The sequence below is a fragment of the Gastrolobium bilobum genome, unplaced genomic scaffold, assembly GCF_033153095.1.
Source record: "Gastrolobium bilobum isolate Gb01-03AN ecotype WA unplaced genomic scaffold, APGP_CSIRO_Gbil_v1 utg45580, whole genome shotgun sequence".
Lineage (NCBI taxonomy): Eukaryota > Viridiplantae > Streptophyta > Magnoliopsida > Fabales > Fabaceae > Gastrolobium > Gastrolobium bilobum.
In genome coordinates this window covers 11,796-83,454 of record NW_026895669.1, presented here as the reverse complement: position 1 = coordinate 83,454, position 71,659 = coordinate 11,796, and the positions used below count along the sequence as shown (strand labels likewise).

General features: G+C 36.8%; 4 protein-coding genes across 9 annotated transcripts in view; 2 read left to right on the top strand and 2 right to left on the bottom strand.

Annotated features, from left to right (window-relative positions):
* Positions 1-547: 547 nt before the first annotated feature.
* Positions 548-3,521, bottom strand: LOC133288564 (SWI/SNF complex component SNF12 homolog). The gene is made up of 3 exons (XM_061486356.1): positions 3,390-3,521; positions 1,647-3,235; positions 548-883 (listed from the first exon to the last, which is right to left on the bottom strand). Exons 2-3 carry the CDS (start codon positions 3,164-3,166, stop codon positions 814-816), a joined length of 1,590 nt encoding a protein of 529 aa, XP_061342340.1. The 5' UTR covers positions 3,167-3,235; positions 3,390-3,521; the 3' UTR covers positions 548-813.
* A 22,663-nt stretch (positions 3,522-26,184) lies between these two features.
* LOC133288491 (uncharacterized) lies at positions 26,185-54,224 on the top strand. Of its 3 annotated transcripts, none has more exons than XM_061486280.1 (28): positions 26,185-26,339; positions 26,503-26,710; positions 26,819-26,889; positions 27,041-27,157; positions 27,360-27,506; positions 27,680-28,048; positions 28,148-28,302; positions 28,738-28,859; positions 28,948-29,039; positions 29,168-29,414; positions 29,752-29,809; positions 30,719-30,867; positions 30,968-31,038; positions 31,131-31,301; positions 33,470-33,541; positions 33,705-33,806; positions 33,880-33,969; positions 48,042-48,117; positions 48,190-48,283; positions 48,354-48,423; positions 48,565-48,744; positions 49,293-49,415; positions 49,498-49,581; positions 49,654-49,838; positions 49,989-50,127; positions 50,219-50,278; positions 53,464-53,568; positions 53,682-54,224. In XM_061486280.1, exons 1-28 carry the CDS (start codon positions 26,244-26,246, stop codon positions 53,793-53,795), a joined length of 3,567 nt encoding a protein of 1,188 aa, XP_061342264.1. In that variant the 5' UTR covers positions 26,185-26,243; the 3' UTR covers positions 53,796-54,224. The 3 variants fall into 3 exon arrangements, with proteins under 3 accessions (XP_061342264.1, XP_061342256.1, XP_061342247.1); XM_061486272.1 differs by having other exon boundaries at positions 27,680-28,063; XM_061486263.1 differs by having other exon boundaries at positions 27,680-28,302.
* An 8,815-nt stretch (positions 54,225-63,039) lies between these two features.
* LOC133288466 (conserved oligomeric Golgi complex subunit 2) lies at positions 63,040-69,767 on the top strand. 3 transcript variants are annotated; one of them, XM_061486233.1, is made up of 13 exons: positions 63,040-63,617; positions 64,069-64,275; positions 65,569-65,905; positions 66,254-66,415; positions 66,599-66,698; positions 66,789-67,004; positions 67,083-67,191; positions 67,500-67,532; positions 67,611-67,700; positions 67,849-67,953; positions 68,746-68,871; positions 68,965-69,099; positions 69,284-69,767. In XM_061486233.1, the coding sequence occupies exons 1-13, from the start codon at positions 63,162-63,164 to the stop codon at positions 69,440-69,442; spliced, it is 2,235 nt and encodes a 744-aa protein (XP_061342217.1). In that variant the 5' UTR covers positions 63,040-63,161; the 3' UTR covers positions 69,443-69,767. The 3 variants fall into 3 exon arrangements, with proteins under 3 accessions (XP_061342217.1, XP_061342206.1, XP_061342212.1); XM_061486222.1 differs by having other exon boundaries at positions 67,500-67,700; XM_061486228.1 differs by having other exon boundaries at positions 67,500-67,700; positions 69,256-69,767.
* Positions 69,768-71,094: 1,327 nt separating this feature from the next.
* The window catches only part of LOC133288481 (uridine/cytidine kinase UKL1, chloroplastic-like), a 5,935-nt gene continuing 5,370 nt past the window's right edge, over positions 71,095-71,659 (bottom strand). Inside the window, exons 13-14 of one of the 2 annotated variants that reach the window (XM_061486250.1) lie at positions 71,627-71,659; positions 71,095-71,540 (exon numbers count right to left, since the gene is read on the bottom strand). The exon at positions 71,627-71,659 is cut by the window's right edge and continues 59 nt beyond it. In XM_061486250.1, coding sequence (XP_061342234.1) covers positions 71,391-71,540; positions 71,627-71,659 — 183 coding nt within the window. In that variant the 3' untranslated portion in view covers positions 71,095-71,390. The remainder of the gene's footprint in view (positions 71,541-71,626) is intronic. The other variant, XM_061486240.1, reaches the window with a different exon arrangement.

The following is a 71,659-nucleotide window of genomic DNA, read 5'->3' as shown; positions in this document are numbered from 1 at the left end:
TCTCAACAAATATTTGCAAAGTGAAACACAAGTTTTATTAATGTTATGTTCCGTAACTTAAGTTTTGTTTCCAACACACATCAAAAGGGAGAAAAAGTAGAATGATAAAAGAGAAAAAAAAAATATGTAAACCCTACCTCTTTAATATGTGTGTAAAAAAATAAAGTTGTGTTATGTTACATGATAAACATAAAACCCGTGAAACATTTTAATGATTGCTAACGCATCAATAACCGAGCCATGAATTTGTTGTAGATTATCAAACTATCAAAGGTATGCAGAACTAAATGGCTACGGCCCAGAGGAGAACAAGTCGATGATTATAAGTGCATAAAGTCTAATGTAGTTTCTTGAAGTGCAGGGGCGACTTTTGACCTATCCTTGCAATTTTAATTTGATCATTCACTATTTTTGGCTACATGAGATACTCTACGTACCAGGAAAAAAAAAAAGGACAAGGTAAAGTTCCAACCCATAACATTAAATATACTAACACAAAGATTGTAATTGATGCTTCGTAAGCTATTAGATCGTTGACCTTGCCTCATTTTTTTTTTTTTTTTTTTTTTTTTTTGATAACAGACCTTGCCTCATTTTAACATATTCGAATAGGCGATAAGATAAGCACATGAGAATCAATAGATACAAAATATGGTTGAGGGACTCCAAAAATGAGCCAGGGGTAACCAAAATTCTTGAGTCAATATACTGTACTAGTACTCCCCTCCAAAACTGAAGAAGACCATCGAGTAATATCAGAAAATCAACCCCTCATCTCCAAAAAAAAAAAAAAAACTATCTCACAATTTTCTCTCAGACGCCTCCGGGAGCATCACTTCGAGCAGTTTTCCGGTTCAGGTAGCGAATGACAGCATCCTCAATCCTGGAAATATTAATAAAAGAACACAAACCAATTAGAAACAGCTTTGATCAAATCTCTCATCCAATATATATTTGATGGCCCTATATTACATCAAATGAACAAAAGATACAGGACATCCTGGTCGTATCTTCCAGTTTTACTCTTCATTGTTGCTCTGTTATTATGAATACCAAATGACTAGGACTCCTCACTTTAATCTCCGTTGCTATAATATTACATCTAGATTCCCTACTACCTCATGCACCAAATCAGACTTGGACACTTCGCAGCCTCTGACTCATGTTTGAATCATCTCAAAGCACAAACAGAACTTAGTAGAAGCAATAAAATAGTAATATAATGTGGAAAAAAAGCCTCTAAAGTGAGTTTGTCTCTAAAGCAAGTAAGAGTGTATCCACCTTTAAATTTTAGTAGGTTAAAATGACGACGGACTAAATCAAATCATGGGTGTAAATACCCTTATTTGCACACTTTAGAGGAGGCTTATCCATCTCCTATAAGTTACCATGTAAGAAGCATAGAGTGAGAAATGTGAAGTATTTAAGTACTATTTGAAGTGCTGCTTCATAACTAAATTTAGTTTTTGACACGGATACAGCTTCCTTTTGAAGTTCCTGTTTCAAAGGTTGTCCCACTCTTCAACTCCCAATATTAGAAAATAAATACCAACAGTAAGGTGGTAGCCAACCATGATGTAAATTGAATAATATTCATGCATGCCTCACAACACAAAAGAAAATAGGTAAAGTAGTATAGTGGTTACCATGATTGATTGTAGAATTCAGAACGCCGTTCATTTTCAGCATTATGGCTGGCATCTCCAGCAACAAGCTTTAGATCCTTGCTCTGAGAAGCAATCAAAGCATTAATAAACTCTGCTGGAGACTGACTAAAGCCAAGGAAGAAAGCTCGTCTCCTACGATGCTCATGGATCTTCTTTATTGAAGCACAAATCACTTCATCAAAAGCATCAAACTCTTTGTGCCTCTCACTGCTTGCCAAAAACGCAGACATATCCTTCTCCAGTGGAAGAGGCACATCAACCTGCACATCGTAACATGTAGTTCCAGCTGGACAATTTCCAGAAAGCTTGATTTTATGCTCCAGGTGTATAGGCTGTGGTTGAGACAAATGCTGTGATATCTTCTGTGAAGCCATGGAGAATTTCATTTTCTCTTCTCCAAACACCCTTTGGAGAGAAGCGTCACACATGAAGAATGAAGGGTCATTTGGGCTCTGTAACTTCCTGGACTTCACATAGTGCCAAAGAGCAGCTATAATTCTAGGGCGAGTATCAAACTCAATCCCTAAAACTTTAGACAGCTGTGCTGAAACCATAAATTTCTCAGGCGAATTATTCATCGCTATTCTAACCACTGCAGTGAATTCTTTGTCTCCTTTCCTCTTCACCTCAAAACCATCTCGTTGTAGAGGCGAACGAGCACTATCCCACACAATGACATGATTATCCGGATGGAAGCCCTGATCCAAGTATATGGTAATTTTCTTGAAGAAAGCCGAAAACTTTGGGTAAGAAGGATTCGCAGTCTGAGAAATTCCCGCAGCCACAGGATCCTTACCATCTTCCAATATCCTTCCAGTTATCCTAAGGGACCAAGAAGGAGGCTCTTCTAGATTTTTCTTATCCTGATTTGAAAAGGTATTATACACATAAATACGAAGAGTTCTCCGAACATGCGGAGGGTTTCTAACAGCCTCCTGTATGTCAATCTTTTTCCTAATTAAAGCAGCATCAATCCGAGCCTCAAGTTCAAGCAACTGAGTATAAAGAGCACACTCAGGCAGAAGCTTAGCCACCTTTTCCGGTATTTGTTTATCCGGCAAATTCCTCTTCCTTCGTGGAGGAGCCGGGGTGAGTTCCATGGTCTTAAAGGGTGAGGGTTGGTTAGCATTGGACGAACCAGAAGGCCGAGAAGGCGGCTTCTGAGTTGCACGCTTGGCAGTTGCAGTTGCAGTTGCAGTTGTAGTAGTAGCCACATTCGTATTAGCAATCACATTGTTATGCAATTGATTAACAGGTTGCTGATGCTGCTGCTGCTGCGTTTGAGGAGGGTGTGCAAATTGAGGTTGTTGTGCAAGCACCTGGGTTTGGGGTTGCGAAAGCTGAAAGTGACCAGGGAAGTGAGAAGCACCTTGGGTTTGAGGCTGTGACTGTGATAAAAGATGGGTTGGTTGTGGTGGGTGGTTAATGGGGATCGAGGTTGTTCCCGAATTGCCCAAAAACGACGGCGTAGCAGCATTCTTTGCTGGATTATTGTTCATGGTTATGGTGTTGGTTTCTAAAACCTAAACCTGAATCTCATTAAGAATCAAAATCACCTCTTGGATAACCTGAGTTGTCGTAAACAAACAGTTATTGGATCTAAAGTATTCAGAAATCTTAGAAAAAGAAAACCCTAATTAAAAAAAAAAAAAAACGAAAATGGAAAACTGCAAAAGTGAATTGGCCTTAAGAGAAGAGAGTATAGGAAGAAAACATTCTTACTGTTATGCTTCCACAACACTATCACTTCATCACTGCGCATTTCTGCTTCTCAATTTCTTTCTTTCCATTCCTTCCCTTTCCTTCTTGCGACATCGAGTCTTCTAACATAAAATAGTTAACTTTTGTGTAATGATGTAAATATGAACTTTTTTATTATTATTTTGAATCACGTGTCAAGCTCTCTTGTGACTTTTAGTTTTTTTATTTCATTTAGATTTTTCTATTTCAAAAATATTTTTCTTAATTAGTTCTTGAATCAAATAATAATTCTCAACTTAATTAATCTTTGCATATATGACACCAAAGTTTTAAATTCTTAATTAGCTTCAATTTATACTTATTTTTTTAAAAGAAGATTAGATATTAATAACTATGGTAAGTGTGAAATATTCATAACTATGGTAAGTGACTTATCCAAAAAAAAAAAAAAAAAACTATGGTAAGTGTGAAATATCAAATATTCATAACTAATAAAAGAAGTTACAAATCGCATCATTCATTTATTAATTCGTAACAATATCTTATTTTATTTTTTTGCTGAATTATAGCAATGTATTTTAAATAATATTAGAATAAATTGTGTTGTTACATATCAAAATTTATAAATGTTAATACATATATTTTGTATGAACTAATAAAAAACTATAGACAATAAAACATGTATCGCACGGAAACTGTACTGGAACGATATGAGTCGTGCCCCAGCAAATTGTTGGCTGTTAATGCTGTGTGCTTGACTGGTATACCCAAAACAAATCGAAAAGAGGGGGAAAAACAATAATTCAATAAACCTAATTCAAGGCATATCCATAACGACCATAAGTAAGTTTTTAATTTTGGTTTTGATTTTTCCTTTTCAACAAATATGGTGGTTTTAATGTTGATAGTCAATTTTCTAGTATTATATTAATAAATAGAAGGCAGAGATTATATTTATGATGTTTTTTTTCTTATCACCTTTTACGACTAATTTTTATATATTTGAATCAAAATCAAATCAATGGTTATAAAATTGCATCAAGTGAGAGTCATTAATTTTATTTTAATTCAAACATAACAAAATGGTTGTAAAATGTAGTAAGAAAAAATGTGGTAAATAGTAATTGATTTTTATAACTTTTTTTCTCTACTTCATCCTAAGTAACTTATTTTTTTAATTTCATTCTCTACCTTAAAAGAGAAAATATTACTAGAATGAGAACTTAATTCAGTTAATTGTAATAAAATTTGCTCAAGATTAGGGTATTAATAACTTTATTAATATTTGTATAAAAACTTTAAACACTAATATTTTTTAAAATAAATTATCTCCCCCTAGGTGCTTGTGAGGAGGTGGAGAAGGTCTCATTAAGTTTTCTGTGGGACTCGACCGTGGACTACAGAAAACCTCACATTCTTTCTTGGAGTATTGTTTATATACCGAAGCTAGCTAGGGTTCAGGTTGGCCTATGCGAGAAATGAATCTGGTGTTCATGATGAAAATAGGGTTTAAAGTGGTTACAATTAGAAACGAACTTTGGACAAGAGTTGTACGTGAAAAATATGGGTTAGTAGAGGTTGGCCTATGCGAGAAATGAATCTGGTGTTCATGATGAAAATAGGGTTTAAAGTGGTTACAATTAGAAACGAACTTTGGACAAGAGTCGTACGTGAAAAATATGGGTTAGTAGAGGATCTCATCCCTTGCATTTTGCGGGTTTCTCATTCTTCTAATTTGCAGTATGGTCTGATGAAAGTTTGGTTGGACCTTCTTGCAGGGTTGAAGATTCTGCTTGGTAATGGTAGTACTTCAAGATTCTAGTTAGACCCTTGGATTCCTGGTGCCCCTTCCCTTCATTGGTGTGTAGCCATTGCTGGATCCAAGAAAAAAAATTTATGTTCGCACATTTAGTGGTGGAAGTTCGGAGACAGCTGCCCCAAAATTTTTTTTGTAAAAAAAGTTTAAATCAACGCTTAAACCTGCTCATAATCTAGTTGCTTTCATAACAAGCTGCAGGTAATAGTTTGACCAATTATTTCTCCCCTAAATCTTACCATACATCATCATTCTATTTTATAGTGGTGAATAAAAAAGTCAACACTACTAGTACATAAGGCAAGCAAAATCACAGTGAAGACCTCGTCTCTAGATATTAACTTATCTGAGAATGTCAGACCTGCAATCAATCCTCTCTTTTTATAATAAGTTTTCTCTCTAATCAATTTGCGCTGCTACGTTGTTTTAATCATCTCTGTACGTTGCTAACTAATATAAGAATAAATATCTTTTTTCGTCCCTAAAAAAAAATTTGGTCCCCACTTTAGTCCATTATAAAAAAAATTAGTTACCTGGTCCCTATGAAATTCAAAGTGGACCAATTTTGGTCTTTTTGAGGGACATGTATGTATTTTTTGAATTTGTGAGGGACCACGATTTTAACTAAATTGATTCACTTTAATTTTTTTAGGGATCTCGAGACTAATTTTTTTTGTAAGAAATTAAAATAGGGATCATGTTTTTTACTAGGGACTTAAAATGGTATTTACTTCTCATATATATATTGAACCAAGTGACAAATAAAGACCTGCAACTAAAAAAACTGAAATAAAATTGTTTATGAGGTAGCTTGCTTCTCTCCTGCACTGATGGCGGCTTATGTAGTGGTCGAGCTTTCTTCGCATGCTTGAGCTTTCCCCTTTCTATTAGTAAGGTTGGGGGGAGAAACCCAGTCTCGAAAGGGTAGTGGAGACTATTCGAAACAATTGGGATTTTTTTGGAGATTGAATGCAGTTACTAATTTATGATCCATCTCCGACATTGATTTCTAATGCCGAACCCCCTGTCAATAACCACGAATTCACCGGACTCTCAGCGGCTAGGAAGTGGTTTAAGAAACTCGTATCTGGTTCCTGTGTTGCTTGTTTGCCCGCAAGTGGGTCCACTGTGTGTAACCCAACTTGTACTAGTAGAGCAAATGGATTGGATTGTGAGTGAGCATGTTTGTCATGCAACAAGGTACTTGGGACTAGGATAGATTTAAGTATATTATCTCATACTCTATAGTGAGCAACATTGCAAATGTTCTTCCCTCAACGAATGTTAATGAGAAGGATAAAGTGATTTTGGGCTAATTCAAGTGATGAGATATTTGTCGTAAGATTTGCTTATAAGTTTCTTGTGCACAATGCTCATGCTTTCATTTGGAAACAAGTGTGGACTTGGAAAGGACCCCAACATATAAGAACGTATCTCAGGCTTTTGGTGGGTCAAGTTAACTCTTTACAAAGGGTAAGAGAGTGCGTTGTCACATGTCTGCTTCCAACCTATACCCCTCGGTCTGGTGTGGTAAAGGAAGATCGCCTCCATGCCATCAGGGATTGCTTATGGGTCTACCCCATTTACAAGCTTAGCACTTCTAATTTTTTCATTCAACCCTTAAAGGACTAACTCATGGATAATTTATTAGGTCATGTGTGTACGATGGGAGACCAACATTAGTGCTTGCATTTTGGTGTTCTTTGTTAGATCATTTAGACTTTAACGAAATAAATTCATTTTTTATGGTGTTTGTCTTAGCCACGAAACAATAACTCACAAGGCTTATGATATTATTTTATGATATTATTTTCTTAAGGAAGCTTGTCTCTTCAACGAGTGAAAAAATTGATTGAGTGGGAGTTTCTGGGTTTGGGCTGGATAAAAGTTAATGCTGGTGGGTTTTGTGTTGATTGTTGGGTATGACTCATACTTCGCATGCTGATGAGGGTCCTAATTATCGGGGTCAGCAGAAAGGCAACTGGGGTTCCGCTCCCAGGTGAGCGGACGAGGGTCCAGGGGGCAGCGCCCCCAGGCCCGTAGAGGCTAGGTACTGTTGTGGGCCTCTGTTTTATTGTAATTTTCTTAGCAGTTTGGGCTTGGACCCATGAATAGCTGTTGTTAGGGTTTTGTAATCCTATTTATATTTGTCTTGTAAATCGAGAAACTTGTAACGAGTGGCAGTGAGGTGAATATAGTACAGACAAGATGGACGTAGCCTATATGGTGAATCAGGGTAAATCGTTGTGTCTAATCTCTCTACTCTTATCTCTTTTTTTCTGTTTTCTCGATTCTGTGTGATTGTCGATTTCCAACATTGATGACGATAGTTGAATTGGATATGGAAAGTGATCGGGAATTGCTTCGGTAGATGGCTTCATGGATTCTCAAAGAAATTAGGGATTGGAACTTCACTTAATGTTGAGTTGTTCGGTGCCTATCTCGATCTAGAACTTGCTTGGAATTTTGACTTCAAAAAGTCAAGCTGGAGGGCAACTCCAAGATGGCTATCTAATTCATCTCTCATGGTTGTTCCACGCTATATATCCTTCCTCGCCTTTGGTGTGTAGGATTAGAGAACTTATTAGTCAGCCTTAGGCAATACAAGTCTCCCACATTTATAATGAAAAGAACGTGGTAGCAGTTCAACTAGCCACTTATGCTTATAGCCACAATTATTGACATATTTAAACACTAATTAAAAATGGGCTAAATGAAGTCCATATAAATAGGAGAACCCATGATCCCAATGTAAGAAATTTCAAGATGAGATTATATGATGTTAGAACACCAAAAGATTTAGGCTTACTTGTTGAAGACATGATTATTGATTTCTTGAAGACTTATTGTTTCCTTTTATGCTTTTGTAATAGAAAGACTATGATCTTCCTGTAACGCCTGGCAACTTGTAAGCATCAATGACTATCCCCACACACTAACACGAGACTTTTCAGCGTGCTTTGTCCTCACTCGCACACTTCCCAGGAAAACTTCCCAGGAGGTCACCCATCCCTGAATTGCTCTAAGTCAAGCACGCTTAACTGTGGAGTTCTTCCGATCCGGGCTACCGAAAAGTAGATGCATCTTGTTAGTATAGGTAGTACCAATTAATTCTTATAAGCTATTCCCAACTATACCGTCCCATACCAACACAGTCTCTGGAATCCCTCTATTTCGGGTGTTGATTCGATTCATTCATGTACCCCCGTCCCTAGAAGCCTGCCAGGAGCCGCTCCTTGTTTGTGCCCTTTCACATTGGCGATCACTCCCGCCCTCGTAAGCGCCCGGGATGTTACAAGTGACCTCCTGGGAAGTTTTCTCGGGATGTGTGCGAGTAGGAAAAAACACACTGAAAATTCTCGTGTTAGTATATGGGGATAGTCGTTGATTCTTGAAGCGGCCAGGCGTTACACATCCTCTGCAGATCACACCATTCCCTGATCACAACCATCGATGGGGCGAGTTGTGGAGTGACAATTTTCCAACACACTGTAAATCTAGAGGGGACCTAGCCAAACGTATTAACCCTAGTTCCCTTCCTATCATGGGCCTATGAGTTAGGCCTACACTGTTACCCACACTAATCAGTTTGCAGATATTCAAGCCCAAATCAAAAGGATCACTAATTAACTAGGCTTTATACTGCGCCCCTATATGGATCATGACTTAACATGTTTTTATTAAAAACAAGAAAAATTACAATTGATTGAAGCCCACAATTATTATAAAAATTTCTAACATTCTCCCACTTGGGCAAAATCAATTGTAAAATTTTAATTTAAAAGAGAAAAGGAAAATATGTTACTTGAAAATGACTCTCGGGCTAAGGACTAATTCTTATAATGTGGCCACATTTTAAGAAAACACGTGATCCAAGGTGCGATATCTGAATATGACTCCATCCAACTAAAATCAAATAACATTGAATCAGGCGGTGATTATACCCTTACCGATATAAGACCTTTCATGGTCACAAATGTTACTTGACTCCGTCGACTAGTCATTAGTGTGAAGTGTAGCAAGAAAATAGCATGTCAATGTGATCCAACAACAGCTAATCTGTTATTTTGTCTGTCAGTCTTCAAATTTCTCTCAAATGCCTTAAAGACAGAGAAATTTCATGATTTATCAAAAAATCATCATATAATCAAATATGGTGTCGACCACAGGCCCTGTAGTCCTGACTACACCATTATGTCTCAAATTCCCATATAGTGTCAACCACAGATATGATGGTTCCAACGACACTGAGTTCCAAAATCATGCCTCAAACTCCAATACAGTGTCAGCCACAGGCATGGTGGTCCTAACAACACTGAGTTCCAAAATCTTATTATCATGCCTCAAACTTCAATATAGTGTCAAACTCCTACACTGTTACCCACACTAATCAGTTTACAGATATCCAAGCCCAAATCAAAAGGATCACTAATTAACTGGGATTTATACTACACCCCTATATGGACCATGACTTAGCTTGTATTTCTTAAAAACAATAAAAACTACAATTGATTGAAGCCCACAATTATTATAAAATTTCTAACACCCAATACCTTAAGGTTTTGGGGTTGTGATATAGTGTCGAATTCACTTGGTGCAGTTGGTCTAGCTTAGCCCATCGATGGTAGTCCCCTACCATGGGCTACCCTTAGCCCCGCCAACAGTTGTTGGTATGCTCCCCCTTAACCGAGTGCTCTAGGCCCAACTACTCAACTTGCTCTGATACCATTATCAAGCGGGCCCAAAGGCAGCCCATGGCAGGGGACCACCACCAATGGGCTAAAGTATACACTATCATATTAGGTGGATCCGACACCATGTCTCCCCAAAACCTTAAGACATTGGGTTTATGGGTCCTCCCACTTATATACTCTCCACTTATCTCATTATCAACTAATATGTGACTCATCACACTTGAGTATTCCAATAATCACCTCTTCAAGTGTGAAACCCAACATTGATATAGACTACCTCTCTCTAGTTGATATAATCCAAATTGATTCAAACCGTGGTGACTAAACCGAAAAATCGATAACTGAATTAACTGAAAATCAAAAAATCAAAAATCGAAAAAACCCCGTATATTTTAATTAGATTAGATAGATTTTCGGTTTGGTTGGTGAAAACCGATCAAATCCAAACTGTTCCAATGTATTATATATTTATTATTTTTGAAAGATTGTGACTTTGAATCTTATTGTTTTGTAGAATCTTGGATGTTATTAGTAGCAAACTATCTTGTTTTATTTTTTTTATTAATCTATTTTAACTTTTTATGAGTATTAAGACTTCTTTTAGTTTGAATACTTGATTTTTTCGGTGATTTGTAAATTTGAATGACTTTATTTTAATATAGCTAGCATTTGTATGATTGAAATTTTAGGCTTGTCGAAAAATTGAAAATTGATCCAATCCAAACCAAATAAAATTGGATTGGAGTTAAAAAAAATCCAAACCGAATGGATGATTAAATGATCAAACCAAAGGGATTGGATCTGATGATTTGTGTTTCAAAATCGATCTAATATAGACCGCAAACACCCTTATCTCTGAGTACACAGGTATGAAGTATTTCACCTGCCTCTAGCCAAACACCAGGCTAGCTCGAGTGCTATCAGAGTTGGGTTTTAGCCCATTAATAGTGATCCCCCGTCATGAGCTCCCCCCGGCCCGTCTGACATTATTATCAGAGTCGGGTTAAGATCGAGATAGCCTAGTGATTGGCTAGAGGCGAGTTTAGTGCTTGGGACTGGAGTACTCAAATAAAGAAGGAGATCATGCCAATATTATGCTTCACACTTGAGGGGATCAGCTAAGTAAAGTCCATGTCTAACATGAATGTTCAATATTTTGTAGATCCCCGAATGGGATGTGTCAGTCTTCCAAAGATTCAATTGACATAGGTTTGCCTTGGTTTTGTATTAGTTTTTTTTAATCATCCCCTCAGTTATCCAAAAAAGAAAGGGCTAATATCAATATTATATAAACAATATCTACATTAAAATAAGGGAAAAATGTGTGTCATTTTAAAGGATGTAAAGTTGTGTTATTTTAAGAGAGAGAAAGAGATAGATAAAGGAGGAGAGAGAGTTGACAAAAAAATAAAGGTGTGGGTCCCACCTCTTTGTGAGAGTGAAATGATATAAGTTGTGTCATTTAAAATGATAAACACTTTTCCCTTAAAATAAATATAAAAAACTAATATTCATATCCAATAAATTACATATATTTTTTTATAAAAAAAAACAATATGATTATGCATTGATACAACCAAGGTACTTAAAATTGAATTTTTACCTAAAAATAGAAGGGAGATAAAAAAATCGTAAAAATATATTGTAATGAAAAAATCATAATAAAGTAAAAACGCTTGAAATGTTGATAAAAATGTAGTTATGAAAAAAGTCATAGAAGATTTAACTATCATGGATACATCTGATTTTACTTTATTAGGAAAAATGAGAAATTGATAAGAGGCGATCATAAGGCGTAAATACCTGATTATTTTAGATTTTAGGCTCCCTATTACGTTTATAAATTTAACCTAAAGCGTGTCTGTTTGATTATAAGATTTAATGTCACTCATGTTTTATGAGATAAAATTATTTTATATATATATATATAAAAGTACATGGGGTTATACTTTTCTTCGGTAGCGAACAACTTTCTAACTTAATTAGGGCCAAAGAAAATTGAACTTATGCCAATTATTAAAACATGAAAGGTTATTTAATCACGTTTAAAATGTGGCTAATTATAAAATTTTAGCTAGGGCTAAGGCTCACCCACATTGTACGTGGCTTTGCCACTGTTTTTTTTTTTTTTCTCTTTTATTCACATGACTTCATATGAGTTCCCTTTATTTTTATGAATATATATAAAAAATAATTTTATTTTCTATAACATAAAAAATGACAAACCCTTATTAATGCTTTTGCAATTGATGAATACTTATAGTGGCAATAGAAAACCAATTGAATCTGCTGCAACTTGTCGAGCTTTTGGGGGGCAAAATCCAATTCCAATCACTTTCAATGATTTTTTACTATAATAATGATGGATGTCCAGAAATGCAATTCGTGATAGTTGTACAGAAGGTTTAATACGGGATGTTTCTTTCTCTCTTTTCTCAACATTTCTTCTATTAATATGCCTTTGGGATAACTTATTTGTGCTTAAATACATTTGTAATTTATTTTTTATTTTTTATTTCTGGGAAATAATCGTTATCAAGCGTCCAGTTATTATTGTGCTCCGCGAATTTGTATGGATTTCATGTCAGATTCTCTTTGCTCTTTTCCTTCCATCGCAAGCTCAAAGTCAACGTATGATGCAACTTTTGCAGACTGAGTTGACGAGCATGGACATAAATTTTACATAATATTTCAGAATAAGAGTATTTCTTAATTTTTTTATTTTTTATTTTTTTACATCATTTAAATAAAGCTTATTCTTCTAGAATTACTTTTAAAATAATATTTTAAAACATAAATAAATTCTTTTAGCATTATTTAAAAATATTTTTTTAACAGTAATCACTTTAAAATCAATTCTATTAAAATTGAAACCAAATATATCTTAAAGTGACCAAAACATAAACAAGTTCATAGCTAAATTTCTGAATTTTAAACTGCATAAATTTTTTATGAAATTAATCTATAACTTGAGGAGATTATGTACATTTTAACCATATGATCAGTGCGTGTGCACAAGATAAATTATAATAATATAATGTTTTTCAGTTTCTAATACATAGATAGTTTCCCAGAAAACCAAATTAGTCAACTCATTAACAATTCCACGTCGGATCTTATCGCTAATTTCAACATATACATGAATCATAATCATATGAAATGGATTGGATAATAATCATCGGAAAAAATGTTTGTCTTTTTAAATGACACAACTTATGTCATTTCACTCTCACAAAGAGGAGGAATCCACACATTTATATTTTTTTGTCCACTCTTTCTCTCTCCCTTTATCTATCTATTTCTCTCACCTAAAATGACACACCTTTACTTCCTTTAAAATGATACACACACTTTTCCCATAATCATATGCTATGAATTGGATATAAATGGTATAGACATTTTTAGCAAGTGTTTAATATTTTTAAAAATTCCAAAGATAGAGTCAACATTTAAATTATATTTTTTTAATATTTAATAAGTCAAGAGTTTAAATGTAATATATTCTAAGTGTAAAGTATTTTAAATTATTATTTAATTGTATACAGTGGTGATATTTATAAAATATTCGTATATCTATATCTAGGAACAGTGGTCATTTTGTCACGTCTGGCCAAAATATTTACTAGACTGCCACGCCAACAGTAAATTTTCCCAGAATGCCACGCGGCATAATTCGCTCCACTGTGCAGCGAATTATGTTTGCAAATAATTCGCTCCACAGTGTAACGAATTATGCCATGTCAGGCTGCACAGTCAGTAATAATGACACGTGTCAAGCAGGCAGTCATCCAAGTATAATTCGCTATACAGTATAGCGAATTACTGCCTGCTTGACACGTGTCATTTTTGCTGACTGTGCAGCCTGACATGGCATAATTTGCTATAGTGTGTAGCGAATTATTTGCAAACATAATTAGCTGCACAGTGTAGCGAATTATGCCGCGTGGCATTATGGGAAAATTTATTATTGGCGTGGCAGTCTGGTAAATATTTTGGCCAGGCGTGGCAAAATGGTCACTGTCCCCTATATCTGCATGTTCTATATTCTTTTACGGGAAAAGATACATTTATAAATTTTTTTACAAATTACATCAAGTCTGACTGGTCGTATACTCTTGATTGAAGTATGACAGGTCAGACATAATGTAATTTGTAAGAATTTATAAATAAAAAATTTGTATATATAACATTCTCCTTCTTTTATATAATGGTTTATATTATTGAAAGTAAAATAAATAATTTAATTTACATCCATACTTTTTTTATCTGAGGTTCCGATATCGAGAATCTATTTTTTATTTTAGACTTCAGATAATCAAATTCTAGTTGGATAAATTCACATGTGGGGGCAAAGTTGTCATAGATTTATTTGTTTTTTTTTTACCCCGTAAATTGGAATCCAAGAATTTGCCAAGCCAAAAAACAACTCCTAATCACTCAAACTAGCATGGCTTATCTATATATTTTTATCTAGGGGAAGGATTCTTTTACAAACTTTTTTTGAAATTTTTTACAAATTACACTATGTTTTCCCGGGAGAACATCGTGTAACCAGTGTTCTCCCGGGAAACATAGTGTAATTTATAAGAGTTTGTAAACAAAAAAGTTTGTAAATATAACGTGCCCCTTTTATCTATATATGTTAATAAAATTTACTCAAGATTAATTACAAATGTTGATCACTAAACAATAATTTTATAATATATAAAGAAGAGACTAACAATATCATATATAATTAAATTTAATTATATGATTAAAATAGAGAATAATTAAAAATGTTAAACAAACAAAAAATAAGTTAAATAAATAATTTTTTTTGTCTTAAAAAGTAATTTAACACATTAAAATAATTTAAAATTAATTTTTATATACATAATTTTCATCGAATGAATCATGCATATAACTATTGGACAAGTGGCTTCAATACTCAAGGGGGTGAATTGAGTTTTACAAAATCTTTTCGCAAAGTGCCTCCTTTGATATTTTAAAGATTGATTCTTCAAGAAAAATGATTTAACAAGGAAAAGTCTAAGTGTAGGAGCAAATGTGTGATCAATAAAATAAGCAAGCGAATAAATAAACACAATCTAAAAATGCAATTTAAGACTAAAGTAAGAAGTTTAAGGTTAGAGAAATTGCAAACTAGATGTATCCTGGTTCGGTCACCACCACCGTGACCTACGTCCAGACTGAAGCCGCTCGATCAAACTTTTTCACTAACTATCAAACTTGAGGGTGCTTGACAAAACCACTACAACCTTTCAAGACTTCGGGCTCTTGATGCCTTAAAATTTTTCTCTTCAAATTTTCTTAGGAATTTGGTGACCTCTCAATTGTAAAGGATTCATTCCCCTATCTATTTAAGAAATCAAATGAAGGTGTTTAACAATAGCTAAGTACTCTTAAATTACATATTATACAAATTGAAGAACTATGAGTGTTGACACTTTCACAAGAATAAATCTCAAAGAGTATTTATGATCAAGATGAATGAGAATAAGCAAATAATATGATTTAAATGGAGAATAATTATCAATAAGAAGTGTCTAATCAATGGAACAATGATTCCTATTTACAGAGGACCCCCACGAGTGTTTATTCAGCTATTTTCGCAAACTAACCATTTTATGACCGTTATTTTCGTCTTCTGCACAATGGATAATTGATTACCATGAGGTGGGTAATCGATTACCATTGCTGGGGTAATCGATTACCAACCTGTTAAAAGGTTGAATTTCGTCCCAAAATGGTTTTCTCATGATCTAAATAAGTTTCAAATACTTTTAATCATTTGATAAACATTTTAAAAAGATTTTCATGCTAGGAATGAATTTAAATGTCAAACGATGATTTAATGCATGTATTTGAAAAATGCTTTGAGCTTTGTTCACGCAAGAATCAATTTTCCTTTCAAATAATTCTAAGTCCTAAGAATATATTACTTTGAAGGTGCTTGAACTTAGAGTCTTCTCCTTAAGTTTGAGTCTTGTTATTCTTTAAACCATTATATTCTTTACATAGAGTGCATTGATTCCACAATCTCCCTTTTTTTTATGATGACATACTCAAATTGAGAAAATAATTTGCATAATATGTATCTTTACAAAGAGAGTATTGAAACTCCCCCTTAAAATCTATAATTAATATAAAACGTGAAGAACTAAGTTTCATATAACTCGCTTTTATATTTCAAATTCATTCTCCTCCTCTTTACCTTAATATGCGCCTTTGGATTTCTCAATTTACACATCGTCTCCCCCTTTGGCAACATCAAAAATCATGATAGTAGCCAGCACAAAAAGAGATCAATTCAACAAGCCATAGAACATCAAAGATTAAGCATAACAATTCATAAATATCCATAGAGAGAAATTACAGTTCATAATAAATCATAACAGAATAAGGCATAGCAGTCCAAGCAACCACGTTCCATAATAAAGTTAGAGTCCTAGATATGCAAAATATCCAAAATATAAGCATAACAGAAGTCTAAAAGCATAAAAGATAGATCATGAACTAAATGTCATCAGAGCTAGGCAGAGGTGGTGGTAGGGCTGGAAGAGGAAGGATGTGAAGATAATCCTCACTGCGCTTCAGTCGTAACTCCATATTAGCATGCCTGGAGGGAACAGTAGAGAATTGAGAATTCACAGAAGCAAAGCCCGATTCCACATAAGTTTTTAATTGATTAAGAGAGGTCAAAATGGAAGCCAGAGTATAATCTGTGGAGAAAGAAGAGTCAGTAGAAAGATCAGCAGTAGAAGTCTCATGGGGAAGATGATGCTCCTGAGTGTCATCAGCAGGAGCTGCTCCGACTCCAGGAGGAGCAGTCAAGTGACGCCACACACCATCAATTTTCTTAATCTACATTTGTGCAAGCAAATGATCTCCAAAGCAATGCAAGTTATCTAACATAACTTCATCATTATCATTAACCTGCTGAAAGCGCAAAATATGACAGACCAGGGTGGCATATGGAAGAGCACCAGAAGTCTCAGATTTTAGCATCAGAGAGCAAATATAGTAAGACCAGTTAAAGTTAATGACATGACGAATTACCCACATGAGAAACAGATCATTGTCAAGCACCCTAGAATAATTAGAAGCCCGTGGAGATAGCATGTGAGTGACTACATAATGAAGGATGCAATTATCCATAGTCAAGAGAGACGCACTAAACTTAGAGCCTGTTTGGATCCTCTTATTTTTAAGCTAGAAGCTACTTATAAGCTAAAGCTAAAAAAAAGAGCTTAAAAAAAGAAGCTAAAAGCTGTTTGGAAATTACATAAAAAATTTAGCTTAAAAATTACTTAAAAGCACATATTTCAAGAAAATTATCTCTCTCTATCTTTATCACTCTTCATTTTAAAAAAAAGCACACAATTCAAGAAAAACAGATAAGAGCTAAAAAAAAGCTCCTCCTTGGAGCTTTTAATTTTCAGCTTTTTCTTCATTATAAAAAAAAGAGCTTTTCGTTATAAGAGCTTCTTCCAAAACCTGTTTGGCTTAGCTTATGCTTATAAGTAGCTTCTAGCTTAAAAATAAGAGAATCCAAACAGGCACTTAGATTGAGCAACAATGATTCCTAGTTCCACAATAGACTGCACAAACACATGTTTGTCATTTTCAGGAAAGTCATCAGTATACTTGTGTCCTGCATAAACATGACCAAACAGTTTATGCCATTCACTAGATGGAACAGAAATAGACTTTCCCTTAATTTCAGCCTTCAAAGTATCATTCACAAAGGTCATTGTGCAATAGAATACCCGAACCATATCTTCTGCATATTTCTCATCCAGGAGAGTTAATTGAAGGACTCGATCTTGACCTAGTAAATTGCAGATTTCAAAGTTTTCATCATTCAGAAATTTAATATCCAGATACTTAGGATCAATAATATTCCTTGAAGCATAATTTTTCATAAAAGAAGCATGCTGAGCAGCAGTAGAGAAGTCTTTTCCATGAAGACCACTGTCTGATGGATTAGCCCAGGATCTTTTACGTTGATGAATAGATGAAAAAGCCATTGAGTCAGACAACTGAATAGCATCAAGGACCAATGAAACACTACAAAAAATCACACGAAGTCAAATTCCAAAATATATATAAATATATCAAGTTGAGTGGCAGAATCGAGTGGAATGCAAAACAAATAATGTCACAACTTGCAAAGTTTGAAGATATAATGTGCAGATGCAGAGAATCATCAAGTGATGGGAAGGAGTAACAGTATAATCCATAACAAATTATGATGTTTCTCATTGCGATCATTTAGACCAATCTAATTTTATCTAAACGGTTAAAAACTCCAAAAGCTATTCGAACAACATGTATGCATTCACCATAAGAGAATTCCATTGATCAGCAAGTATGTATTTACCATATAAATCATAGAAACAAAAGCAAAAGGGAATTTTATGGAGCGACAGAGATACATTCAATATTTATGAACAAAACACACACATTGTTCATAAAAGTTCGATGAACCAAAAATAGTCCAACCCTTAATGATTTAACAAAGTTAGAGTTACAATATGATTCAGGGAGATGGTCAATCCAAAAAAGGATACATCAGTTATAAGAGGAAATGCAGGTATGGTCATTCAAGTAGGAATACGAAAAAAATATCAACATAAAGTGTTCAAAACAAAAGGGATAGCATGAAAAAGAAAAGAGAAAAATAGAGCATATCATCTGCATCAAAGTTTAATTCTTCTTTAATGGAGAAATAAAAAGAACAAAGAACACATACCTTGGAGAATCTGCGACTGGAACAAAAAAAAATTCAAAATAAAAACCCTTAATGCAAGTTGATTGGAAATGCCCAAATGGAATGGTTGAATGTACAAGAAGAGATACCATAATACGTTCACAACGGTTGGGAAAATGCTCTTCCTTTTAAAAAAATGCCTCTGGTTCGAATGTGAGGAGATGAAAGAAACAAAGAGTGAAAGAAACGGTTCTGTTCGCAGTCTTTTAAAACGTTGAACACGAAAGGCAATCCATTACCATGGGATAGGTAATCGGTTACCAAGGGCATGGTAATCGATTACCATTGTTAAGGTAATCGATTACCCAACTGTTTTGGGCTGATTTGAGAGAAGAAGCAGAGGAAAGAAAAAAAAGGTGGGGTCATGAGATATGGGATTAACTGAATCCTATCAATTAAAATGCTTCTTAAAATATAAAGAGGATTCAAGCATAAGAACAAGTGAAGCACTTTAAGTAAATAATGATGCAATCATATATAGGATGGATCAATGACACCAATTTCTCTTCTTAAGTTATATAAGACTTTTTTTGGGAGTGGTTTGGTAAAAATGTCAGCCAATTGCTTTGAAGATTCCACAAATTCCAAGATATAATCACCACTTTGCACATGATCTCTTATGAAATGATGCCTTATATCAATATGTTTAGTTCTTGAATACATTATAGGATTTTTTGTGAGGTTTATGGCGCTGATGTTATCCCACCTTATGGGGATGTGATCAAGTTTAATCCTGAAGTCCTTGAGTTGTCGTTTCATCCAAATGATTTGAGCACAACAACTACCGGCTGCCATATATTCGGCTTCGACCGAGGATAAGCCACACTATTTTATTTCTTGCTATGCCAAGATACTAAAGAGCAACCAATAAAGTGGCAAGTGCCACTAGTGCTATTCCTATCCAATTTGCATCCCGCAAAATTGAAATCGGAATAGCCTATTAACTCACATGATGCACCTTTAGGGTACCATAATCCCATTTGTGAAGTACCTATAAGATATCTCATAATTCTTTTAACGGCACTTAAGTGTGATTCCTTAAGATTAGCTTGAAATCTAGCACACATGCACACACTAAACATAATATCGAGCCTACTTGCGGTTAAGTAAATGAGTGAGTCAATCATATCTCGATATTTAGTAATTTCTATGAATTTACCTCTTTAATCCTTGTCTAATGAGCAAGATGTACCCATGGGAGTATCAATGGCTTTGGAGTTGTCCATTCCAAGTTTTTTAAATAACTCATTGCAATATTTAGCTTGATTGATGAATATTCCATTCTTTTGTTGCTTTATTTGGAGACCAAGGAAGAAGTTGAGCTCTCCCATCATGGACATCTCAAATTCACTTTGCATAAGATTGACAAACTCTTCACAAGATTAACGTTAGTTGCACCAAAAAAGATATCATCAACATAGATTTGTGAAAATAATAAGTGATCATTTTTATTCTTTATAAAGAGAGTTGCATCAATTTTTCCTATTGAAAAACTCTTTTCTAAAAGAAATTTGCTTAATCTTTCATACCAAGCTCTTGGAGTTTGTTTCAAATCATATAAAGACTTTTTGAGTTTAAAAACATGGTTAGGCAAGTCATGATATTCAAAACTGGGAGGTTGATCAACATATACTTCTTCTTGAATATATCCATTTAAAAAGGCACTTTTAACATCCACTTAAAAAAGTTTGAAACCCATTATAGATACGAATGCAAGTAATAGTCTAATAGCTTCTAATCTAGCAACGAGAGCATAAGTTTCATCATAATCAATGCATTCTTCTTAATCATATCTTTTAGCAACAAGTGTAGCTTTATTTTTTGTTATTATACCATTTTCATCAAGCTTGTTCCTAAAGACCCATTTGGTACCAATTATTAGATAATCATTTGGTTTTGGCACAAGTTTTCAAACTCTATTTCTTTCAAATTGATTTAGTTATTCTTGCATTGTCAAGAACCAATGTTTATCAATAATTGCTTCATTTATGATTTTAGGCTCAATTTGATAAACAAATGCTAAATGATTACAAATACATCTCATTAAATTTCTAGTAGTTACCCCCTTTGGATATATTTCCAATTACCACATCAATGGGGAGTCCTCTAGCTACTCTTAAATCTTGTGGTAGGTTATTTCCATCATTGGTTTGTTGACTTGATATTTTTTCATTGTTTGCTTCTTTTTTCTTTTTTTCTTTCATCTTCCTCTTTGCCATCCAAGTTTATGTTTTCCATGCTTTCTATATGATCATCATCACAAAGTTCTTTTCTAGGCAAGATATTGTTAGTCTCATTAAATACAAAACGAATAGACTCTTTAATGACCATTGTTTTATTATTATAGACTCTATAAGCTCTACTTGTAAGTGAATAGACTAGAAATATGGCCTCATCGACTTTATTTCTATTGTTTAAAACAAAACACTTACAACCAAAGACATGAAATGTTGGATTTTATTCCTTTGTAAAGTTCATAGGTTTTTTTTAAATAGGTATAATTAAGGCACAGTTCATAACATAACAAGCGGTGCCAACAGCTTCCACCCAAAAGTATCTTGGAAGATCATTTTCATTTAACATGGTTCTAGCAAGTTATTCCAATACACGGTTTTTCCTTTCTACAATTTCATTTTGTTGTGGAGTCTTATGAGTGAAAAATTATGTTCAATACCATTTTCTTCACAAAAAGTTTTCAAAATCCTGATTTTCAAATTCCCCACCATAATCGGTTCTAATTGAAACAATATTTGAAGATTGTTCATTTTGAATAAACTTGACTAATCTATTGAATGATTTAAATGTATCGCTTTTATAAGTAAAGAATAAGGTCCAAGTATAGCGAGAATAATAATCCGCAATGACCAATGCATAGTAATTGCAACCAAAGCTCATTGTTCTAGTTGGTCTAAAAAGATCCATATGCAAAAGTTATAAAGGCTTTGTGGTAGAAATAATATTTTTTGATTTAAAATAAGTCTTTACTTGTTTTCTTATTTGACAAGCATCACAAACTTTGTCTTTCCAAATTTGATCTTTGGTAATCCAATCACTAGGTCTAAGGAAATCAATTTGCTTAATTGACCAATGCCAATGTGTGCTATTCTCCTATGCCATAACCAAGAGTCATTTTCCGTACTAATTAAACATTTATCGTAATTTGAAGGCATACTATCTAAGTCTATCATATAAATATTATCCACTTTATATACAAGAAACTTAACTTACCTATCAATTAGACTTTCAATTTTGTAAGAGGTTGAGTTAAAAATTACTCTATAATTTTTATCACATAATTGACTAATGTTAAGCAAGTTATATAAAAGGTCATCAACAAGTAAAACATTATCTATAGAGACGGAATATGAGTTACTAACTTTCCCGAGACCAAGTATCTTTCCTTTGTTGTTATCTCCGTAGAAAACATGTCCATGCTCTTTCCTTCTAAATGATTAGAATTTGGTTACATCTCCCGTCATATGACTTGAGCAACCACTATCCAAGTTCCACTTAGAACTTTTGGCCTTCAAACAAACCTCGGTTTTGGATTCTTTTTCATCCTTATTTGCCATTAGACATATATGTTGAGTTCATTTGCTTGATTTCTCCGGTGGTCTCCTATCTTGCATAAAACATAAGTTTGCTTCTTCCCTGGAGCGATCATCAGAAGAACTAGATTCGTCATCCCAAGCAAGATAAGGCTTTCTTGAAATTATTTCTATCCTTGCCTTGCTTCTTTTCATATTTGTCTTTCTTTTGAAGATTTAGACAATCCAATTTGTAGTGACTAGTTTTTCCACATTCGTAGCAAGTGATGGTGAGTTGGGAGGATCCTTCATCTTTAGATTTTCTTCTAGGAGGAAATGCAGGCCTGTTTAAAAATTTCTTCTTAAATTTTTTTCTATACTTTTTTATGAATAAACTCATCTCATCTTCATCAAGATCATTTCAGAGTCTCCATTTTCTTTTTCTTCATCCTTTTCTTTGCTTGGTGTTGAGGCTTTTTAAGGCAATTTTCTTACTTTTCTTGTTGGCTTGTTCCTTCAATGTTATTATACTTAGCTCCATTTGATACTCTTGGAGTTTGCCAAACAAGGTTGCAAGATCCATGGTCTTCAAGTTTTTTTATTCCGCTATAGTCGTCAACTTGTTGCCATTCCCTATTGTGCACATTTCTCATCACTTTACCAATTAACTCAAGGTTAGTAAAAGATTTATCTAGAGCATTTAAATGAGTGACAATGTGTGTGAATCTCTTTTGCATACTTTGAATATTTTCATTTTCATTGATCTCAAATAATTCAAATTCTCTAGTGAGTGCATTTAATTTTGTAAATTTAACATCACTAGTTCCTTTATGAGTTAGTTGAAGAATATCTCACATTTTCTTAGCATTCTTACAATTTGAAACACGAAAGTACTCATCACGACCTAAGACATTTGTAATCAAGTTTTGAGCTCTAGCATTCAAATTTCCTTTCTTAACTTCTATATCCTTAGGAACATCTTCATTTTGCTCATTTTTTATAGTAGGTAGAGTATACCCTTTTTGAAATATGTTCCACACTCTTAAATCATTAGATTGAATAAATATTTTCATCTGACTCTTCCAATAAGAATAATCGATGCCATTGAAAAATAGAGGTATAGTACTAGAAGAACTCTCAAGGGGCATATCATGGTTGAAAGAAGCCATCCTTTCTCTTGAAGCAGTTAAACTCCTTACACAAGAGTTTAAGCTCTGATACCACTTGTTGGACAAGTGGCTTCAATACTCAAGGGGGGTCAATTGAGTTTTATAATTTTTTTCGCAAAGTGCCTCCTTTGATATTTTAAAGAGTGATTCTTCAAGAAAAATGATTTAACAAGGAAAATTCTAAGTGTAGGAGCAAGTGTGTGATCAATAAAGAAGCAAGCGAATAAATAAACACAATCTAAAAATGCAATTTCAAGACTAATGTAGGGAGTTTAAGGTTAGAGAAATTACAGACTAGATGTATCCTGGTTCGTTCACCACTATCGTGACCTACGTCTAGACTGAAGCCGCTCGATCAAACTTTTTCACTAGCTATCAAGCTTAAGGGTGCTTGACAAACCACTACAACCTTTCAAGACTTTGGACTCTTGATGCCTTACAATTTTTTACTCCAAATTTCCTTAGGAATTTGGTGACCTCTCAAGTGTAAAGGGTTCACTCCCCTAACTATTTAAGAAATCAAATGGAGGTGTTTAACAATAGCTAAGTACTCTTAAAGTACAGATTATACAAGTTGAAGAACTATGAGTGTTGACACTTTCACAAGAATAAAGCTGAAAAAGCGTTTATGATCAAGATGAATGAGAATAAGCAAATAATATGATTTAAATGAAGAATAATGATCAAGAAGAAGTGTCTAATCAATGGAACAATGATCCCTATTTATAAAGGACCCTCATGAGTGTTTATTCAGCCATTTTCGCAAACTAGTCGTTTTATGACAGTTATTTTTGTCTTTTGCACAATGCATAATTGATTACCATAAGATGGGTAATCGATTACCATTGTTGGGGCAATCGATTACCAACCTGTTAAAAAGTTGGATTTCGTAGTAGTTTTCTCATGATGTAAATCAATTTCAAATACTTTTAATCATTTGATAAACATTAAAAAAAATATTTTCATGCTAGGGTTGAATTTAAATGTCAAACGATGATTTAATGCATGTATTTGAAAGATGCTTTGAGCTTTGATCACGTAAGAATCAATTCCCCTTTCAAATAATTTTAAATCCTAAAAATATATTACTTTGAGGGTGCTTGAACTTAGAGTCTTCTCTTGAAGTTTGAGTCTTATTTTTAAAATTTCTTTTTGATTGTTGCACTTTGAATTTTTTTTTCCATATTTGTTTATTATCATCAAAATCGTTGAACTTTATATTCTTTACATAGAGTGCATTGGTTCCACAAAGTTCATTGAAGTATTATCACAACAAAATAAATTTTTTTTATATAAAATTTAATTTATAAATATGAGTTTTTATATTTTATTTTTAAAAATGATTATATTTTTTGTAAATCAACTTATTTTTAAATTAAAATATTTTTTAAAGATTAATTTAATTGAAAAGATTAAATATTGTATTAACCTAAAATTTTATAATTAAAAATGCACTGTACAAAATAATTCATGAAATTTTAATGCATAATTTGTTGATGAGTATAATGTGCATCAAATAAAGAATGAATCTATTACTTAATACAAAACCACACTTTAATAATTTGACTAATCTTCGAATTTTTGGGCATGGTTGAGTAGTGCCGGCAAAATGGGCTCAGCCCGCCGGGCTGGCCCGCCCCGCCTGCCAAATGGGGCGGGCTGGGTTGAGTCTTTCAACCCACCAGCCCGCCAAACCCGCCCCGCCAAACCCGCCAGCCCATATGGGTCAGCCCGCCAAGTCATTTTTTTTTTTTTTTAGGTTACCCAATTGTTATGTAGCTCCGTATCTTAGATTTCTCTGCTTGCAAGTGGCTTTTTTGAATTGTTGTGGACTGCTCATACAACACTTTGTTACTTGTTTTGTTATTCTATTTTATCCTGATATGATTTTATTTTTTTTTTATTATTTTTGGATTGAAAGATGCATATTTATATGCAGATTATTAAACACTGATCTTCTTGGTTTCATAAGCACATTAGGATTTTATACAGATTTTTGTATGCTTTTATGCAGATTTTTTTATGTGATTTTATGCAGAATTTAATTTTTTGTATTTTATTTTTATATTTTTTTTATTTTAGGCGGGCTGGCCCGTAGCCCGCCAGCCCACTCATAAAACGGGCCGGGTTACTCAATTCAACCCATTTTATCAAAACGGGCCGGGACGGGCCAACCCATTTTGGGCGGGCTAGTGGCGGGCCGGGGCGGGCTGGCCCATATTGCCAGCCCTATGGTTGAGTACACATGCTTTAATGCATATATTTTTTTTCTTGGTTTCACGAAGGTGTCCTACTCAACTTTCTCTGGTTTGTTCTCAATGATTCGACGCTAAAATTAATTTTTTATTAAAACAGAGGATATATTGGAACATTTTCTTCACAAAAAATACGAAACTACTCCCCTGTATAGACTTAAAATGCAAAAGATTTTACCAACCCGTAAAAACATATGCCAAGAATCAAACAAATATCCTATCCATGAGCACAGTTTACTTACCGTAACTACTCCCCTGTTAATTAATGCAGATATTTAAACTATTTGCACAGCGAATCCGTAACGCTTCAATGGTGAGACCTCAGACCAGGGTGCAAAAAATTCCACGTAATGAATTCCCCAGACAGTCAGAGTCAGACGACTCAGAATTCAGAACCGAAGACCCAACTATTAAAAAAAGCCAAACGAAAAGCGCATTATAAAGATACCTACAAATCAGGCGCTATATTGCGCCCAAAAAAATGCTAACATACGCACATGGTGTCGTGTGGAAGGCTGAATTAAAAAAGCGAATAAATAAGGATATTTTAGTTTCGTAAAAGAAAAAAAAACGTTAAATCATTGATATCCCCTCTCTCTATTGAGGAGAAGGCAAAGAAAGCAGAAGAGAGAAGAAGGAGCATGGTTTCAACGAGACGCAGTGGATCTCTTTCTGCAAACAATACAAAAAGATCTTCCTCCTCAGAAGATAAGCCTCCTTCACCTAAACGTCAAAAGGTTCTTCCTTCTTCTTTTTCTTTTTCTTTTTCTTTTTCATTCTTCTTATTTTTCGAAACAGTTGAATCCAAACGGTTCGGTTTTGGAGAATTATAGCGTCAGAGCCGTTACTTCTCGTGGTTTTCTGCGATTGAGGGTTTACGATTTGTTCGGAATTTTTCAGGTTGACAATGGCGTTTCGTCGGAGAAACCGGCGCCGGTGGCGGATAATTCCAAGAAAACATGTACTCCGGAGCCTGTCCCTGATCCCGGAGAATGTGGCTCCCGCGATGCTCAGATCGCCGGAGCGGGTGCCGCTGATGGTGTGAGTTCCGGCAAGGGCGATGCTACGCCTGCTGTGGCTGTGGCGGTGCCGATTGCTGATGCCACATGTTAGCACCCTGAATTTTTTCAAATTTTTTATTTTTTTATTTTTCTGAATCGGTGTACTTGTATTATGAATTTAACTTTCGCAATTTTTTCGTTGTTTTAATATGAAGGTCCGTCGTTTTCTTCATGGAGTATATATCAGAAACAACCCTGGTGCAGGTTCTTGACGCAGTCTGCACAGGTAAATTCATGTTCATTTAAGTGAAGTGAATCAGAAAAGTGACGATTGTAGTGGTCACTGTTCACACGTTCGAGTGTTTAGTCCACGGGTAGCACGTGGTTTTTTTTTTAGTTTAAAACCTTTTAATTTGGACTTTGTGGTACTGCTGCAGAATCCAAATGTTCATGTTTGCACTCCGAATTTCACAATTGGTTCTAGTAGAAATTGCAACTTGGCACTGAATGATCAAACTATAAGTGGGAATTTATGTAAGATCAAGCATACCCAGGTACATCGGAAGACTTGAATAAGTTTACTCTTTGAAGTTTTGGAACATTTATAAGATTTTGTGTGTTGTTAGGCTCTTTTTTAAGCACAGAAGTCTGCACGTGCTATTGGGTACTGTTTCACTAAGTTTTTTAGTTGTTTGGGGTGAGTACCTTAGGATATGTATGTGCAATATGATTACTGTTGTTTCTGGAAATGATCAGAGCGGGGGATGTGCTGTAGCTGTGCTAGAAAGTACGGGCAGCAAAGGATCTGTGCTAGTAAATGGGACGCTTGTCAAGAAGAATACCAGCTGTGTGCTTAACTCGGGTGATGAGGTGGTTTTTGGCTCGCTGGGAAATCATTCTTATGTATCCTTTTAGTACGTTTAGTTGAATGCATTTTTTTCCTCCCCCGTACTTCTTGAAATGATAATTATCAGTTACGCTATTTTTTAATTATCTGTTGTTTCCTTTTTCTCAATGTATTTTGTTTTTTAATTTGTCTTTGCATCGGTGATTTTCTTAATTTACTTTTGACTTAGATTTTCCAGCAACTGAATACTGAGGTTGCAGTTAGGGGTGCAGAAGTTCAGAGTGGTGATGGGAAAATTCTGCAGTTTGAAAGGAGAAGTGGAGACCCTTCAGCTGTGGCTGGGGCCTCTATTTTGGCTTCTCTTTCTAACCTCAGACAGGACCTTACCCAACGGAAATCACCATCTCAGACCTCCAGTAAACCTCACCAAGGTGCTGATGTCTCTAGTCATTCTGTTCTTCATGATGATACAGAAATTGAGCTTGATGGCTCAGAATCAGCTCCAAATATACGGAGTGATAAAGGAGGTGATGTTGGAGCAAGCGACAAGAATTCAACAATGGATTGCGACCTAGATGCTGGCACAGAGGCAGGCAATGTAAAATTTTATGGGGTGAATGATTCCCTAAGGCCTTTCTTCAGGATCTTAGCTCGATCTAGTTGTAAACTCAAATTGAGCAAAAGTATCTGTAAACAGGTATTGGAAGAAAGAAATGGGACACGGGATACGCGAGCCGCATCGTCTTCAGGTACATCTGTGCGCTGTGCAGTGTTTAAAGAAGATGTTCGTGCTGCAATACTGGATGGAAAAGAAATGGATGTGTCTTTTGACAACTTCCCATACTATTTAAGGTATAATTCTCTTCTATTCTATATCTATTTCAATGTGTTGTAAGAAATCCTATAAACGCATTTAGTGTGGCTACTTTTCTCTGTAATATTTGAATTTGTCCTATGTTTTTGAATTTATATACCTAGGTGCTGCTTTTATAAATGATGGATCCAAATTAATTACTAGCTTTCACTTTTCATGCTGTTGCTCTTTTTTTGAAATGTCTATATAGTTAGGACATTAGGAACTTATGACTTGAAAGTGGCATAACGCTTGGCATTTAATTTGATGTGTTAAGGTTCCTGTGATTTTTTTAAATGATAAAGACCAATCTTTAGTTGTGTGACTTGATTGAGTCTTTCATGCGTTGTGCTTGAAGTCATTCTTCTAGCTCTTATCTTTGATGGATTATTAATTCGTGCTGTACTTATGTTTGTATTCATATCCTTTTGCAGTGAGAATACAAAAAATGTCCTGGTGGCAGCTTGCTTGTTACACCTCAGGCATAAAGGACATGAAAAATACACCGGAGATCTTACAACCATAAACCCTCGTATTTTACTCTCAGGACCTGCAGGTGTGTGGGTATTATACTATTGCTTCCCTCCTTTTTCTTTATGTACTTGTTTCCCTTAATTGGTAAATTTTGTTGTTTGCATTTGCAGGGTCAGAGATATATCAGGAGATGTTGGCAAAAGCACTTGCAAAATACTTTGGAGCTAAGTTGCTCATATTTGATAGCCATTTGCTTTTGGGTGTAAGATAAAGCTTTCTTTTTGGTCTGATATTAGGTTTAAGCCATGTGCCACTTTTGTTGATTTGTACTTGGAAGTTTTTTTTTACTAAAACCTCTGATAAAAATCTTTATTTGCCATGTGATGATAGGGTTTATCTTCCAAGGAATCTGAGCTACTCAAAGATGGATTTAATGCTGAAAAATCTTGCAGCTACCCCAAACGAAGTCCTACAACTACTAACTTGGCTAGGGCCATGGACCCGTTAGCTAGTGAAACAGAAACACATAGCTCTTTAAATGCACCTGCATCATATGGCCACGAGTCTCAACCTAAGTTGGAAACTGATAACATACCATCTACCTCTGGAACAGCTAAAAATTGCTTGTTTAAATTAGGTGTGTGTTCTTCTACTTTTCTTCCTTCTTTAAATTGCTTTGGTTTTACATAAATCACAGACACACCATTTTTGGTGGTGTCCACTTGTTGGACACGTATTCGACACAACAACATGCTGATGACACGTATCTGTATGCGCCGAATTTAAAAATTATTTTTTCAGCCACAACACTGGGTGCAAAGCCATTTAAAATTTGGAATAAATAAATAAATAAATAACAGGGGTTGAGTCTGTTTTGAACTTTTTAGCAAATTTTGAATAATAAAAAAGAAAGAAAGATAAGACAAGGGTGCTTTTTGTCAAATACCAATTGCATTTCCCCTCAATTCATGCAGGTGATAGGGTTAAATTTAGCTGTTCATCATCTTGTGGCTTGTACCAAACATCTTCAAGGTACAAATATGTAGAAAACTGTTCTGAATTAATTTCTGCTTTTCTCATTGACGCACATTGTTCTGTACACTATTTTGTACTTGTCAGATGAATTGTTGAGCTTAAGTTATCATGAGCACCTATGCAGGTTGAACTTTTTGTGGATCTTTACATACCAAAATTGAAGTGTAACTGCACAATACCCTGATGACTCATGATAATGACCTAGCAATTTGTATATAATTTAAAATGAATAGATTATATAACTAGTGGGAGACTTGGACAGCAGTGGAGAAGGAAGGGAAACTTTTTATAGTGATTGCCCTGTAATAAAAATTGGAACTAATGTTAATCTTTTGGTTGTTGGGATATGGATGGTGCTAATAATTGCTATGCTTAGATTGATTCTTTTGTATTTCTTCTAACTATAATCCTCTCCCCCTCTCTCTCCCCTTCCTGTTCTTTGCTTTCTAGGTTGCAACTTGTGAACCCCTTTGTTTGGGGGAAAATGTGGTAGGAAAGAAATGAGGGGAAATAAAATAGGAGTGATGAAAATGAGGTATTTGAAATTAAATTTATTCTCTCTTGTTTGGATGAGGGGCAAGAAAATGGAGAAAAACAAAATAACATACTCAGCCATTGCTAATTTTTTATTATGATATTTTAAGATTGTGTAATTTGGAATTCCATAGGCTACTTCATCGATTTTTTCTTCACTTTCAATTTCTCTCTATTTTTATTTTTTAGTAGAATGTAAGTCAAATATTCCTTTCTAGTTCATTCCTCCATATTCTCTCATGTTTCCTAGACAACTTAATTTAACTTTTTCCCCTAATTTCCATTGCTTTTAATTTCATTTTCTCCAATTCCAAACTAAGTGCATGTGTTTATATTTTTTATTATAATTTTGATTAGCAATTTCACATATAGGGGTCCACCTAGTGGAAGTCGGGGGAAGGTTGTCTTACTATTTGATGATAATCCATTGTCTAAAATTGGTGTGAGATTTGATAAACCGATACCTGATGGAGTTGATCTTGGAGGGGCCTGTGAGGGAGGTCAAGGATTTTTCTGCAATGGTAATGTCTTACCTCTCTAATGCAACATTTATATTTTTAGATATTCTGTATTCTTGTATCTTTGATCCATGCTCTATATTCACTACTTTTCTATTTCCAGTCACTGATCTTCGATTGGAAAACAGTGGTGTGGAAGAACTGGACAAATTACTTATTAATTTGTTGTTTGAGGTTTGCTTTTACCTTGCTCTGTGGTCTAAGATTATGTACAGTCATTTCTGCTTCAGTCTAACAATAAGATTTTATACTTCTTTTTGTTTCAGGTTGTTTTTAGCGAGAGCAGAAGCTCACCGTTCATTTTGTTCATGAAAGATGCTGAGAAGTCTATAGTTGGAAATGGAGATCCAGTTTCATTTAAAAGTAGGCTTGAAAAGCTTCCAGACAGTGTGGTGGTAATAGGTTCACACACTCATACTGACAGTCGAAAGGAGAAGGTAATAATTTTGTTTTGGTTAAATTAATCTATAATGCCCTATATTATTTGGGGTTTTTCAATTAGGTCTCTATGCTTTCGTGCGAAAGTTTGTACATACTAAATTTTCAATTGTGACCTATTCAGAAATTTTTGGGAATATAGGGATCCAAAAAGTTTGAAATTGGGTCTGTATAGTTTCACAAATTCTTAGGGCCATATTGGATGAGCTTTTAAAAAGGGATTTTTACGCATTGTTTTTTTAGATGGATTTTGTTCTAAAGCAAAAGTTATTTTGTGTTTGGATGCAATATTTGAAAAGTACTTTTAAGTAAAAAAATTGTTTGGATGTTAAAATAAAAAAACACTTTTATCTATAAAATTACTGAAAAAGATGTATGAAATCAATAAATTTTTTAGCAAGAGTTGTTATTTTTCCCTATAAGGGCAAACCTTTGTGCATAAGCCTCCCCCACTTGCGAGGGTAGGGCTGTTTTTTTTTTTTTTTTAATGATGAGGGTGAGTAAAAGAGGGCGACCCTGGAGTAGTGGTAAAACTGCTCCTTTGTGACTGAAAGGTTACAGGTTCGAATCCGGGAAACAACTTTGTAAATATGCAAGGGTAAGGTTGCGTATAAGGATTATCTTCACCCCACTCTCGCTAGTCAGGGTTAATAGAGAGTTTTTTTTTTGGTTTTTAATGATGAGGGTGAGCCTAGAGCAGGGTAAAACTGCTCTGTGTGATTGAAAGGTCTCTGGTTCATATCTTGGAATTAGACTCTTTGCTAATATATGCAAGGGTAAGGCTATATATAAGGATTGTTCTCACCCCACCTTTGTTATTCAGGGTTTAATGGGGAGTGGTTTTACTACCATGAGTTATATAGAAGACACATTATGGTCCTATATGCATACTGCACAATAGTAGTACATGCATGAAAGTTTTAGAATCAAACAGTTGAGTGTTATTTTTCTCTCTAATTGTAGATTTTTTTCTCTTCAAATTTTGTGTTAATTTTTGAAGCTCTTCTGCATTCTCTGCAATGGTCTGGGTTTGAGCCACAGTACTGCATCTTGCTCGGAGTTCAACCCCAACTGTTGAAAAGCTTGTTGGATCTTGGTTTTCATCATTTTACGAAAAAGTTTGTTTTTGTAATTTTTTTCGTGCTGTTACAAATTCTTCAGAGCTCCAATGTCATTGTGCTGTTTCTGGATATCTTAGTTCTGCAGTTATATCCATTTCTTTTCACAAAGTTCAAAAATTTCATTTTTTTCTCTTGTTTTTGAGTTTAAAAAATGCTTGAATCTTCAATGGGCAGGGTTTAAGCATTTTTGTTGTTGTTGAGGTTTTGGGGTGTCTTAGTTTTTCTTTGATTTGCATAAAAATGGATGAAAGGAAGTTTTTTAGTTCTTGGCATGCGGTTAAGGATGATGAGGCCCAGAGAGCTTTCATGTGGCTCTAAATTTCGTGCAGTATCCTACACCACCAAAGGAGCTGCTGGTGCCGGCATTACCAGTACCAGCTTCGGTGACTCGGGTTGAGGCAGAATTGGATTTCGAGGGTTGTAACTGGCTTCCGGCTAGTGCTTATTTTAGAAGCTAGGAATGTTAGTTTCACAAAAAAGCAGTATTTTAGTTTTTTCTTTTTTTACTTTAATCTTTCTTTTTTAAAGTTGGCATCCAATTTATTTATTTATTTTTTTAAAATAAAAACACAGCTTCTTGGGCCAAAAAAAGCCCTTCCAAATGGGCTCTTAGTAAGCAGTCTACCGTAGCACTTAGTGCTCTAATGGTAGGGATCCAAGTTTTTAAATATGGGGACCTAAGTGAAAATCCCCAAATAGTCTGGGGACTTACAGATTAATTTAACCAATTTTTTAAAATGACAAAATCTGTTTTGTAACCCAACAGCCCATTGCAAGATACCTTGGAAAGTTTTGTATGCATATCATTTGGTTTATTTGCGTGAACTTTTGTTAATCAGTCTCCAAAGATCTGTTCTTTTTAGCAGTTATGGTTCTTTTTTATCTCTTTGTTGTACATGAATTGAAAAACTAAGGAAGATGTATATTGTAGTGAAGTAAGATACAAATTCGATTATTTATTGAATCCTTTGAATTTTCTTTCTATCCGTGGTCTAAACCTGTGTATAAGTGATTATATAATTGATTTATGACTATTTTCCCTGCAGTCGCACCCTGGTGGTTTGCTATTTACAAAATTCGGTAGCAATCAGACTGCCCTTCTTGACTTGGCTTTCCCGGTAATGACTACATCTCCTTTTGACTTTGTTTCTTCTTCTATTTGAAAGAGAGAAACCGGAATTGCCTATATATGCTTGTATTTTGCATATCTTACATGCATCCTAATAATATTTCTTTCAGGCTTTCTCAGCTCTAGCAATGTTATGTGTCTAATATTTTCAGGATAGTTTTGGACGATTGCATGACAGGGGGAAGGAAGTCCCAAAGCCAAACAAAACTTTAACTAAGCTTTTCCCAAATAAAATTACAATCCACATGCCCCAGGTATATACAGTAGATTGTATATCACTAGTTTTGTTCTCCTTATATAATATTCATAACACGTTTCCTGTTATAGGATGAGGCACTTCTAGCATCTTGGAAGCAGCAACTGGATCGAGATGTTGAGACTCTTAAAATACAAGGAAATTTACATCACTTGCGCATGGTAAGTACCTTGTGTTTGCTTGAAATTTTAATTCATACAGCATATGGAAAGGTATTATGACGATAACACCTATATCTTTCATTTTGTAAAAAATATTGTGTTGGAGGCTGTTACGGCTGTTTAGTGATAGGAGTTGATATTACGGTAAGGTAGTATAAAAGAAAAGAATGGAATGGAAGAGAAAATCTGTTTATTGACAAGAAAATAAGAACACACAAGAGGCACTTCTCTTGCGATAGGGCATTCCCCTTCAACTGAGCACTCTCAGCTTAGCACAATATTTGTTAAAAAAACTTCTTGTAAAGAACCAATTTAATCCAAAAGCTTAAGCTGTTGGGTGAGGCTACATTAATGGTTTTATATATCTCTAACACGCTCCCTCATAAGAGAGCCCATTGGGTTTGAAAGATGGATCATGTATCAGACCCAGTCTACCTGTGCTAAGAAATTTCACAAAGAAAATGGGGGGCGGCGATGATCGAACCTGAGACATCGAGACTCTGATACCATGTAAAGAACCAATTCAACCCAAAAACTTAAATATATTCCTCAGCTTGAGGGGGAATATTGTAAATAATAATATTATTTTATTTTAAATAGAGAGTTGTATTTTAGAATCTTCTTTGGATTTAGTCCATTAGGTCATTTAAGTTCTTTAAATAGAGAGCTCTTGTACAGTTGTAATACACAATTTTCACATAATACCATCCTATTTTTCAAGTTGGTATCAGAGCTCTCGATCCTGAGGGCTCTGCTTCCGCAATTGCCGTATTTTAAAGCAGAACCCGTTTGCCTCTCGCCACCACTGGAATTTTTTTTTCGGGGACCTTTTGGACCAAGAGGACCACTGTTTGACTATATTTTTCCAGATCTACCAATCCACAGATGTTTCCCAATCACAAAACAACCCAAACAGCCCAAACCGTTACTGTTTTTCACTGAAACAGTACTATTGCGATGACTTTTCAACTCTGATCTACCTCGGACCACCTCGGTTGGACTCGCCTTGGCTCCCCGGTTCTAGATCTGCTCTTACCTCCTTGATCAGGCACTTTTCCAATGGTGGGTCTTTGATCTCGTCATAAAAATCGGATCTTTTTGGCCATTCGTGCCTCTTTTGATCAGATTTGACTTTTTTGTTTCTGTTTGGAACGTTCAGAGACCTCTTCTTGTCATAAAAATTGGATCTTTTTCGGTCTATCAAGCATCCTTTAATCAGATCTGATTTATTTGTTACTACTTGGGACGTTCAAAGGCTTATGTGGTAATTATTCACACTCTTTTTGGGCTGCCTTATTTTTTTCCGTTTATGGGAAGTTCGATCATCCACTGTAAGGGGTCTGGATATGTTTGGTAATATCACACACCCTACATCTCTTCTTACTTCTTGCACTGATTTTAAAATTCGTGGATTATGGATTCTGATGTCACTGATCATATGACTTGTCTAGCTGATCCGTTTCTTTCATATCACCTTTCTAGTGGTAACCATACTATAGCTGCAGCTGATGGTTCTCACAAATCAATTGTGGGTTATGGTAACATTGAAATTCAACCTTCCTTGCTTTAAAAAAATGTTCTTTATGTTCCTCAGCTCTCCACCAGTCTTATCTCCACTTATAAGCTTACCACTGACATGAATTGTGCTGTCACCTTTTTTCCTACCCATTGTGTTATTCAGGATCTCACCACGGGGAGGACGGTTGGAGTTGCTAAGGAGTAGGGTGAGTTGTACTATCTCATTCCAGAGCATGCTACAAGTGATACCCAAATCAATTATTAATGAGTCATCACCAGTCTACTTCATTTTCACAGATTTGGCTTCATCACAAGCTCCTGGGGCACCCGTCATTTGGCCTATTGAAGTCAATGTTTCCTTCTTTGTTTCTGGATCAGTCAATTAACTTCTTCCATTGTGATATTTGTGAGCTTGCGAAACACCACCGTGTGCCTTTTCCTTCAAGTTCAATAAAAAGTATTGAGCTGTTTACTCTTATCATTATGATGTTTGGGGCCTTTCTAAAAAGTACACAATATTTCAGGTGCTAGGTGGTTTGTTTCTTTTATTGATGATTGCACTCGGGTGACATGGATATTCTTGATGAAAGACAAGTCAGAAACACCAGAATTGTTTATTCGATTTTATCACATGATCGAGACACAATTTGGTAAAAGTATTAAGCGATTAAGATCTCACAATGGTACAGAGTACATCAACCAACATCTATCACAATTCATTTCAGATAAGGGTATGATTCATGAGCTCACATGTGTAGACACCCCTCAACTTGCTTGAAGTAACCAGAGCATTACTTATTCAGACATCTGTTCCTAGCTCTTACTGGGGAGAAGCCATATTAACTGTGGCCTATTTGATCAATCACTTATCTTCTTGATTCCTTGGCCATCTAAGTCCTGTTGATCTCTTAACCTCCTTCTTTCCTTCTGTTCCAATTATGTAGAGTCTTCAGTCTTGTGTCTTTGGGTGTGCCGCCTTTGTCCATATCCATAAACAACATCGGAGTAAATTAGAGCCTATAGCCCTTAAGTGTGTTTTCCTTAGTTATATTCCTAACAAGAAAGGATACAAATGTTACCATCCTTCAAGTCGTAAGTTCTTTGTCTCTATGGATGTTAGCTTCCATGAATCTGAGTCCTACTTTCTACACCCTCAGCTTCAGGGGGAGAACAATATAGATGCTTCATCGTTTTCTTCGAGTCTGAGTCTCCTTTTCCATTACCTACACCTACATCTCCTACCTTAGTAGCTACATTACATGACAATGAGAAGGAAGACTTAGTTGAGGCTGAGAGTTCATCTGATACCTCATGTGACATGCCTCCTACGATCGACAGAAAATACGTAAAATTGGGATACCCGAAATACTGTACCAAAGGAAGAAACAACCCACACTGCCCCAATAGTAACTGCAATCGCCTGAACTGCTGGTAAGTACTGAATGTACTACTTCTATTCCTGAGCCTGATATTAATTCTGATGACTTACCTATTGCTGTAAGAATAGGGAAAAGGTCTAGTACCCAATACCCTATCTCTTATTTTGTCTCCTCTAGGATACAAAATAAGAAAAGGGAAAATACGTAAAGCTGGGATACCCGAAATACTGTACCAAAGGAAGAAACAACCCACACTGCCCCAATAGTAACTGCAATCACCTGAACCGCTGGTAAGTATTGAATGTACTACTTCTATTCCTGAGCCTGATATTAATTCTGATGACTTACCCATTGCTGTAAGAAAAGGGAAAAGGTCTTGTACCCAATACCCTATCTCTTATTTTGTCTCCTCTAGGAATCTTTCTATGCAGCATAGAAACTTTATTACAACACTTGACTTTATTTCAATCCTAACATCAGGGCATGAAGCATTAAAGAAAGATAATTGGGTTCAAGCCATGAGTGACAAGATGAATGCTTTGGAGAGAAATAATATGTGGGAAGTCGTTGACAGGCCAAAAGTAAAAAAGGCAGTAGAGTGAAAATGGGTGTATACTTTGAAGTATAATCCTGATGGAACTCTTGAGAGGTATAAGGCTCAACTAGTAGCCAAGGGGTACACACAGACCTATGGAGATGATTATGAAGAAGCATTGCTCCAGTGGCCAAAATGAACATTGTAAGAGTTCTATTGTCCCTTGCTGCTCACTTTAATTGGGATTTAAAACAATTTGATGTGAAAAATGCCTTCCTCAATGGCGAATTAGAAGGGGAGGTTTATATAGAGATCCCACTAGGATTTGACTCTACAAATGTAGATAATAAAGTTTGCATATTAAAGAAGGTGTTATATGGCTTGAAGCAATCCCCACGTGCTTGGTTTGGAATATTTACCAAGGTTATGGTTTCATTAGGATACAAACAAAGTTAAGGAGATCACACACTTTTCTTTAAACATTCTCAGGAAGCTCACTATCCTTCTAGTTTATGTTGATGTCATTATTATATCATGGGGCGATATAGATGAGAAATGCGCTATGCAAGAAAGACTGACTGCTGAATTTGAAGTTAGAGATCTTGGAAGATTGAGATATTTTCTTGGGATAGAGGTTGCTCATTCGAAGTAGGGGATCTTTATTTGTCAACGAAAGTATGTTCTTGATTTCCTTAAAGAAGCAGGAAAACTTTGGTGTAAACCTTCCAGTACTCCGATTGAGCAAAATCGCAAACTAGGAAGTGAAAATGAGAGTCCCTCAGTTGACAAAGGACAATATCAATGAATGGTGGGAAAATTGATATATCTGGCTCATACTAGACCTAATCTAGCTTATGCAGTTAGTATTGTTAGCCAATTCATGCATGGTCTGAGGGAAAAACACCTGCAAGCACTTGCGGTGGACAGGATTCTTCAATATCTAAAAGGCACACCATTCAGAGGACTATTATTCTAGAGGGAGGAAACCTATCCTTAGAAGTTTATACAGACGCTGATTATGCTGGATCCGTGACTGACTGACGGTCTGCTTCGAGGTATTGTATGTTTCTCTATGGAAATCTAGTAGCATGGAGAAGTAAAAAGCAAAATGTGGTTGCTAGATCAAGTGCACAGGCAGAATTTCGGGCCATGGCTCAAGGTATCTATGAATTGTTATGGCTAAAAATGATTCTTGATGATCTCAAGGTGAGATGTGAAGGACCTATGATAGGATTGGACAAATATATCAGAATATAAACGCAGCACACATGAGATTTGGCCCAGTAATCTGGATTTTCTTTATATTAATCAGAAAAGTAAAATGCTATTACAATGAACTTTCAATCTAAAGCTTAAAGAGACAATTACAAGAAAATAACTAACAAATTCAGTGCAATTAAAGAGGCACTGATCTCTCCCAAGAACTCCCAATTTTCCAGCCTCCATTATCCTTCCATTGCTCTGTTTATGTACTCACACCTGAAGAGCACACCCCTCCACGTCAGCAGCCTCACCCACACTAACCGAATTGTTCCTAACCGAATTGCTCTCAGCATTCACACCTGCATTCTGCCTTCTTTCCTCTAACTCAGCAGTGGGAATTAATCCCCTATGACGTTTTCTACAATACACCTTAATAGGAGTCTTATCAATACTTCCCCCCAGAACCTTCACCTTGTCCTCAAGGTGAAATGCCGGAAATTGGCAGTCCAACTGAGCGGAATCCTCCCAAGAATTTTCAAAGGATGGCAGCTGAAGCCATTTGATCAGGACCTCTATTCGCCCCAAGGAATTTCTTCGCCATTGAAGGACATCTTCGGGCTGCACAGCAAGTTCCAAATCCTCACCCAACATGGAAGGAAGTGGCTGAACCTGAACCGTAGGTGATATAGCCTTTTTCAGGAGTGAAACATGGAACACATTATGGATTTTACACTCCGGGGGTAATAGTAATCGATAAGCTACAGCACCAATTCTCTCCACCACCTTATACGGACCATAAAATCGTGGACTAAGTTTCTCATTTAATTTCCTAGCCAAAGATTTTAATCGGTATGGTTGAAGCTTGAGGTAAACCATGTAATGAATTTGAAATTCAACATCCCTGCGATGCTGATCTGTTTGTGCCTTCATCCTACTCTGAGCAACCAACAGATGTTGTTGTAATTCATGTAAAATTAAATCACGATCTTGCAGCAGTGTAGTTACCTCATCAACTGGAGAAATTGCAAAGCTGGACCGAAACAAGGTTGGTGGTTCACAACCATAAACTGCCTTAAAGGGGGTGGTACCCGTGGCCGGCTTGAAGGTTGTATTATACCAGAATTCTGCCCAATGCAGCCAAGAGGACCATGTTTTTGGTTCACCCAACATGGAAGGAAGTGGCTGAACCTGAACCGTAGGTGATATAGCCTTTTTCAGGAGTGAAACATGGAACACATTATGGATTTTACACTCCGGGGGTAATAGTAATCGATAAGCTACAGCACCAATTCTCTCCACCACCTCATACGGACCATAAAATCGTGGACTAAGTTTCTCATTTAATTTCCTAGCCAAAGATTTTAATCGGTATGGTTGAAGCTTGAGGTAAACCATGTCATGAATTTGAAATTCAACATCCCTGCGATGCTGATCTGTTTGTGCCTTCATCCTACTCTGAGCAACCAACAGATGTTGTTGTAATTCATGTAAAATTAAATCACGATCTTGCAGCAGTGTAGTTACCTCATCAACTGGAGAAATTGCAAAGCTGGACCGAAACAAGGTTGGTGGTTCACAACCATAAACTGCCTTAAAGGGGGTGGTACCCGTGGCCGGCTTGAAGGTTGTATTATACCAGAATTCTGCCCAATGCAGCCAAGAGGACCATGTTTTTGGTTGAACCAACATGGAAGGAAGTGGCTGAACCTGAACCGTAGGTGATATAGCCTTTTTCAGGAGTGAAACATGGAACACATTATGGATTTTACACTCCGGGGGTAAAAGTAATCGATAAGCTACAGCACCAATTCTCTCCACCACCTCATACGGACCATAAAATCGTGGACTAAGTTTCTCATTTAATTTCCTAGCCAAAGATTTTAATCGGTATGGTTGAAGCTTGAGGTAAACCATGTCATGAATTTGAAATTCAACATCCCTGCGATGCTGATCTGTTTGTGCCTTCATCCTACTCTGAGCAACCAACAGATGTTGTTGTAATTCATGTAAAATTAAATCACGATCTTGCAGCAGTGTAGTTACCTCATCAACTGGAGAAATTGCAAAGCTGGACCGAAACAAGGTTGGTGGTTCACAACCATAAACCACCTTAAAGGGGGTGGTACCCGTGGCCGGCTTGAAGGTTGTATTATACCAGAATTCTGCCCAATGCAGCCAAGAGGACCATGTTTTTGGTTGAACCAACATGGAAGGAAGTGGCTGAACCTGAACCGTAGGTGATATAGCCTTTTTCAGGAGTGAAACATGGAACACATTATGGATTTTACACTCCGGGGGTAAAAGTAATCGATAAGCTACAGCACCAATTCTCTCCACCACCTCATACGGACCATAAAATCGTGGACTAAGTTTCTCATTTAATTTCCTAGCCAAAGATTTTAATCGGTATGGTTGAAGCTTGAGGTAAACCATGTCATGAATTTGAAATTCAACATCCCTGCGATGCTGATCTGTTTGTGCCTTCATCCTACTCTGAGCAACCAACAGATGTTGTTGTAATTCATGTAAAATTAAATCACGATCTTGCAGCAGTGTAGTTACCTCATCAATACCCGTGGCCGGCTTGAAGGTTGTATTATACCAGAATTCTGCCCAATGCAACCAAGAGGACCATGTTTTTGGTTTAGGGGAACAAAAACACCGCAGGTAATCTTCCAAGCAACGGTTGACTACTTCCGTATGCCCATTTGATTGTGGGTGATAAGAGGTGCTATACTTCAGCTTAGTACCGCTGCAACGAAATAACTCCGACCAAAAAGAGCTAAGAAAAACTCTATCTCTGTCACTCACAATGGAAGAAGGGAACCCATGTAATTTGACAACTTCTTTGATGAATAATAAAGCAACTACCTTGGCAGTATAAGGATGCTTGAGCGGAATGAAATGAGCATACTTAGAGAGACGGTCCACCACCACAAAAATTGTGTCAAAACCCTGAGCCTTAGGTAAACCACCAACAAAGTCCATTGAAAGATCAGTCCACGCGCTTGTAGGGATAGGCAGTGGCTGTAAAAGGCCAACGGGAGACAGTGTAGAAACCTTATGTTGTTGACAAACCGAACAAGAAGCTACATATTCTTTAATTTTTTTGTTCATGCCCTCCCAATAAACCACACTGTTGACCCTTTTCAAGGTTCGCAAAAAACCAGAGTGTCCTCCCATATAAGAATCGTGAAATTCATGGAATACCAATGGAATGAAATTGGAATTTTTAGCTAACACCAACCTGCCTTGATGATATAAACGCCCTCCATGGAGGCTGAACCCAGAATGTGACTGTGGGTTGACCAGCAAGTCTTGAATGATGATTTTCATTCTACCATCTTGCTGTAATTCCTGCTCCAGTGCCTCATATTTACTCACATCCACACAAGAGAGAGAAAAGCATTGCAAATTCCTTGATAAAGCATCTGCTACTTTATTTTCCTTACTTGGCTGATACTGAATTTCAAAATCGTATCCTAGAAGCTTGGAAACCCATTTCTGCTGTTCTTCCCCCAAGATGCGCTGGTCAGTGAGGAATTTCAGGCTCTTCTGGTCAGTTTTGATAATAAAATGGCGGCCCAGCAAATACGGTCTCCACTTTTGGACAGCAAATACAATCGCCATGAGCTCTTTTTCGTAGACAGACTTATCCAATGCACGCGGAGAAAAAGCTTGACTGATGTAACTCAGAGGCTTGCCTTCTTGGGTAAGCACCGCTCCCATTCCTCTACCAGAAGCGTCTGTAATAACAGTAAAAGGCTTATCAAAGTTAGGCATGGCCAATACCGGAACAGAGCACATAGCTGTCTTTAATTGTTCAAATGCAGTTTGGGCTTCAGGTCCCCAAAAGAAAGCATCCTTCTTGAGCAAATTCGTCAATGGCTTTGCTATTTGACCATACCCTTGTACAAACTTCCGATAGTAACCCGTTAACCCCAAGAAACCCCTTAAACCTTTTAAGGTCTTAGGACTAGGCCATTGAGACATCGCTTGAAGTTTAGAGGGGTCAGCCTGCACCCCCTCTCTTGAAATGAGATGGCCAAGATACTCAATCTGCTGCTATCCAAAACTACACTTCTTCCTATTTGCCACCAACTTATGCTGCCGTAAGATGTTTAAAACAGCCCGGAGATGCTCAATATGTTCCTCCAAACTTTGGCTGTAAACTAAAATATCATCGAAGAACACCAACACGAACTTCCTAAGGTGTGGACGGAGTACCTCATTCATTAAAGACTGGAAGGTGGAAGGAGCATTGGTGAGCCCAAAAGGCATCACCAAGTGCTCATAATGACCTTCGTGGGTTCTGAAAGCCGTCTTGGGTATATCCTCCTCTCTCATCCTGATTTGGTGATATCCAGACTTGAGGTCAATCTTGGAGAAAATGCAAGAGCCTCCCAACTCATCTAAAAGCTCCTCAATCACTAGAATAGGAAACTTGTCAGGCACAATGAGCTTGTTGAGAGCCCTGTAGTCCACACACACTCGCCAACTTCCATCTTTCTTCCTCACCAAGATTACCGGACTAGAATACGGACTGATGCTAGGGCGGATCATCCCTGCATGAAGTAACTCAGAAACCAAGGATTCAATCAAAGACTTTTGATAGTATGGATACCTGTAGGGACGTATGTTAGGTACCCCACTCCCTGGTTTCAACTCAATAGCATGATCTTGATGACGATGGGGGGGCAAGCCCTGTGCTGGTTGGAAGACGTCCTCATATTCAGCCAACAGCATTGACAACTCCTTCCAGTCAGAACCACTATGAACCCACTGAGGCTCGATAAGACAGCCGTGGCCTTTGTCCTTTAAGGTCTTCACCATGGACCGAAAAGAAGTCCATGCTCCTGTGCGAGAAAGAGATGGGTCGCCCCTCAGCACCATTTCGTCTCCCTCTGTGTTGAATTTCAACGTCAGTTTGTTGAAATCAGCTGTGATTTCCCCCAAACTTCTCAGCCATTCCATCCCCAAAATCACCTCTGCCCCTCCCAAATCAAAAACAAACAAATCAATCTTCGTATGAAATTCTTGAATTTGCAACGTTACCTGACGGCAAACTCCTTGGCTCCCCACCTTATGGCCGTTCCCCTAAACCACCTTGAAGCTGTATGAGTCTTCAATAGGTAACCTTAGCCTTTCAGCAACCTGCCGACTGACAAAGTTGTGAGTTGCCCCACTGTCAAATAGCATAGACACTCGTTCACCATTCACCGTGCCCTATAGTTGCATGCTTTGGTTTGAAGAAAGCCCTAGCACGCTGTAAACCGACAGCTGCAATGTCTCCGTTGCGATCTGGGGCTGCTCCGTCGCTCGTGCCTCCAGATCCGGAGGAGTCTCCGGTTCGTCCAACTCTTCATCCTCCTCAACCACCAACAACTGAAGTTGAGCGTTCCTACAGCGGTGGTTACGGTCCCACCTATCTCCACACTTGAAGCAAAGGCCGCGACGGCTCCGATCGTGGAGCTCCGCCTGACTGAGCCTGCCACTGCTCCTGACGTTGCTACTCCCCGAGGCCTCAAATGTTCTAGCAGCTTCTTCGTTCCCCACGTTATTAGAACGCGTAGGGTTGCCCAAGCCAAAACGCGTGTCGTTTTGGGCGGCGATTGATGTACGTGTGTCAACACCTGGCGTTGGGTTCTGACTAGTGGAGTTGTGCGGCCCACTTATTGGGCTTTTAGCCTGTGACCCAGTTACGAAATTCTTATTGGGCTGAGTTGGGCGGCCCGATCCCAGTCCCCTATTATTCCACCCCACACCAAACCCATCCGTCACCCACGAATAATTACGGCGCTCCAAGCTCATCGTCTTCCTCATCATCTCGGATAAGGAGACAATCTCAGCTTGCATGAGCTCCGTTCGGAGGCTGCCGTGTACCCCATGCAACCAAATCTCTTTAAGCATTTCCTCATCAGCATAGCGAATAGGACTGATGATCCTCTCAAACTCAGCCCTGAACACGGCAACACTTCCGATCTGCCGGAGGCTCATAAGCTCCTGATATGGGCTGCCGGTGAGTTCCAACTGGAAACGATCCATCACGTCAACCCTGAAATCCTCCCATGCCCCATTGGGATTACCCTTTTCCCAGACGAAGAACCAGTTTAAGGCTGCTCCATCAAGGACCACCATGACCGCATCAACCTTCGCATGGTCAGGTATTGCATTAATCAAAAAATAGCGTTCCACCCTGATAACCCACGCGTATACATCCTCTCCAGAGAAACGAGGGATCTCCAATCTAGGATGACGCGAGGTTCTGTCGCCATGAGCCTCAGCAATCGGATTTCGCCAATCTGAATTCGTCGATTCAGTGCTACGCCGGCGAGATCGTCCGCGACGAGGGCTGGTGTCTCTGATAGGACGCTTGCTATGACGTGGGTTGTGCTGTAATAGGGTTAAGATTTCATCTAGCCTCTGGTCATTTCGCTCATGACGCTCCTCCGCGAGGGCCTCAATCCTTCGTAGCCGTTCCTCTACTCCTTCCCATCTATTATCCATTGTACGAGTAACAACCATTCAAAGCACCCCAAGGATCGGAGTGCTCTGATACCAGTTGATAGGATTGGACAAATATATCATAATATAAACGCAGCACACATGAGATTTGGCCCAGTAATCTGGATTTTCTTTATATTAATCAGAAAAGTAAAATGCTATTACAATGAACATTCAATCTAAAGCTTAAAGAGACAATTACAGGAAAATAACTAACAAATTCAGTGCAATTATAGAGGCACTGATCTCTCCCAAGAACTCCCAATTTTCCAGCCTCCATTATCCTTCCATTGCTCTGTTTATGTACTCACACCTGAAGAGCACACCCCTCCACGTCAGCAGCCTGGCCCACACTAACCGAATTGCTCTCAGCATTCACACCTGCATTCTGCCTTCTTTCCTCTGACTCAGCAGTGGGAATTAATCCCCTATGACGTTTTCTACAATACACCTTAATAGGAGTCTTATCAATCTATGAAGTTACTCTATGATAATAGGTCAGCTATCTATATAGCCCACAATCCTGTCCAACACGGTCGAACCAAATATATTGAGATTGAGCGCCACTTCATCAAAGAGAAACTAGACAGTTGACTGATCACTACTTCATATATTCCTTCTGGTTGTCAACTAGCTGATGTCTTGACAAGGATCTTCTTAATGATAGGTTTCAAGAACTTACTAGTAAGCTGGGAATGACAAATATCTATTTCTCAGTTTGAGGGGTAGTGTTGTAAATAATAATATTATTTTATTTTAAATAGAGTTGTATTCTAGAATCTTTGGGCTTAGCCCATTAGGTCATTTAGTCTCTTTAAATAGAGAGCTTTTATACAATTGTAATACACGATTTTCACATAATACAATTCTACTTTTCAAGTTCTTTCTTTTCAACTCTTCTCTTAAAGGAGGGCTATCTCACTTATATAGTATCTAAGCTTCTCTCAAAAGGCCATAAACATCTAACTACCTAACTAACAAGTCTAACTACCTTTACATGACAGTGACTATCTATCTTGGGCAATAATAAATGCCCCTAAGTAAAGGTCGTTACAGAGGCTATATAGCACTTTCCTTGTATAGATTATTTCATTATGATACCAAGTAATTCAAAGTTAGTAGATTTAGATCTGAATGGATGGGATGCCAATCGAATAGTCAATGCGAGTTATGCTTGCCCATGTATGGTAGTCAAGATTGCATGTTAAATCATATGACTGTGCTTTTATGATCCTGGTCATACCTAAAAACACGATTTGGTGTGATTGTCTGGGGTCACCATGACTGAGTGATGGATTGTTGGGAATGGATGACCCAATTATGTTTGCCTAGCCACCTATTCTGAAAAATAAAACTCGAGCCCATACAAAATCTTAAGACCCAATCCCTACAAACTCTTCTGTCATTCATTCGACCCTTCCCTACTACCTGTTTGCACTCCTTGAGCTTTGATCTGTGGCTTACGGGGTGACGGTTGATAGAGTGGGTCAGGTTGAGAGAGAGGGCAGGTGGTGGTTTGTTCTTTTCCCTGATTCCTATTTTTGCTTTTATTTGCTTCTGTTTCTGGCTGGGTGGCTACTTGGTGGTTTGTATTTGCACGTGTGCTCTCTTTTGTTCGATGGCCTAATGGTTTTCAGGCTCTGTTTTGTGTTTTTGAGGTATGAAAATATCCAGATATTTACTAGTCGGGCATTTTCCTTTTGTGTTTTAGTTTCATGTTAACATTAACATCACCTTTATCTCAAACTAATTGGGATCGGAAGTTGATGAACCCAAATAAAAGCAAGAATAGATAAAAATGCACTCCCTATTAAACCTCAACTAGCGAGGGTAGGGGTGAGGTAATCCTTGTACACAACCTTATTCTTGTAAAATCAATAATAGATAGAGAGAAAATACAATCGATAAGAAAAATAATATATATATATATATATATATATATATATATATATGGGTAGAATTATTTCATACTGGTAAGAATAATAAGTCTTTTAACTAATCTTAAAGCGTTGATCTACTTTAATCTAACGACTTTAATATATTAGTTAAGTGAACCATTAGATGCAAGTGGAATGAACAACTAAGATTGATAGTATAACTTATATAGGTGTAAAATGATTGTATTCCTATCCCATATATAAAAACATTGGAAAAAGTCCCCTCCACAATGTTAATATCTTTCCACCACTCCGTCCCGAGACAAACTACATGCCTATTTATTTTCACTTCATTAAGTTTTGTCAAATTATTTTTGGCTGACCTCTTCCTTTCTTAAATTGTAATTTTAGGGTTATTTCAATTGTTTATGTTACCGGTAAGTATTAATGCCAATATATACATATATGTGTGTGCGCATGCGCGAGTGTTTGAATATAGTTTTATATTTTAAATAGAATCTTATGATCCACGTGCGATCTCAATGCTAGGTAAGATCTCAACCCTGTTATATGAGTGTACGTTTTTAAGGTTTCAATGATGGTGTTCTCATATCTTTTTGGAAGGATGTTTGGGTGGGTTTGGGGATTTTGTTTTTTGAGCGGCTTTACCTTCTCTTTGTCATCTCTCCATTTTGCTTAATTACCCATTCGTATTCAAGGCTGAGATTTTACTTGTAACTTTCGTTTTTGTGGAATTTTAAGAGACTGAGAAGGTAGTGAGTTAGTATTTGGAACCTTGATTCATTTGGTGTGTTTTGATGTAAGTCCTTCAATAAATTTCTAACTCTGCTAATCTCCAGAGGTTCATTTTTTATGAATTCATTTGAAAGTCCAAAGCTCTTTAAAGTCTATTATTTTGTTTGGAAAATGGTGCATAATAGGATTACTTGACACAAATGTTGAACTGTGTAATGGTATAAATATTTGATGGTTTACAGTTGCAGTTGTAATGTTCTTAATTTACAGTAATTACAGTCAATCAAATTTTATTGATAGGTTTTGGGCCGTTGTGGAATGGAATGTGAAGGACTTGAGACCTTGTGCATTAAGGATCAGACACTTACAAATGAAAGTATGTTCAACCATTAAGTGCTTTTGGATTTTCAATTCAAATCTCTCCTATATCATGTTTGTTACATTGCAGTTTCAGAGAAGATAGTTGGGTGGGCTTTAAGCCACCACCTCATGCAGAATTCTGAAGCTGATCCTGATTCAAAACTTGTATTGTCGAGTGAGAGGTAATTGCTAGCTTGCACTGCCTGTTAATTGTAATTTTACAATGGTGATGTCATTATGTTATTCCTCCAGCATCCAGTATGGAATTGGAATCTTGCAGTCTATCCAGAATGAGTCCAAGAGTCTGAAGAAGTCTCTTAAGGTGATTGTTATGTTCTTCTTCCATTTAGAAGTTTGTTCTAGCTTTGCTCCCTTTAATTTATTCTGTTGGGAGAGTTTAACCAACTTCTTTGATTAACACTGTGTTCTTAATCACCTTGCTTGCTGTATTGTCTGAAATCAGGATGTTGTAACAGAAAATGAGTTTGAAAAGAGGCTTTTGGCTGATGTTATTCCACCTAGTGACATTGATGTTACTTTTGATGATATTGGAGCTCTTGAAAATGTCAAGGATACACTGAAGGAGTTGGTGATGCTTCCTTTACAGAGGCCTGAGCTGTTTTGCAAGGGGCAATTAACCAAGGTTTTACTTCCTTTACAGATTGAATTTCATTTTTTTCCCGGTTTAATAGGTTTTCATTTCTGCTCTTTATGTTGGATGACAGTTTGTGAGATAGGTCCCTCTACCATTCTTTTAATTGCATGCCTTTTTACTATTATGTTGAGTTGTTGTCTTGTTGATCTCCCTCTGTCCCCACCTGAAAAGCGAGGGAAAAAAGGAAGAACCAGCTGACCATGTTTTCTTCAATCCTGTTGGATTGAACTACTTGGCATCTGGGGATTTGTTGCCTTTATGTGTGATATTGACCTCTGCAAGATATTCAACTAATTTGTTGTTTTGGAATCTGCCGTAAAACCATGAAAGCTAAAAGAATCTCTGATAGGCTATTGGTTTCCAGAAAATGTTTAGGGGAAATTTTGGAGTTATATTTCCATAATCGTTGAACTATTATTTTGCGATAAAAGTAACAATTAATAGATTAATATGAAAAGTTTTGGTTATCATCTAAATGAATCTTTGTCAAAATATAATCCATTCTGATGTCAGACTGTGAATTACCTTTTGTGCAGCCATGCAAGGGTATCCTATTGTTTGGTCCCCCTGGAACAGGTAAAACAATGCTTGCAAAAGCAATTGCTACCGAAGCAGGTGCAAACTTCATCAACATTTCCATGTCAAGCATTACGTCTAAGGTTAAATTTATGCCTCACTTGATTTCACATTTATCAGTTTGTTGTGCATATCGATTCATATTCTTTCCCTTTTTTGCTTCAGTGGTTTGGTGAGGGTGAGAAATACGTGAAAGCTGTTTTCTCTCTGGCGAGTAAAATTGCTCCTAGTGTTATATTCGTTGACGAAGTAAGCCTTTTAAATAAAGTGGTATTGGTTTGTATTGATTCATCCAATATAACTTCACTACCTTCATTTCAGGTTGACAGCATGTTGGGTCGGAGGGAAAATCCAGGGGAGCATGAGGCCATGCGAAAGATGAAAAATGAATTCATGGTGAATTGGGATGGCTTACGGACAAAGGATACTGAGCGAGTTCTTGTGCTTGCAGCCACTAACAGGCCTTTTGACCTAGATGAAGCTGTTGTAAGGAGGCTGCCCCGAAGGTGAATGCCTTGTTCAACTGTGCTTTAATTCCACGTTCCTATTGTTTTGCAAAGACTGTTGTGGGGGGGGGGGGGGGGGGGGGGGGGAGGAGGGGTTGTTTGTGAACCATAGCATTTGTTCATGTTTTTGTAATCTTTGCTTTCCTGCAGATTGATGGTGAATTTGCCAGATGCTCCTAATAGAGGAAAAATATTGAAAGTCATACTGGCAAAGGAGGAATTGTCTTGTGATGTTGATTTGGATGCAGTTGCAAGCATGACTGATGGATATTCTGGAAGTGATCTTAAGGTTGCTGGTGTCCTTTTTCCTGTTATCCTATACTTTTAAAATTAGTGTTAATATTTTTGGTCAGTATTTGATGCTTGCTCTTATAATGCAGAATTTGTGTGTAACTGCTGCACACCGTCCAATTAAAGAGATATTAGAAAAGGAAAAAAAGGTATGACTCTTCTGTATGTTGTATTATTGTTGTGCTTGGTATTTCTATGGTTTTGTCTATGATTTTGATGGTAAAGTTACAGTTGGGATGAATGCATGAATCATTCCATAAAGTCTACAGGCTATTTGAACGTGGTGAAAATTTTGCTCTGAACACCAAGTTAAAGTATGACCTTAGTTGAGGCAATGCAATAGACCTGGAGAATTCTCTTTTTCTTGATGGTGATAGGGCTACAGAATAGTTAGTTAGAATAGTTAAGAGGTTAAAATAGAAGAGGTAGGGAATAAGCTTAAATAGTAGCAGTGGGTAGAAGAGTGGAGATTCAGAGGAACAGTGACCATTGTGCCACTGTTTACCAACTTTTTTACCTAAATGCCACGCGAATAGTGTTATTTTTCAATCTGCCACGAGGCAAGTTCGCTTCTGACACAAGCGACCTCGGTTTGCTGATGTGTCAGCTTCCTGGTGGTGTCAGAGTTCGCTTCTGACACAGGCGACCTCGGTTCCAACAATATTTTAACCAAGTTCGCCTACATGGTAGGCGAACTTCATTTTTTTTGAATTTTTTTTTTAAATTTAATACTTGTTATCCACTAAAAATGTGACACGTCATCAAACCGAGGTCGCTTGTGTCAGAAGCGAACTTGCCCCGTGGCAGATTGGGAAATAACACTGTTAGCGTGACATTTAGGTAAAAAAATTGGTGAACAGTGGCATTTTGGTCAGTATCCCAGATTCAGATTTGTTATCATTTATAGGAACTGATTATTAGCTCTGTTATAGAAAGGAGAAACCCTTTGAGAAGGGAAAACCCTTGGAAGAAGAATTCTCACCTTAAGTCTCTATTTGTAATTCAATTAGCACTATAGATTACACATGTTGGACGGATATTTAGGAACCGAGAAACGAATTGAATTTTTAGTGAGAGATGAGAAAACAGAGATTCTAGATCACAACCTTGTTCATGGGATTCTAGTGTTTCTGAGCTTAGGTAAATGCTGCATCGGTTAATGGAGACACATGGATTCGATTTTGAGGAAGGGATGGAGGCATGAACTAATCAAACCAAGAAGAGTATTAAAGGGATAGGAAGATCAAGCATATGTTGGATAAGTGGATGCAAAAGTAGGTGGTCGTTCTTGAGGATGTCAAGAACAAATGAGCCTATGAGGGAAATGAGGTGTAGCATGTGACCAAGAGGGTGGAGGAGAACTCTGATGGAAGTGGGTCTGAGTGTGGCAGTGACACAACATGTTCTTAGGCGCATTAGATTGAATTGCCCAATTCGATGGTCATGATCTTTTCGGATGGTTGCGGGCCGGAAAAATCCTTCAAGGTGTACCAAAGTTGTCAGAAGAACCTATACAAAACCATAATTAGATACGGAGATAGAATCCAAGCACAACCTAGTGGTAGAGATGCTTGAGGCCGAAATGTAATAAAGAAGATTGAGGATTAAGACAAAGATAGAGACGCAACAATGGGTTCATGGTTTCTAGAATTCAGTTTTGTCTGAGATGATTACAAAAGAGAAACAAAAATTTCCACCTAAATCACTCGACCCAGATTCGTTCATTGATGTGTGTACTATTGACATTGCCTTGGAATTCAAACTTGTTGATCGAGCCTCTATTGCAGAACTTGAATGGGTGCACGACTAACAACACAATGGTGGAACCGAGTCAGGAGTTTGCAACAGCAGTCACGCAGACTCGAGTTACACAAAGTCCACCTGCGACCCCACCATCACCAGAGCCGTTGGATTCAAGTTCACATGTAGCAAGCAATGTGTCATTCTAGAGCTGCCATGGGTGTGCACTAGAGTGGTTCGTCGTAGAGGAGACAATACGATCGAGAGCACTGGCGGAACAGAGGCAAGGGAGACTTGAGTTATACGAAATCCTCCTGCAACCCCACCACCACCAGAGCTTTTGGAGTCAAGCTCACATGTAGTGAGCGCTGGGTCGATCTTGAGTGAGCCTCCATGGGTGTGCACCAGAGAGGTATGCCAGTAGACTGTATAGTAGATGATTTGGTTCAGGAGGAGAAAGTAGAGACTGAACCGGAATTCTGCAAAGTGGTTCTGGTTTTTATCTAATGTGCCAGGTCCAAATTGATCTTAGTAATTGGGTTCATGTAGGAGGGGTAAATTGGAAGTTTTGCCAACCAGACTCACTTTTGGACTTAATGGGCTCAGCTCAAGTTTATGGGGAAAAGCACTACAATGCTAAAATAGGAAATTAGCCAGATTTAATCCTCCAGCAGATGGTTACAGTTGCCTTCCAGCTTCATTTAGCTGAAGAAAGCATTAGTGGCATGCCCAGTGGGACCCATGTTCCTATTTGATTTGGAAGGTGATCCTCCGCCATCTCAACCACAAACGCGTGCTGGGATTTCAGTCATTTGCTCACCAGGGTGATTAGGCTCTCATCAACTGGTTATCTCATTCTCACCCAGGACGTTAATTGGGAGGGTGTACATCTAATTCATTTATAGTTTTCTGATTCTAACCTTGAGGACAAGGTTGAACTTCAAAGGGATATTGATATGGCCGAAGAGTAGTTATTTAGTATAGTTAGGCGGTTAAAGTTGTAGAGATAGGGAATTAGCTCAAATAGGAGGAGAGGATAAAAGAGGGGATTCAGGTTTGTTATTGTTAGAGATATTTAAAACCATTAATGTAACCTCACCCACTAGCTTAGCTTTTGGGTTGAATTGGTTCTTTACATGGTATTAGAGCCTCGGTGTTCCGGGTTCGATTCTCGCCGCCTCCTATTTTCTTTGTGGAATTTCTTAGCACAGGTAAGCTGGGCCTGATGTATCATTCACCTTTCAAGCCCAATGGGATCTCTTACGAAGGAGTGTGTTAGAAATATATAAAACTATTAATGTAACCTTACCCACTAGCTTAAGCTTTTGGGTTGAATTGGTTCTTTACAATTATCACTTGGGAGCTGAGCATTAACTTTTCTATAAAAGGGGAAACCATAAACCAAGCAGAATTCTCTCTTTAAGTCTCTTGTTGTAATTCAATCAGGGTTTAACATATCTGCTCATCAGTACTTTAATGAAGGGGAAATTCTAGTATCCTTACGGGAAATATGGATTTATAGTTGATAGGAGCTAATGCCTGCTACCTGGAAGCTTAAAGAAACCTTGATCCAATGTGTTTTGATGCATTACAGGAACGTGTTCTTGCTCTAGCAGAAGGTCGACCTGCTCCAGCATTATGTGGCAGTGGGGACATCCGATCTTTAAACATGGAAGACTTTAAATATGCTCATCAACAGGTACGAATGGAAGCCGCTTTTAAGCTAGCCTTCTTCCCCCTGTCCTTTCGGGCCTGGAATTTTTCAAAAAAATTTGAGAGTAATAAATTACTTTGTGCATTATATTGAAGCAGGTATGTGCAAGTGTTTCCTCTGAATCAGTAAATATGACTGAGCTTTTACAGTGGAACGAACTATATGGCGAAGGTGGTTCAAGAATAAAGAAAGCACTCAGCTACTTCATGTGAGAGTTTTTCTTTTGCTGACATGTTTTCCCCGCATTGCTGCCTCTATCTGCTGAAGCCTGCATGTTTGTAGTTTTGCCAATCTTTTCACCATCCCAGGGGTCGCTGCTGAGCCATTTTGTTTGTAAAATGAAATATAGGTTTTTTAAAGTTATTTTTCTTACATGTGGGATGGTGGATTTTGAAAGGAATGGAGCCTTCCAGAATTTTGGCCTGGCTCTGCTGCTTTTGTTTTGTTCCTCATCCAAAAAAAACATCTGTTGATTATTTTTCTTATTTTTTTTCTTTTCAAGTTATAGATATCCTACTAGAAGATAAAATAGCCAGATGATCCTGTGCATATATTTATTGTCACTCCTATTGAAATCTTCTGGAACAATAAGCATTTAGATCTTGTCTTTTATCTATTTTATGTACATATAATGCATGTTAGAGCCCCTTTAATTGATTGCTAGCGAGATGCAAGCCAATGACGAAGATTTTATTTCACTGCTGCAATTATGACTATGGTTAAAGTGTTCCTGATACATCTTTTATTGGATTTTTTTTTTAGACGTTTAAAATTTAATGTGACAAATGAATTCTATGCCACCAAGTTTCCTTACCCGTGAATCATGATTTTGATGAGTGTTTTAAAATCCGGCTTGGACCAGTCGGGTCGACCCGGGTTTCGGTGACCCGGTGCCCTTATCAGTTCGAGTTGGGCATTGGATTGGCCTTGTAGTCGAACCGGTATCATTTCGATGAACCGGTCATGACTCATGGTTCAACCAGTGTTGAACCAGTACCAAAATCAGGTTTAACCAGTTTTATGTTAAATTGTTTAAAATATATACATTGTGCAAGCAAAGAGATTCGAACTCGAGTCCCCTTGTTTGAGGATCAGAAGGCTTGCTATTGGATCACTTTTATTTGTTGGACATAATGTTCATAACTTAATATTTATTATATATTATTTTGAAATCTGGTTGAACTACTGATCTAGTGATTTAGGTTGTGCATGACAACCATTCTATTTCGTGGCACTATTTCTGAAAAGAAATAATTATTTTCTATTTCTGTGCCTTGGAACAGTTTCTGAGAAAAAAAATGTGTTTGGTAATATGTTTTATTTTTATTCTGAGAATGAGAATTGTGTTTGATAACATAACAAATAATAGAATAAAAAAATATTCTTATTAAGTATAATTTTTTTTCGGATAATCACTTTCCTTTTCATATGGTGTGGTGGTGGTGGTGGTGGCGGCAACGACGACAATGTTAATGGTGGCGATGGTGGTGGTTGTAGTTGTAGTAGTGGCGTTGTGGTGGTGGTGGTGGTAGAGGTGATAGTATGGCGGTGGCAGTAATGGTAGCAATGGTGATGGCATGGTAGTGGCTACAACGATGGTGGTGGTGGTGGTAATGATAATGGTGGTGATGGTGATGGTAGTGGTGGCGGTGGTGATACCAGTGGCCGCAGCGATGGTGGTGATAATGGTGGCGAGGGTGGTGGTGGTGGTGATGGTGATGACATGGTGGTGGCGGTGGCGGTGGTGTAGTGGTGGTAACGGTGGCATAGTGGCGGCGGCGGCGACGGTAATGGTGGTGGTGATGGCAATAACTGCGACAATGGTGATGATGATGATATGGCGGCAGCAGCGGTGGTGACAGTAGCGGCTGCGACAATGGTGATCGTGATGACATATGGCGGTGGTGTAGTGGTGGCGATAATGGCGATAACGCTAGTAGTGGTGGCGTCGTGGTGATGGTGGCAGTGGCTACAATGATGGTGGTGGTGGTTGGTGATTGTGGTAGTGATAATAGTGATGATGGTGATGGTAGTGGTGGTGATGGTTGTGACGTAAAGGTGGCGGTGGTGACAGCAGTGGCCGCAACGATGGTGGTGGTGGCAGTAGTGGTGGTGATAGTGATGAAATGGCGATGGTGTAGTGGTGGTAACGGTGGCATAATGGCGGCGGCGACGACGGTAGTGGTGGTGGTGGTGACAGTAGTGGCTGCGACGATGGTGATGATGATGACATGTTGGCGGCGGTGGTGATGGTGACAACAGTGGCTGCGGCGATAGTGATTGTGATGACTTGGTGGCAGCGATGGCGGCGATGTAGTGGTGGCGGTAATGGTGGTGGCGGCGGCAACGATGACAGTAGCAGTGGTGGCGTGGTGGTGGTGGTAGTGATAATGATGGTGACAGTGATGGTAGTGGCGGTGGTGGTACAACGATGGTGGCAATGGTCGTGTCGGGATGATGGTGGCGGTGGTGATGATGGTAGTGGTGGAGAGTAATTGAGAGAGATAATTGTTTCTCATTGTGCCTTGGAACAAAAAAACAGAATTTTTTTGATTTTTTTTTTCTGTTCCCCAGCACAAAAATTAAACCGATTCATCCCGGGAACAAAAAAATAAACCGATTTTACCAAACGAGTTTTCTATCCATTTCTGTTCCCGAGAGCAGAAATTAAAAAAAAAATGATTCCGGGAAGGTTGTCATGCGCACCCTTAGTACCTCGATCGAGTTGATGATCGAGCCGAGTTTTAAAACACTGATTTTGATAGTGTGGAGATTTTTTTTTTGGGGAACATACAATGAAATATAGTTTGGAGAAATATTGCTGCATTTATTTACATGACGACCCACTAATTTAAAAATTTTAGTTCACTAGGGGGGTTGGAGAAGTATATCATCAACTTGTACTAATTCTCTGCTGTTGTTGCATGGAACTTTTTGGTTAATTTATCTGCGTTATTATATTAATTTTCATAAAATCCATCTTTGTCCACATACTAATAATGACAATTAAATAACGATAGTCACTTCACAAAATTGCGGTCATGAAGCAATTCCTTTGTTGGAGAGGTTCCTTCATTAATGCTGGCATGCACCACATTTATTGGTGCATGGCTCAATGTCTGTCCAATCACCTCAACCACTATAATGATTGAAGAAGATTCTAGAAGAAGGTAGAGGGTTCTCCTCACCTTATTTATACACTTAAAGACCATTGTAATTTAGATTAGAGATTTGGAAGCTTAGAATTTGATAGTATCTCTGGAGAGAAGTTTGAGTGTGATCTCTTTAGAGACGTTTGAGATCACCACCATTCTTGGTGAAACTTGATTGTACCTTTAGTGTAATTAGGGAAGTTTGACTCTTCTAATCTCTCTTTTTCATAGTGAAAGATTTTCTAGACCAGTCACCCGTGGTTTTTACTTCTTCACACCGAAAGAGATTTTCCTCGTTAAAAGACTGTTGTGTTCTTCTTTGTCTCTCTCACTTCTGCATTTTTTCACTTTCTGCTGAGTGTTGGCCGACCTAGTGACTTTAAGCCAGCCGTGAAGTGCCGAGCTCCGAGCTCGACTTGACGACTTGTGATTCTCTTCTGTGTTGATTTGAGGGACCGACGTCTCAACAGTGGTATCAGAGCCCGAGTTCGAAGAGTCCTGAGGGAGACGAGATGGAGACGAATGGTGTTGCCCATGACAGAGATATGTTCAAGCTGATTAGGATAACTTTACATACTGGAGACCTATGATGAAAGACCATATGTACTGCAAAGACATATATGAGCCCATCGTCCATGAAGAGATGCATGAAGGAAAAATTGAGAAGGAATGAGAAATCCTGAATCGAAAGGTCGTGACCGTGATCAAGAAGTACATTGACAAAAGCCTCTTTGAACACGTGTCCGAGTTTGCAAATGCGTACAAATTATGGATGAAACTGGAGTCCATGATTCAGAAGAAGACTCCCAGGAACAAGGCACACCTGGTTTGCCGACTTGTGAAACTGGAATACAAGGACGACATGAGTATGATTGAACACCTCAACACTTACAAAGGTATTGTAAATCAATTGTCTAAAGCCGAGATAAAGGCTGCTGACAACATGTTAATTGTAGGGCAAGACAAATCGAGAATAGCTACCCTGAAGAAGGCATTGTGCTCGTTCTTCGTAATGAAGCACCTTGGTTTTGCAAAACAAATCTTTGGAATCAAAATTATTAGAGACCGACAAAGAAAACTGCTGTGATTAAGTCAAGAAAAATACATCGAAAAGATTTTGAAGAGATTTAGCATGGAAAAAGCCAAGACAGTAAGCACCCCCTTACTCTGACACCTAAAGCTGAGCCAAAAGAAATGTCTGAGGTCTTATGTAGAGAAAGAAGAGATGCTGAAGATCTCGTACCACTCAACCATCGAAAGTTTGATGTATGTTATCATACGTACGAGACCTGATTTGGTGTATGCTGTTGGAATGGTGAGCCAATATCTGTCGAACCCCGACAAAGAGCATTGAGAAGCCATCAAGTAGATCTTCAAGTATTTCCAAGGAACGACAAGTTTATGCCTTTGCTTTGAAGAAAGTAAGGCTGAGCTGCAAGGCTTTACAAATCCTGACTTAGGTGGAGATGTCGACTCTAGGAAGTCGACCACATGATATTTAATGACTTTTTCAGGAGGAGCTGTCTCCTGGCAATCAAAATTGCAGAAATATTGGCAGTTTTGACGGTCGATGTCGAATACATAGCCGCGACTGAGGCTTGTAAAGAGATGATATGGATGAAGAAGTTCCTTCTGGAACTCGGCAATGATCAAGACAAGTACGAGCTGAAGTGTGATAACCAAAGCGCTATTCATTTAGCGAAGAATTCGACCTATCCTCCCGCACTAAACACATTGGTGTGAGGTATCACTGGATTCAGGATGTGGTGGAGGATGAATAGTTCGAACTTGTCAAAGTGCACACTGACCTCAATTGGTCCAACATGATGCACAAGTCGGTGCCAGCAAGAAATTTCGAAGACTGTTGTGAAGGTGTCAAGCTGCTGTTGAACACACGTTGAAGTCGGAAGGAGGAGATTTTTTGGGATGGTTCCTCCATTTATGTTGGCATGCACAACATTTATTGGTACAGGGGTCAATGCCTGCCCAACCACCTCAACCACCATAATGATTGAAGAAGATTCTAGAAGAAGGTGGAAGGTTCTCCTTTCTTTATATATACACTTGAAGACCATTGTAATTTAGATTAGAGATTTTGAAGCTTAGAACTTAGAATTTGAGAGTACCTGGAGAGAAGTTTGAGTGTATGCTCTTTAGAGATGTTTGAGATTATCACCATTCTTGGTGAAACTTGATTGTAGCTCTAGTGTAACTAGGGAAGCTTGACTCTTGTAATTTTTTTTTTTCATAGTGAAAGATTTTTGGGACTAGAGTCCCGTGGTTTTTACTTCTTCACACTGAAGGGGTTTTTTTACCTTAAAATACTGTTGTGTTTTTTCTCTGTCTCTCTCACTTCTGCATTTTTCATTTTTTGTTGCGTGTTGGCCAATTGGTGACTTCGAGCCGACCTAATAGTGCCGAGCTTCGAGTTTGACTTGCTAACTTGCGATTTGCTTTTGTGCTGATTTGAGGGACCGAAGTCTCAACATTTTTAAATGATGATAGAAAATCATAAAATGGAGATAAGCATTGCGTGGATAGTAAGTAATAGCTGCATATACCGTCTTGTTTGCAAATTTTACTTTTAATTATAATTAAAAAAGATATTTTAGTGGGTCACATGAATTGGAATCCTTTAAAATGAATGTACTTGTAAAAATATAAAGTTTTCAATTTTATTTTTCATCAACAGTTATTTTTACAGTTTACCTTCAACCTATTTTTTCAAAGTATACTAATCTGGCTCACATCAACAAATTAATTTTAGAATTCAAGTGATTATTTATGGCAATGCTCGCGGATGGCCTTCGCAGTTTCATTTTACTATTTTAATAATGACAATGATAATCCACTCATTAGGCTGGTTTACAATAAGATGCATGAACTGTTAGTTCTATTGGTTATTTTAGAGTTGTAGGATCATTTATAATTCTCCTGGTGGCAAAATAGGATTGGGGAATCATGTAAGGCCATCAGAGAGTGCGAATAAAAAGTGGTGCTTGGCAGGATTCCTGCTGTGGAGAGCAAGGTTCTCTTGAATAACCTGTGTTTTTATATTTTTTTTCATTCAACCAGTACAATTGAAATGACAATTATTTGCTTGTTTCTGGAATTGCTGGTACCAGTTCTATCAAATAGAGAAAGATTAACCATGTAAATGTAAATGCTAATGCTAACTTATTAATGTCGTAATTAAGGAGGCATGTTCCATTTAGAATTGATTTTATTTATTTATCATTGCTGGGGTTGGTTAAACTTTGAATTGATTCCTAAGACACTACAGGAGAATTTTTTTTATTTTTTATTTATGTATTATGCCAATACGAGGGTTTACTTTTTTTTGTGTGGGTATATTGATCCTAATTATTTCTTTAAGACGAGTTACCACCAGTATCATCACAAGCTTTCACTCTTTGAGTTGGCTATGAGACTAATCCCGAGTTCAAAATTACAGTTAAAGCTCAAAGCTCACTGCCCCTCCCCAAAGATGTATTTGTAGGAACATAGACCATAACGTCACTTCAAAAAATATTTTCTCAAATGCCACGCGAACAATACATTTTTCCAAAGTGCCACGCGTCCAAACTCGCTACAACAAGTAGTGAGTTTAGTTTGTCAACGTGTAACGTTTATGGTGACCACCTAACTTGTTACGATCCGTAACGAGTTAGGTGGTCAAAGTGTCAGTCTGTTTTGAGCAAAAGTAGGACACATGTCAGTCTCTCCAAAACTCGCTACGGGCCATTGCGAGTTCAGTTGAGTAACTTGCTACCCCTGACAGCGAGTATGGTTGTGTCAATCTACTCTGAGCAAAAGCAAAACACGTGGTAGTTTCTCCGAAATTTGCTACCCTTGACAAAGAGTTTGGTTGTGTCAGCCACGTATCATATTTGCTGTCAGGTCCAGCAAATTTGGTGCTATATAAACCCACCCCATATTTCCCATATATGATGCTGCTATCTACGCTACTTTTAAACAAATTCCTTTAAATTTGGTTTTTTATGATTGTCAGGGTGTTACTTCTTCCGTCACTTTTTTTATTTAATTCTTACATAATGAGTGACAATTGTAATGTTTTAATCGCCATTGTATACTGTAATGGGAAGAGATATTTTGGACTAAATGATCAAGTGTTTTAACGAGATATGAAAATGTTTAGCATAAGCTCCCAAAATAGTTTTAATGACCTGAAGAAGACAATATACAAGAAGTTGATATTACAACTGGGTTAATTTCTCTCAGTTGACTACTAGATGCGCCTCGAGTAAAAAGAGTTGGGTTCATGCTAGATACGCGTCGGGTCACCAACTATCCTAGATATTAATGTCTCTACCAATTAATATAACAACATTAACACGTGGATTATATCCTAGGATTTGAAAAAAAAAATAACATATCCTCTATCCTACGGTTTTAAGTCCTAAAATAAATATTATTAAAATAAAAATTTAAACATATTAAGATGGTATTTAAAATTTTAATTTTAAAATATAAAATAACTCACCAACTATCCTAGATATTAATGTCTATACAACTAATATAACAACATTAACACATGGACTCTATCTTAGAGTTTTAAAAAAATAACATATCCTCTAACTTAAGGTTTCAAGTCCTAAAATAAATAATATTAAAATATAAAATGTAAAATGTAAAACATATGAAAAATGGTATTTATAAATTTAATCTTAAAATATAAAATAATACATTATCTATCGTATATATTAATGTCTATACAAAGGAATATAACAACACTAACACATGGGTTCTATACTTCTATCCTGTGGTTTCAAAAAAATAACATATCTTCTAACATAAGTTTTCAAGTCCTAAAATAAATAATATAAAAAAACTAAGCTATATTAATAATGTATAAATATCAAAATGTAAAGAACTAACTTGTGAGATATAAAATAAAAGACCTTGAAATAGAGAAAGATGAATTTCTAGAGAGAGAGGAAGTATGAAGTTCTAGAGAGTGAGGAAGCATGAAATGGGAAGAGGAAGTGGGGAGGGGGAATGGGATGTTTATATAGCCACTCAACTATTTTTTTTGTATCCGTTGGACTATACTCGCTATAGGATACAACGAGTTTGTCCTCGTCTGACATGTGGCCAACAACTATTTTCCCCCCTTGTCTGTTGCACCTAACTCGCTATGCTCCGTAACGAGTTTGGGAGAGGTTGTCCTGCTTTTACTCAGAGCAGATTGACACTTTGACCACCTAGTTCGCTACGGGTCTAACTCGCTATGACCCGTAGCGAGTTAGGTGACCAACAGAAACGTGACACGTTGGCAGATTAAACTCATTACCTGTTGTAGCAAGTTTGGATACATGACAATTTGGAAAAATGTATTGTTCGTGTGGCATTTGAGCATTTTTTTTAAGGAAGTGGCATTATAGTCACTATTTCGTATTTGCAAGTTCTTTCCCCGCTTATTTAACCTGTGTTGCCAACTGAGTTATTGGGTGAGAGTGTACTTTTAAGACACTTCATGGAAAGACTTTGGAACTTGTGGTTTATTATTATTATTATTATTATTTTAAGAAAAATTTGTTTTTTAATTAAAAAAAATAATATGAAATATTTTATGATAGTTAGATAAGTTTTTCAAATAAAATCACAATTTTTTTTTTAAAAAAAAATTAGTGATTTCTAATAAAATAGGAATAGTAGTTTTTGGAAGAAAAAAAAAGAAAAATATATTTTTTATCCAAACGCACCTCTAATCTTGATTGATGTAATGCTAGTCTAGAACTATTCTTATCGTATAATAAAAAATTGTTTATAAATCACATAACGGATGAAAGAGATAAATAGAAGGCGAATCATAATACAATCTTGCATAGTACAAAAAATTGTAAAGGCATTTCTAATCAAGTAAGGAAATTGAAATTTAAAACATTATACATGTTTTCAAATAATTTTTAGCTGTGTTATGTTTATTTCTGGGGATGCTTTGCCTCTCCAAAAAAAAATACTCCTTAATGTTGGTGTATCTGTTATAGTGCATTTGCTTTTCTTGCAAGTTAAATTTTAGGTTCACCAGATGAAATTTATTTAAAACATTAAATTCCATATGTTTACACATAGTTTCTTTTCTGAAAACTATTTTTTTTTTTAAATAAAAGTTATACAAAGGGGAAGAAATAATGATTTTACTAACTAAAAATACGTAATAGTTTTTCGTTGAACACAAAACTTAATAAATCATGCCGAAAGCCCTTAGACCGATCTAATCCCTTAAATATGTAATAGTTCATCAATTCATATGTATGTAATATTTTTCTTTCAGGTAGGCTTCCGTGCAGTGCGAGCAGTTGCAGTTGTTGATTCCAAGTTCCAGTTATAAACAAATCCATTTTCTCAGCTAATCTCTAAAATTTTCTCAGCGACCAAACAGACACACCCGCGCGAAGCAAAATGGCGGATCCGATCCCAGCGCCACCTAGATCCGCCACGGACTTCTTCTCGGATCCACTCGACGCCCACCCGCTATGGTTCAAACCCACATCGTTCCTCTCCCCAGACTTCGATTCCGAATCCTACATTTCGGAGCTCCGAACCTTCGTCCCCTTCGACACTCTCCGTTCGGAGCTCCACAATTACCTCTCCTCCCTCAACCACGAGCTCATCGATCTCATCAACCGCGACTACGCCGATTTCGTCAACCTCAGCACCAAGCTCGTCGATGTGGACGCCGCAGTGGTGCGGATGCGGGCCCCGCTGGTTGAGCTCCGAGAGAAGATCGAGCAGTTCAGGGGATCCGTGGAAGTCTCGCTTGTCGCCATAAAGAACGGCTTGAAGCAAAGATCTGAAGCAGCCTCCGCGAGGGAGACTTTGGAGCTTCTCCTTGATACGTTTCACGTTGTTTCTAAGGTATCATAAGCACCTTTTAGTCATTTGTGATTTTATGTTTCATTGTAACTGCAAGTACTAATCAGACGCAGTAGAATAGAATTGAAGATCTTTGATGTAAGATCCTAACGGCATCTCTTCTATTTTTTTATGAAAATTTTCCAGAATGAACGTAGTGTAGTCTTACTATAATGCGATGTGTTTGTTTAGGTATGATGATTATGCTACTTTTTCTCTTTTAGCTGGTATCAATTTCATTGCTAGGTTTACATTGGTTGTTATTTATGTCAATGTAGGTTTCTACAACTGGCTAAACTTTTTTATCATAGGGATATTGCTTTTGATGAGATGTGTTTGTTCCTAATAATTTCTTGCATTGATTTTCGAAATGTTGAGATTGAGACAGAAGGCAGTTGCTTAAAATTCATTTGCAGTTGTATGTGGTAAACTCGTTGTTTCTGTATGATTGCAGGTTGAGAAACTAATAAAGGAGCTTCCTAGTGTACCAGCTGATTGGTCAAATGGAGATGTAAATTTTTCAGAGAGAAATTCCTTGTGCAATGGGGTTTCTGTGCAGCATATAGAGAATGGGACAAGTATCAGAGAGACTCAAAGCATGCTTCTGGAAAGAATTGCCAGTGAGATGAACCGGCTAAGGTTCTATGTTACGAATGCAAAGGTTTGTTTTAATTTTGTTCATTTTTACTGATTGTTATGTGTATATGTATTGATACTTGTAATGACAATTTCCTGAAAAATTCATAAATCAATTGTCATTAAATTTTTAGTAGAAAAGTGAGTTGGAATTGTTTGCAAAAGCTTGGTGAGGGGCCAAGGATATACCGTTTTATAGGCTGTGTGTTGGTTGTTATTCTCATTGTTAATGTATACACACTGCCAATTAATTAGCTTCTGAAAGAGAGAAAAAAAAGAAACCTAAAAGGAACAGACCTAACATATGTTGAGCAGGTAATTTATAGTTGTTTGACTCCTCGGATTTAACATTTTTATTATATATTTAATTCTGATATATAACGAGGGCGAGGCTAAAATAGTGATAAAGTTATTTTGTGACTAAAAGATCACAGGTTCAAATCCGAGAAACTGTCCCTTTGCAAATATGCAAAGGTAAGGCTATGTATAAGAATTTCTTTTATCACATCCTCCCTAGTTGGGGTTTAATGGGGGATTTTTTTTTTTTAATTCTTTTATATAACCAGGAATTGTAAGTCCATAATTTACTCTTAATGTTTACTGTACGATTTCATTTAGCTATAATTGGAGCTGTTTAGGTCAGTGGACTGCAGAGTGGGGAAGTCTAGAAAGGTAGCTATTATGTTCAGGAAAACTGTTTCTTGTCCTTGGTACAGTATTATGGAATTTGATACAATATTGGATATAAGCAATCCATTTTTTGAGGATTTGACTTGGGGTTTTGTGTGGTGAGGTTCTTAGATTGTGTGTAAACAATATGATTTAATAGGAGTTTGAAAAATGATTTTGAGCAAATGAATTTTGTTTAAGAATCACATCATTGGGTCCTACATTTGTTAGTAGCTAGCTTTTTGCGTTCTTCACAAATATAGATGATGCTGGTATCTTTGTTTGGAGGAATCCGTTGATTGTTTATTGAATATAGAGTCAGTTTCTTGTTGTACTAATCATTAGCAAAAATATCACATCATAATCTCTTTTTTAATTTCAACATCATCATGTTGAACTAGTAGATTTTTTTGTGACATTTTGTAGAGGCATGCCTAGAGTTAATGGGCTAAAAGTTGGACCATCAGGTAGTTGATAGCATTATATGTGCCTTGAAGTTTTATAGATGTTAATGTATTTGTTGTATTTATCTTAACTTTCTTTATCTTCTAGTGTGTTAGAGGTTTGTGATTCATTGTAAAATGGATCTTTTGTTTAAGGCCTTGGTACATTCTGTGCTCATCTCTTTTTCTCTATTATGCCAGTACAGAACCTGCCTTTTATTGAGAATATGGAAAAGAGGATTCAAAATGCAAGCCTAATAGTAGATGCAAGCTTGAGACATTGCTTTGTAGATGGTCTAGAACACCAGGATGCAACTGCAATTTACAATTGCTTACGTGCGTATGCTGCTATTGATAACACCAAAAATGCTGAAGAAATTTTTGGTTTTACTGTTGTGGCTCCGTTGATACAGAAGATTATCCCACATGGGTCATCGGCTGTGGTTGCTGGGTCATCTGGGGATGGGCTTGAAAAGGATTATCAACTAATTAAGGAGTGCATTGATAAAGACTGTAAATTTTTATTGGAAATTTCTTCAGCTGGTACTTTGTCTGACTTCTTCTCACCACTTTATTTTGCAAGAATATAATGGACCTTTTTGGTCGTTACATTTCTACATTTACAATCCATATGAACCTTACTTTGTCATTACTGCATTAGTTTCTTGGACCCTGTCAGTCCTTGCTGAGGCACTCCTTAGTCTTTCTTGGTCTATAAAAGTTAAAACTCGTTAATCTCCTTTCACTTCTTTTTGACATCTACTGTTAGCTAGGCCATTTAAGGTCATGGCATGGTTTTACTGAAATATCTGTCATGCTTACATATCAAAAAGACAGTGCGAAAAATAAGACCGTTATAATACCATATCTGAAGCTTGGTCTTTGGTGCAGAAAATTCAGGTTTGCATGTCTTTGACTTCTTAGCCAATTCAATCCTTAAAGAGGTTCTCTCTGCTATTCAGAAGGGAAAACCAGGTGCATTTTCTCCTGGAAGACCAACAGAGTTCTTGAAAAATTACAAATCAAGCTTAGAATTCTTGGCTTATCTAGAAGGTAGTAGTCATATCTTCCTTCATCATTTCTTACTTTTCACCTTGAGAAATAAAATATGACATTCAGGTTTCTAAGAACTTTTTTGATTTAATATATGATTTGATAGTGCATTTGCTAATTTTATAGACACTTGTCTTTAAGAGTATATATTTACTAATATTATAACATTTAATTTCATGCAAGGCTTCTGTCCGTCCAGATCTGCTGTTGCTAAATTTCGATCTGAAGCAATTTATACGGAGTTCATCAAGCAATGGAATATTGGGGTGTATTTCTCTTTGAGGTGCTTATGCTGCTTCAAACGGTCATAAATTTAGAAGAATGCTTGTATCATTGTTCAATGACATGGAAATCATATCTGCATTCTTCTCAGGTTTCAGGAAATAGCAGGGTCTCTAGATTCTGTGCTAACAACATCCAGTCTTGCCCCTGTTCAAAATTCAGACCCTGGTGAAGCAAATTATCAAGATTTAACATTAAAACAAAGTTTTACTTTGTTGGAGAGTTTGAGATCATGCTGGAAAGAAGATGTTCTTGTCCTTTCTTGCTCTGACAAGTTCCTTCGCCTATCCTTGCAGCTTCTTTCTAGGTCAGTTTGAGCTGGGATGTTAAGAATTTGTTTTTTTGTGCTGACTGAACAAAAACCAACTTCTCTTTGAACTTTCAGATACTCAAGTTGGCTGTCATCTGGACTGACTGCTCGCAAGAATCACAACACAAGCACCAGCACTGGTTGTGAATGGGCTGTTTCAGCTGTCATAGATGACTTCATTTTTGTATGCATCATGTCTTCACTTTATTTTTGTTTGCATCATTCCTTCACTTAACCCACATGCTGTACGTTGAAGTAAAAGTTGGAGATTCACTGCTTCAAATCTAATATACCTATATGTCTGCCCAAAAAAATTGTTTAGGTCATCTACCAGACTTTTTCTGAAGTTCCATGTAAGGAATTGGTAAAATAAAATTTGTTAATGACCATGATGAGACAACATTGGTGTTGCTTGCAATATTTGCCAGATATGCAAAATGAAGATATAATTGTACTTTACCTGAATTATAACAGATGTTAAATCATTTGTAGGTTATTCACGATATAAGATGTTTGGAGGAGCAGGTTTGTGGTGATTACCTACAACACGTGCTTCAGCTTTTATCTTCATGCTCCCCTGATGTTCTTCAATCTATAAGGCAGAGCATTTTACAGAGTGGTCAATCATTGAAATCTTTAGAACCTTTAGTCAGCAAAGCAGTAGTGGAGTCACTAGTGGAAAAATCAGTTGAGGTAGGTTGTAGTCTGCCAGGTTTATTCTTTAAATTGGTTTCATTATTCAGATCTGGGTGTATATTTATTTGCAATTTTCTAGAAGATCTATTTCTTCTCCCTTTCCTTTTCAATTTATTCATTTCTTTATTTTTAAAAAATATTTTAGGACTTAAGACAGATGAAGGGGATAACGGCAACCTACAGGATGACTAATAAACCTCTACCTGTGAGGCATTCACCATATGTTTCTGGGGTATTACGTCCCCTTAAGGTATGTAGTATCAATTAAGTATAATGGTTTTTTTTTGTTTTTAATCCAGCTTCCTTCTTTTTGTGGTTAGCTTGATTTCAAGACAATACAATGGCGATATATTTCTGTAGGATTTGAGTCTGATAGCATGATCGTAGGGCAAGCTTTAAAATTTAGCATGTCTAATATTATGTCCTTTAAACATTTCATTGTGTAATGCAAGACACGTTCAGTTATTACTAGTTCCAGTTGTCAGAAAAAGGAAATATTACTTGTGGTTCATAAAATGAACACTATCTTTTAATTATCTGCAATCTTAAGTTAGATCCTAACTTTTGTAGGAATTAGACAACTATTTTTATGTAGGCCACTTTTAGGAACACTTTTGTATGAAGTTATTAACTGTTGGAAGTACAGTGGGATTATTCCATGTTCGTGTTGGTATCACTGCTTCTGTGGGCCTTTGGCTCCAGTTTTTCCGCCAAAAGGAAAAAAAAAGGAATTACTGCTTTTGTGCTTAGCTTTTTCTTTGGAGACTAGTGAAACCACGCTCATGCAAATTGAATCTTATCTAATATAGTGGATAGTATTTATGATTCATGTGCCCGATTTTAAACACTCTTTTGTTGTCTACAATCTACGTACACTAGAGAAAATGCAAAGGCAACATCTTATCCCCCTTTTAGAAAAAGAAAACCAAAAGGTTAAAGATGAAGTATGGACCTATCAATATTTTAGGGTTATGTATAATTTGTAAGAAATTTTTTTGTTTTCAGTTAGAGTGTATATTGATGTTATGCCAACACATTCCAGGCTTTTTTGGATGGGGAGAGAGCTACAAGATATTTGGCAAGTGAAACAAGGAATGAAATAATCTTTTGTGCTGCATCTGAGATTACTGACCGTTATTATGAATTAGCAGCTGACCTTGTTAGCGTGGTAAGTGTCCAAATCCAGATTGCATTGATGAAATTTTTGGATCTCTTGCATTCTATCTGTGAAAATATTCTAATTAATTTTGATCATGAGCAGGCAAGAAAAACAGAGTCCTCGCTCCAGAAAATTAGGCAGAGTGCACAAAGACGAGCTGGAGCAAGTTCAGATGTCTCAGATAATAATGTATCTGACACTGACAAAATCTGTATGCAGTTGTTCCTTGATATTCAGGTTGGTATGATACTCATTATTCCCAGTATAATCTTTCTCACTATTGCACTTGCGACACGATACACATGGATGTCATGACTTCTGAATTTGTGTCATTGTCCCGTAAACTATGACTGGTTTTATCTAGATAACCTTTGTCTTGCATATTCTCACCAGGAGTATGCCCGTAACCTCTCTGCGCTAGGTGTTGAAGCAGTCAATATTGCATCCTACCGTTCATTATGGCAGTGTGTGGCTCCTGCTGATAGGAAAAACACAATTAATCAGTAAGATTTTGCACCTGTGGAGTCACTCGCCTGTAGATTGCTTTCTTCCTTGGGCAAGAATTTCTTCTGTAACTTAATTATGAAATCCATAATGCACAAATTAGTTGGCTTTATACAATAATCACAGGTGATCATAGAAAGGAAAAAAAATATTTTGCTCGTAGTTGCTGTCATCTTCTTTTTTTTTTTTTTTGGTATAAGTCTTTTATCTTTTTAGTCATCCCTATGATAGGAGATCTGTGTTAGTTCCTTGTGGCTTATTTCTTATCACCATTCTTTTAAATTGCGTGTGCAAACTTACGACCAACTTTTTTCTTTCTATTTTTTGTGGTCTGGCAGATCGATATATACTCTTGTATACCTTTAATGTTTGTTTATTTTTGGGTAACAACGCTTAATGTAATTCACCAAGTGACAGAATAAATTAAGTGAAATTTGATACGTTGATTATATCCAGTATATATAACGATCTCTCCTGTCAGATAGTATTTGGAAAGGACATTGTAATGACAAAATTTGGGAAATTGACCAATGTGCCACCTTTCTGAAAAAAATTGACCAATAGTTTCAAACTCGCTTAATTGTCACGTGGCAGAACAAGACAAACTCATTGGCATGACATCGAGTATAGACTGTCACGTGGTAGAACAAGTTAACTCATTTTTGAAAAGTCATAACTTTTGGTTCAGGTGTCTAAATTGGATAATTTTTTTATTCCATGTAATTTTTGAAGATCTACTGGAAGGATTATTTTTTAGTATTGAAAAGTGAAAATAAGAATATGAATTAAATAATATCATTTGCAAAGATAAAATATATCAAATAGGGTGCAAAGAAGCATTTCTTTTAAAAAAAATTTGACCAAAGAATTTGCTAGCGCTTAGATCTTGAAAAGTTACATAGAATAAAAAAAACAACTTAATTCAGACACCCGAACAAAAAATTATGGTCTTTCGAAGTTTTACATTAAATTTTAAAAAAGTGTGCTATATGTCACAAAAAAATAGGTCACAAAAGTCATTGTCTAAACCTGTAGCCACTTACAGTGATATTAATGGCCTCCGAAAACATGTCACGTGGCAAACCGTACTCGCTACAACTGCAAGCGAATTTGGAGCCGTGACAGTTTGACAAAATTTATAAGTGATATTGTGGCAATTTTTTTTTCAAAAAAGTGGCACATGGGTCAACGTTTCCAAAAATTTAAAGGTCAATTTAGTTTTAGGCAGCGGAGAACCAAATTGTGAATGGTGATTTCCAAACATCGCAGTATATCTTTCTCTCGCTTCAGTAGGTTCCAACATCACAAGATAAAAGGCTAAAATCTTTTATAAGTTTCAAATGTTTTACAAAACTTTGGATTTGGTTCCAATTTATTTATGCTTTAAACTTCACTTTTTTTTTTTTTTTCAATATTATTGTTAAACCTAACACTTTAAAATTACTGACAATGTTACAGCATAATATAAATCATTAAAAAGGCTCTCACCCAACGTCTTAAGATTTTGGATTAAAGTGGTTCTTTATATGATATTAGAGTTTTAGTGACTATAAGGTCACGAGTTCGATCCTCACCGCCCCCCACTTGTGGAATTAAATAAGCATAAAGTAAAAAAAAAAAAAAAAAAAAAAATTAGACTTATACAATATCCATATTTCAAGTGCTGAGGGAGTGTGTTAAAGCATAATATAAATCATTAAAAAGGCTCTTACCCAATACCTTAAAATTTTGGGTTAAAATGATTCTTTATAATAACGAACGTTGAGATGAATCTTGTGTAGCCATTCTGCACCTCGTCTCTCTATTTTCCACCTAATGTGGATGATAGTAAAATAATATAAAGTAATATCCGATTCTGATCAAGCTTGGATTGGATAATTAAGCCAAACTTCTCATTCCTTGGGGTGTAGTTACTCATGATTTTAGGCATGTGTACCAGTGAGATCAATATTACACCTAGTAACAATTTCTAACATCTTTTAATCTATATTTTTCCCTCGTGAAACTCATGTTCTGCTTTCATACTAAGAGTCGTCTGTACCAAAATAGCGGTCACCAAATTCTCCTAACCCTGGTATGACACGGAACTGGTCATTTAGTCCCTCTTCAATCTCCGAAGTGACAATTTTCAGGTGCGGAAAACGTTTACATACACAGTGTATTCCCTCAGGAGCCTGAAATCGGTTTTGAAAATTTTCATGTTGGCATTAATCAAACTTGGACAAAGGATAAAGCCGCTCTTAGTAGTATTCTATTGAATATAACTTACAGATATGAGGTTGAGGAATATTAT

Excerpts from the sequence above, each read along its gene's own strand:
- LOC133288564 (XM_061486356.1), bottom strand. The coding sequence starts at position 3,166 with ATGAACAATAATCCAGCAAAGAATGCTGCTACGCCGTCGTTTTTGGGC. Across the intron at positions 884-1,646 it reads GAATTCTACAATCAATCATG|GATTGAGGATGCTGTCATTC; the intron begins GTAACCACTATA and ends TAATATTTCCAG.
- LOC133288491 (XM_061486263.1), top strand. The coding sequence starts at position 26,244 with ATGGTTTCAACGAGACGCAGTGGATCTCTTTCTGCAAACAATACAAAA. Across the intron at positions 26,890-27,040 it reads TCTTGACGCAGTCTGCACAG|AATCCAAATGTTCATGTTTG; the intron begins GTAAATTCATGT and ends GTACTGCTGCAG. Across the intron at positions 27,507-27,679 it reads CGCTGGGAAATCATTCTTAT|ATTTTCCAGCAACTGAATAC; the intron begins GTATCCTTTTAG and ends CTTTTGACTTAG.
- LOC133288466 (XM_061486222.1), top strand. The coding sequence starts at position 63,162 with ATGGCGGATCCGATCCCAGCGCCACCTAGATCCGCCACGGACTTCTTC. Across the intron at positions 63,618-64,068 it reads CGTTTCACGTTGTTTCTAAG|GTTGAGAAACTAATAAAGGA; the intron begins GTATCATAAGCA and ends GTATGATTGCAG. Across the intron at positions 67,005-67,082 it reads TCCTTGCAGCTTCTTTCTAG|ATACTCAAGTTGGCTGTCAT; the intron begins GTCAGTTTGAGC and ends TTGAACTTTCAG.